This window comes from Mauremys mutica, chromosome 4 (genome assembly GCF_020497125.1).
Source record: "Mauremys mutica isolate MM-2020 ecotype Southern chromosome 4, ASM2049712v1, whole genome shotgun sequence".
NCBI classification, from domain to species: Eukaryota; Metazoa; Chordata; order Testudines; family Geoemydidae; genus Mauremys; species Mauremys mutica.
Genome location: NC_059075.1, coordinates 160,794,569 through 160,866,657, shown reverse-complemented (window position 1 = coordinate 160,866,657; position 72,089 = coordinate 160,794,569). Strand labels below are relative to the sequence as shown.

Below are 72,089 nucleotides of genomic sequence, written 5' to 3'. Positions count from 1 at the left end.
GAACATGGAGTCCCAGTTTCAGCTGAGGCCACTAGGCAATGCTGCAATACTACTAATAGTAATAATTTTGCATTATGTTCTCATGAACATGTAGGCATGTGCTTATTGTGAGGATCTCTTAAATGCAATGTAAATGAAATGTGTGTTCTATTCTATGCATCCGAAGAAGTGAGCTGTAGCCCACGAAATCTTATGCTGAAATATATTTGTTAGTCTCTAAGGTGCCACAAGTACTCCTGTTCTTTTTGTGGATACAGACTAACACGGCTGCTACTCTGAGTCCTGGATATGAGATGCTCAGATTCGCCTCGATTAATTACGGTGATGCTACTTGCCCTTCTAAACAAACTACATTCAATCTGAGACATTAACACTCCTCCTCACAATCAATAGATTCTTGCAAACTTTCTGAATGTGACCACCAGAACTTCGGAGCACTCAAAGCAGAGCATATCTCCAGTTGTGAGAATACGAGACTCCTCTCAAACAAATCTATATGTTCCCTCCCTATGCTCCCATCACATACACATGCAGAAAGATCATCTTTTTAGAATATGAGCCATCCAGGCCACCCAAGAGAGCTGCCCCACTTGGATACCATGGTTAGCAATCTCCGGAGAAGGATCAAGACTGAACTTTTTCACCCTTGCGCTTGTCTCTCATGGACAAGGCTAACACCAATAGGTCAAGGAGCAAGGAGCTGTATTGTGATGACTAGATTATTTCATTCACCCAACAATACAGTTGGTAAAAGACAATGGTATTTGGTTAAAGTTGACTTGGATGGTTTGAGATGAATGGGAAAGGACGTCCTAGCTTATCGCCTCCTCCCCTTGTGGGTTCCTGCCTCTTGGAATTTGCACCACAGTAGAAAAGAGTCATGTCCCAGAAGTCCTGATACTGCATTACGAGGTCACATCAGCATGTGATGGTTTTGTGTCATTCGAACAGCTCTGTAAAACACTGTTGATTCAACATGCAGATAACATGTCATCAAACCATGATGCTGGTTTACGATACCCAAAACAAACGTAAGGCTATTTAACTAGACCTCATCCCCGGGACTCAGGGGAAGCAGAAACCGGATAACATCAGGAAATTTAATGGGATATGTGGTGCAGGTGGTACTGTCACCATCTCAGCTATTTATTAAAGTCCCCTTTGGAGATGAATCTTTACATAGCTCTGGAGGAAGTTGAGATAAAATACAATCTTCAGGGGAACTAATAGGGAGCGAACCAGGCCCAATCTGTAATTTGGGAGAAACTATAGACAGAATTTCATGGGGTGGGGCCATTGCTGTGGTGGTAGCAGAGAGGTTACAGCTACTGTTCCTCCTTTTCCTTCATCATTCCTCACAGGCCTCTTTCCCTAACTACCTCTTGGAAGTCAGATCTGAATCTCCTTTCTCTCCTCACGTCTCTGGATATTTGGTAAATGGGACTAGGAGGGGGCATGAAATGGGGTCTTCCTCACTCCCTGACACATGGCTGGGTGTGAGAGTCTGCTCTCTCTCCCTTCTTCGGGCTTGCTCTGCTTACCAGCTCCTGGAAAATAATCCTAAGAATGACGGTCTTGAGTATCAGCCAGAGCCTGTAAAATGCCTAAACCCTTGAGCACTGACTGCAGATTTGTCTTCATAATATTAATAACTCACACAAACACTTTCTGTCACTATCTTGAACTCCTAGTTATTATGATCAGTGAACCTTTACCTTGGTGAACACCTATAGTGCTGCCCAGAAGAATCAAACAGTGGGCAAGTCCCCAGTCGATATAAATTGGCATCTCTCTGTTGAAGTTAGTCAGTGAACCGGATCCCCCGCTGGGTTTTGGAGTTATCTGGAGTCTAGGCAGCCATGCCAACTTCTACTAGCTCTAGATTTGGTCCTACTAACTTTTAAAGTGACAGGATATTAGATCCAAAAATAAATTATTTTGCTTCCTGTTCCCACTGCCTGTAACTATGATCACAGACTCCATGAAATCTGTTAACAATTCTTAGAGTGGGTTCCCTTGAGTATAATTAAAGTTGGTTTTAAGGGGGTCCTGGTGCAATGCAACTTTTGAATAGGTTGCAGCAGCAAATCTAATTCCAGTTTTTAGCTAAATAAACATTCAATGTTTGCCAGCTAGAATGTGCTGCTGGAATCAGAGTTTTGAGCCCAGGTGCATGAATTTTCATATCTTACTTTGACTATTTCTCCTTCAGCTTCCTCCCGAGGAGACTGTCAGAAGAAGAGAGTGAACTGGTCAGAGAGATAGGGAAGGAAGCTATTCACTTAGGTCAAGGTCTGCCAGCAAGGACAGAAATAGCCATTAGTCCATTCTGAGCTGAGAAGGGCCTTGGTATGAAAATTTAACTCAGTGCTGACAGGGTTAAATACTCTCCCCAGATGCTTAAGCACATCATTAGTGACCTCCAAATTGCATAGAGGGACCCTATGAATGGGTCTCATTTCGGGCCTGGGGGTGAGGTTTAAACATCATCCGGCCACAAACTCTTTACTGTACTGATTGTCCAATGCGACACTTTAAATAGCCCTGTAGGAACCAGGTTTCCCTGTAGGTTCTTAAGCTGATTGAATGTGAAAGACTTTAATTCAGGAGCAGGTTAGAGTAGCAGAAATTAAAAAAAACACCTCAGAAAGCATTGACAATGAAGTCAATGTAACCGTCCCACCTGTCTGTCTGTCAGTCTATCTGTGAATCTCTAATGCATCCTTCATCTGGCACTAAATAGAGGGATTTGCTGATATATAATTGGTCTTCCTCTAGGACTGTAGCCTTTGCACCTTCCACTGAGAAGCCATAATTTTGAGAATTTGTTTTTCTTTACTTTTTCTTTTCTTACAAAGAAATTAAAGCACAAAGTGTCAGATTTTGAAAGGCACTTAGTTGCCTAAGTCATGTTAATTTTCAATACCCTTAAAAATCTGGCCCTAAACCCACTGACGTTAATAGGAATCTTCCTATTGACTTCAGTGTGCATTTGACTGGGACTGTAGTGCTGGCTCAGTCCAATTAAACTCTCCTCTTTGAGGAACTTGTTTTCTATTCTCCATTCATGTTTTGATGGTTGTTCTGTATTTAAAATGTGTCAAGGCGAGAGAGAGGGATTGGACTGACAGAGCTGGAGAGTGAATGTTCGAAAGTTATTGCTAGAGTAGGCGCCCACCACGCAGACAAACAAATTCCTCTGAAACGTGTCTCAGCCATGACTATGCAAGACCCCACCCGTGACAGCTACTATTGGACTGGGGAATTCAGCCCCCATGATTCAAGGGGGACACCTGGTGCCAATTGTGATGGTGGTTTTTGCTTAGCTGACACCTGTCCAGTCGGGAACCATACTGAGAACCCACCAACTCATTTCACACATGCATCTGAAGAGCCAACCGATTGTAACAGTCCTGGGCAAGTCCTATGGGACTATACTGGAGGAGTTAACGCAGGGCTGACTAGCGGGGGTTTGGAAACTAGGCCGATTACTGCTTCTGCTGCTGGCCTGGTGTTGCCGGAGTCCCTGTTATTACGTTTAACATTCAAACATATTCTTGAGAATTACAAATATCGTCAAAGAAAATCAGGGTTGCATTCACGACTGGATCGCTCCGCAAAAAAGGGGACATTTCCCAAGGATCACTGTCACCATTTGATCATGTCTACTGGCTTCTCTTGTGTGCTAGTTCTTGCACTGTTGTCACAATTGTGGTTTTGTGACCCAGCGTCTTGTTGCCATAGGAGTGATTAACGTCACTCATTTCTCATAATGGACAAATACATGAAATACTGTGTAAGTAGAAGAGAGGGTACCAAGCCTTATTTCCTGCTCCCCATGTACAGATATTGCAAAAATATAGTCTATATCCTTGACCACCTGGTTCCAATCCTGCTTCTGTGACAGCTTCCATCTGGACTGACACATAGATTCATAGATTCTAGAACTGGAAGGGACCTTGAGAGGTCATCGAGTCCAGTCCCCTGCCCTCGTGGCAGGACCAAATGCTGTCTAGACCATCCCTGATAGACATTTATCAAACCTACTCTTAAATATCTCCAGAGATGGAGATTCAAGAAGCTCCCTAGGCAATTTATTACAGTGTTTAACCACCCTGACAGTTAGGAACTTTTTCCTAATGTCCAACCTTAACCTCCCTTGCTACAGTTTAAGCCCATTGCTTCTTGTTCCAGCCTTAGAGGCTAACGTGAACAAGTTTTCTCCCTCCTCCTTATGACACTCATTTAGATACCTGAAAACTGCTATCATGTCCCCTCTCAGTCATGAAGAGTTTAATCAGGGATCTCGATAAGTAAAGGCAGGAGCTGGTACAGTTTGAAGTAAAGAGCCACTTTGGCACATAGGAAGGTCGGATATGCACCTTGACTAGTGGGCTACACTATGAATGTATCAAGGAGCTGGAGTGCAAGGCAGGATGTCACAGCACCAGTGGTACTGCTAGACTTCCCAAAGATTCTGGGTTCCTCTTCCACACCAATGGGGATCCCATACTAAACATGAGGTGGAATACAAGTGGCATCCTGGAATGTAAGCAGCAGGGGCCATGTCACCAGGCATTTCCTCCAAACTCTAATCATCCAGTGCAGCCAGGGTGTCTTCAAGAACTGGTACTGCAGTGAAATCCCATTGCCCCAGTTTTGTCACAGGCCCTGGCCCTGTCTCACAGTTGTCACAATATCATCTGGAGCAGAAATCCAAAGGTTAAGTCCTGTATACCAAGGATTAACGCAAAAACACTGAAGTCCACAAGGTGAATTACCATTGATTTTGTTGGACACTGGCCTTAACTGAAGACAACTAATGGCTGTTCACACACAATGGATATTGGACATTGAAAAATCATTCTAGATAGGACCTCTGTTATCAGCACCAATTTAGGTCACAATAGAGACCTAACCAGGAGACCTATAAGACTCAGGACATAGCCTAGATCATAGTCTCCCAACCAACCTATGAACACAGATTTGGAGCTGTGCTAAAGCAATGCTTCAGCCATCTCTGTCTGGCCTCAGGGAAATGGGAGCAGGAATGAATGGCAGGGCCAGAGACTTCCCAGTCAATGAGCAGGGAGCACCAGGTAGATGCAGAGGTAGACAGGCTCTTGTGCTACAGAAATTTGGGTTGTGATGGAGAAATGAAGGGCAGAGACGGGGTTCCCCAATACACAGAATTAGCCCCTCTCCTGCCCCTCACTCTGTTCTTTCCACTTCCCACATCACTAGCAACCCTGCTGTAGCCATATCTTCAAACATCCTAGAAGAAGTCAAGGAATATCTCTGCCCCCCATGTCTGGCCAATGACAGCTGGTGGTTCTGTCAATGCATTAGGAAAGACAGTGGCTGTGCGAATTCTCTATCTCTTGGATGTCAAAACTGGGTCCCCTTCTCCTCCCCACAATTCTGCATGGCTGGTAAATGGGGGTGGATGGGAGAAATGGGGTCTTTCTCATTTCTTTTCAAATGGGTAAGAGTTAGAGTCTGTTATCTCTCCTTCCTCTGGACATTCACTGCTCACCCGTGGCTGGGGAACATTCCTCAGAATTATTGTCTTGAGGGTCTCCAGAGCCTGCTTGAGGATCAAACCCTTAAATTTTGGCTGTGACATTTGGGAATTAGAGTTTGGTGCTAAATACCCATAAACCTGTGACATACAGTGTTTAGGTGCTTTGGGAATACCTAGGAACGGTGACCATACTGCCTCAGGAGCCATTGTCTAGGTAAATACTTATAGAGCTGCACAGACCAAGAAAATATAAGGCCTGGGATCCTGCTGGCAGAAGTCAGTATAGCTTCATTTAGGTAAACAGGGCCAGGTTATGTAAATCCACATATCTCTATTGAAGTCAATGGTCCAGACTCCCCTGGTGAGTAAACTGAGGTGGATGTTTTGAGAAGCAGCACTAATACAAATAATAATGTATAATAGGTTTATGCGACCATGATAACGAACTCCTGCTCAGCATTTGTGCCAATTAACTTGCAAAATGAGAGGTCTTTCGATCCAAAACTAATTTCCTTTGCTTCCTGTTCTTATGCCTTGTAACGATATCACAGACCCTCAATGAAATCCTTTAACACTACCGAGACCGTGTTCCCTTGGATATCACTAAAAGATGGTTTTAAAGTGGCCCTGGTGTGATGCAACAGACGAAATCTAATTCCAGGTTTCAGCTATAGGCCCACAACATCAAAAGTTTGTTTCCCAGGAGGAGGCTGATGAAATAGAAAGTTTAATTGCTTTCCAAATGATGCCAGTGTCGGAGTTCGATCCCCAGGTGCATGACTTTCTATGTAACTTACTTTACCTATTTCTGCTTCAGCTTCCTCCTCCGGGAGATGAACGACTGCCAGAATAAGAGAGTTGATATGTTCGAGAGATGGCGAGAAGCTGCCCAATTAGATCAGGCTCTGCCAACAAGGACAGAAATAGCCATTGCTCCATTCTGAGCTCAGAGGGACTTTGGTATTAAAATTTCACTGAAAGCTGAAGACTTAACGTCCTCCCCAGATCAGTAAGTGGGTCATTAGTGACCTCCAGACTGCAAAGAGGGACCCACAGAATACATTTTATTTCTGGGCATGAGGCTGAGGTTTATACATCAGCAGACAGCACTGCGCTGACTGGCCAATGTCAGAGTTTAAACAACTTTCTCTAAATCATTCCTTCCATGGGTCCTTGCACTGTTATGATTGAGGCCTGTAACTTTACTGCATGAGCACATAGAACAGAAATCGTAATATTGTTAAATCTCTTATGAAAGTGATTGCTTAGGACTACAGAGAGCTGAATTTTTTTAACTGGAAATTTTTTTACCAGCAAAATGCAGATTTAGGTAAACTGAAATACTGACTTTTTGTTTTAACATTTCCTTGATTTTATTTTAAAAAATTAAAAAAAATTAAAAATTGCACAAAACCAAATCAACAATTTACCAAATTTTTCGTTTTGGTTCAACACAAAACAGTTCCTCTCCCCAACAATTTATCTTTGGAATTTCCTGTGAACTGAAAAATCTATTTACACACCTCTACTTAGGAGTGATGGCTGTTCACACCCACCATTTCCTAGAGGGCTAAGTCTCCATTGCTACACTTCTCAAGATCCCTCTTCTTAAGCATTAGGAGACAACTGAAGACTTTGACACAGGAGTTCCTGCAATGTCTTGATATGTAGAAAGGTGGCAATGGAATGAACCAGATATGAATCACATTTGCGATAGAAAGGCCTCAAAGCTATAGCACAATCTGTTGATAAAACATCTAATTGTAAGTGTGAGGCACAGAACAAGTAAAGTGACTAAAGACCAAATTTGTAAAGGTACATGGATAATTTCCTTGCCTAGGTCCTCTGTCCTCTGACTTTAATGGGGCTTGAAGAGGCTTCTGCAGCCACTCCATTGTTTCCATTCATGACTGGGACAGTGGGAGTTTACTGAAGCCAGCTGGGGTCCCTACTTAGAGTTAGAAAGGGATTGACAGGCTGCCAACCTGCCAAATTCAATACAGAGAGAGAAGAGTCCGAGCGAACAGTCTGTGAAAAAGTCAGAAGTGAAAATTACCCATCTGAACATCGTCATGTATAATTAAGAGTTACAAATATGGTCAAAGAAAATCAGTATTGCTTGCATGAATTATTTATTAGCAAAAACGGAGATAAAATCTCAATGAATGCTACGTCAATGGGATAGTTTGAGTGTCTCAAATGGCTGCTTGATCTGGCCATATCATTGCAATTGTGTTTTCATGACACAACGTGTTGTTGCCACAGTGAATAACAAACTCTTCTCTTATGATGGACCAGTTTGTCTATGGCTGCATAAGTAGAAGGGAGGGTATCAAGCCATATTCTCTTCCCTCCCAACCCATGTACAGATTTTGAAAAGCCATACAAAGTACAAACATCTTCTATATCCTTGATTCCATGGTCCCACTACTGTTTTTGTAGCAGCCTCCATCTGTGACACCCAACACACCAAGGATTTAACTGGAGATCTCCGGAGGTAAAGGCAGGAGTTGGTACAGCTTGAATTGAAGAGCAACAGCTTCAGCACTTAGGCACATAGGAAGGTCGGAGACACACATTCACTAGTGGGTTACACTTTCACTGTGAATGGTATGAAGTTCCTAGATGAGATGGGAGGTTCCAACCCCAGTGATGTTGCTAGACTTCCCACACTTTCCACAGCAGTGGCAGTGGAAACCCAGACTAAGCATAGGGTGGAATACAGGATAACATCCTGGAATGTAAGCAGCAGTGGCCACATCACCAGGCATTTCCTCAGAACTCCCATCATCCTGTGCAGCCAGGGTGTTTCTGAGAACTGATGCTGCAGTGAAATCCCATTGTCCCACTCTTGTCACAAGCCATGGTCCTGTCACAGCTGAGTCACATTATCATGGAGAAGAGAAATCCAAGCATTATTCAGTCCCATAGATCAGTGATTAAGGGGTAATGCAAAAGCCACTGAAGTCAACCTGGCAATTTTCCATTGATTTTGTTGGGCATGAGTTCTCTTCGGTTAAGGCCTGATTCAATGGCTGTTCACACACAGCAGGTCCACAGAGCTTGTTGCTTTTTGCCCAAGTTCTCGAGGTCCACTTTCTAAGCATAGGAGTGAAATGAGGAACTTGACACAGGATTTCCTGTGCCCTCTTCTTATGTAGGGGACACAAGTAGAAGGAACCAGAGAATAGCAAGATCTCTAAGGCCATCACTTGGTGAAAATATCAGAAGGCAGGCCGGGAGGGGAGGTCATATTGAAAGATGGAATTTGAAAACAATGAAAGGGATTAACTCTCAGCAGAGCTTTGAAAGTTTGCTTGAAAGACATGTTTACAGTTGTATAGGGGAGTGCTTCTTCAAAACTATTTGCAGTGGAGAAGCCTTGAAATACCGCTGGGAGCTCATTAACCAGGCAATGACGCACTGCCACTACATATTTATTTTAAATATTTCTGCTGTGACTTCACAGCAAAGAGAGAGACAATTTTTCCCAAAGATCTTGTTGGGTCTTAGATTTTGCAGAGTGAGGGATGGAGATGGTCTTAGATCTGAGGCTTTGTGAGTTGGGAGAGTGGTTGATGTGAAAAGATTCTTGAGGGCTGCCTTGACCAAACCACTTCTCCAGTTCGCTATGTTGGCCTTCGCAGAATTGAGAGACAGCAAAGGACATCCTAACACAGGATGAAATTTACAAAGCAGAAAATTCCTATAGCAGGGAGTAAGTGATGACCTTGTAAATGACCCTCATCAACTGCTTACTGTTGTTCAGACCAGAACACCTTTGCTGTGGGAGCAGGTTAGAAGCAGGGAAAATTAAACCAGTCACCATCCAGGTAAGTTTTGTGTTCTGCATATAGAACCCATGTGAGTTTTCCAGCAAAGCTGAGTATTTTATGCTGTTCTTTTCCTGCTTAGCTCTACCAAAGTAAAAAAAAAAGAAACAACTTATTAGGATTCATTCCAATCTAATTCCCCGCTCCATCAATCAGTCTCCAACTAATTCATCTAAAATACGATGAATAACTCTAAAATCTTCATTGTAATCTTCCCTCTTGAAAAATCTTCATATTATTTTAATTTTAGTTTTGAAATGTATAAAAAAAGTTTATTGGATGCTAGTCTGTAAGCAATGACCATCCCCACATCATATTTAATTCATTCCTGCTTATGACCACACATAAATACTTTTGTTTGAAGACAGATTAATTAATTCCAGTCGCCTCACATCAAATGGTAACACACAAAGGGTCAAGTTGGCTAGGAGGCTTCAGCTGATTTCCACCAATCTGGTGTCAGAGTTAACTGGTCAACCAAACAGTGTTTATGGCTACTTTAAGTTTTTGGAGCAGCATTAATAATCTAAAGTGTATCCGTGAGTCCTGCTGATAAATTAGTGTTTCAATTCTAGTTGAAATTGGGGTTTTGTGTAAAGCTGGTCAAAATTCTCCATTGAAACCATTTTTTTCCAGTTAAAATGACTTTTCAAGTAAATGTAAATGTTGTCAAATAAGTTTGTGATGAAAATAATCAGACCAGTTTTCAAACATTGGTTACTGAATGAGACAACTCAGTTTCATGTTTGCATGCACAAATAAAATTTTTTTTGAGCCTTTATGTGCTGATATGCGAAGGTAAAAGATATGGTAATCCTTGGTTGAAAAATGGGATTTCTGAAAGTGTTTAACGATGCAGTATGAATAAAATAGAATGAGTATCATGGAAGGGCTGATTGCAAAGCGTAGTTAAGGTTAAATTTTTCATTAACAGTTAAAGTTTTTGATGATTCACTATGGGGGAAGAATAGAATGAATCGGCTTCAGAGTTTCCACTCTAATTAATTGGAGTACATACTGTTCATGGCAATATGCAACTCAAGCCAATTTCCTCGAGTTACATAGTGCTCATTTTTATTTTTGGACAGAGTCTACCACTTCAGTAAATGCATCTTGACATTCATCTCGTCACCAGTCACTATCTGTTGATTGTTCCTATCCTTGTTTTGTTTCATGGCAGGTGGATCAGAGGTATTCCATAAACCCGTTATTGAAACTAAGTACATGGAGCCCACACAGAATGTGACTGAATTCATCTTTTTGGGAGTTTGCCACAATAAGATGTTACAGCCTGTGTGTTTTGTATTTTTCGTACTCGTCTATATCGCTACTGTGCTCGGAAACCTTCTAATTATTGTCACTGTAAAGAACAGCCAATATCTGAAGTCTCCCATGTATTTCTTCCTCAGCTACCTGTCCATTGTAGACATGTGCTATTCGTCTGTCACTGTCCCAAAACTGATTGCTGACTTCTTCATGGAGAAGAAAAGCATCTCCTTTGGCGGCTGCATAGCACAGCTGTTTGTGTTCCATTTCTTCGGGTGCACTGAAATCTTCCTCCTCACAGTGATGGCGTATGACCGTTACATCGCGATCTGCAAACCCCTCCATTACACAACCATCATGACCAGGTTTGTTTGTGGCTCCCTTGTGATGGCTTCATGGGTGGGTGGCTTTATGCATTCCATAGTTCAGACTCTCCTGATCATCCAGTTACCCTTCTGTGGGCCCAACGAGATTGACCACTATTTCTGTGATGTGCATCCTTTGCTGAAATTGGCCTGCAGTGACACTTACCTTATTGTCGTCATAGTTATTGCCAATAGCGGGATGATTTCCCTGATCTCTTTTGTTCTGGTGGTTGTGTCCTATATCATCATCTTAGTCTCCTTGAGAACTCACTCCTCCGAAGGTCGTCGGAAAGCTCTTTCCACCTGTGCCTCCCATATTGCTGTAGTGATTATATTTTTCGGGCCATGTATCTTCATTTATTTAAGACCTTCCACCACCTTTTCAGAGGATAAGATGGTGACGGTGTTCTACAACATTATCACCCCTATCCTGAATCCATTGATCTATACCCTGCGCAATGAGGAGGTGAAAAATGCCATGAGAAAATTAGGGAGCAGAAAAGCGACGTTAGGGGTGAAATGAAAAATGGGATGTGTGGAATGATGGTAGTTCTGCCAAGTAATGCTATTCATCAGGAATTTGAGAGAAAAGAGATTTTAGTATCACAGGTGTTCAGTTTTTCTGTGAAAATTCCCAATGATTTTCTCTGAATCCTGCTACGTGTAGCCTATAGGATTAACCTGCTTACATATATATATAAATATATATATACTATAAGAAAAGAGTATATATAATACTTATATAATTATATAGAATATTTTCTTATAGTTTAAGTATTTGGTTTATTGTACAAGTTTTGGAGATTTATAATAAAGTAAATTTGGCTGTAATACAAGACACCTACAGGCCGTATCCTATATGTTAAGCTAAGGCAAAGTTAGCATATCTAGATTAAGAACTTTTATCCAGAAAGCAAAGTTCATCTACATCTTTTTACCTAAATAGCTAAGACCTTTTAACTAGACCAATAGATATTGGGAGAATGGCATATGGGGGGTTTCAATTTGTACCCACAGACTTAACAGGTACACCACAGGGAAAGAACTGAAATGACTAAAGAACAGAAATAATATAAGTGCTTAGGTACATGTCCTCAATACGCACATACATACTAGCCTATGGGGTAAGCAAATCCTAACATTTTGTGGGTGAGGAATGAAATTTGGGCATAAGGGGAAGGATTTCTGGCACTTGTCCCCTCTAAAAGAGGTGACCCACCTCGCTAGAGTATTCTATTTATGCTCTATCTCTAGTCCTCTTCTCTTCTCTTCTCTTCTCTCTCTCTACTACGACTACTACTATTAGTAGGCTGTGCCTGTTCTTAACTTTCTAAGTTTGATGGGAAATAGCAAAGTTTTGTTTCCCTTTTATTCTCAGTTTGTTTATTAGGTTTTCTGTTAAATTTGTTAGTCAGGTAAACCTTAAGTTAGTTCTGATAGCACTGAGCGTTAGTTTCTTCTAAGCACTGCCTCTCTCACTGAAGAATTGAGAAACATGAACCGCGAGGCTGGGCCTGTGTCTCTTATCCCCAGGTTATCAAGGAAGGGTGTGAGTATATTAACCAATGCTTTGCAGCATATGATACTATATTACCATCTGTATCTTTTGAATAGCAGTAATGCAATTGTAACTTTGTAACTCTGATTATTTTACCGCTTACTTATTATTTCATTGATTTAAATAAAAATTCTTTACAGCTTTATCTGTGAGCTTCCTTTCATACCCCTGAGGGTCCTTTGTAAATTCTGTGGAGCCTGATTCGGGACAAGAACTTGTATCTTCTGATTAAACAGATTGGTGAGCCTAAAACCCATACTAATTATTATTAATAACCAATTATTAATAATAATATTAATTAAATTAAAATAAAATTAAATCGATTGCTTACATTAATATTATTGGTACACCCTAAATAAGGTATACATTACCATTCTACTTTGATGTGAACGCTTCCAACATTTAAGGCTCAGTGAAAAGTGGAAATGTTTCCAGTCCTTTGTTCAATTTTATTCCAAATTTCAGATTATTTATGATCATTATTGTAGTCCCAGTAGCACTGGAGCAGTATGACCCAGCGATAGACCTGGACTGCATCTCTGAAGTCACGAGGTACTAGTCTTGGTTCTGTTACATTATGAATTTGGGTCAGTCGCTTCCTTTCTCTCGACCTCTCCTTCCCTCCCATGTTTTGCCATTTTAGACTGTAATCTCTTCAGGGCAGTTTCGGTCTTTTACTAAGTTTGTACAGCACCAAGCACATGGAGTCCCAGTTTCAGTTTAGGCCACTAGGCAATGCTGCAATACTACTAATAGTAATAATTTTGCATATTGTTCTTATGAACATGTAGGCATGTGCTCACTATGAGGATCTGTTAAATGCAATGTAAATGTTAAATGCAATGTAAACAGTATGTGTGTTCCATTCTATACATCCGAAGTAGTGAGCTGTAGCCCACGAAAGGTTATGCTGAAATCAATTTGTTAGTCTCTAAGGTGCCACAAGTACTCCTGTTCTTTTTGTGGATACAGATTAACACAGCTTCTACTCTGAGTCCTGGTGATTCACCTCGATTAATTCACCTCAGATTAATTCACCTCAGATTCACCTCGATTAATTACAGTGATGCTACATGTCCTTCTAAACAAGCTACATTCAATTTGAGACATTAACACTCATTAAAATAGGGAAAGAACAAGTTAAAAGTTACTTGGAAAAGTTAGATGTCTTCAAGTCACCAGGACCTGATGAAATGCATCCTAGAATACTCAAGGAACTGGCTGAGGAGATATCTGAGCCATTAGTTATTATTTTTGAAAAGTCCTGGAAGACAAGAGAGATTCCAGAAGACTGGAAAAGAGAAAATATAGTGCTTATCTATAAAAAGGGAAATAAAGGCAACCCAGACAATTAGAGACGCGTCCGCTTCACTTCTGTACCAGCTAAGATAATGGAGCAAATAATTAGGAAATGAATATCTAGAAGATAATAAGGTGATAAGTGATAGTCAGCATGGATTTGTCAAGAAGAAATCATGTCAAACCAACCTGATAGCTTTTTGACAGTGTAACAAGCCTTGTGGATAGGGGGAATGTGGTAGATGTGGTCTATCTAGACTTTAGTAAGGCTTCTGATACAGTCTTGCGTGACCTTCTCATTAAGAAACTAGGCAAATACAACCTAGATGGAGCTACTATAAAGTGGATGCATAACTGTTTGGATGACTGCTCCCACAGAGTAGTTATCAATGGTTCACAGTCATGGCGGAAGAGCAAAATGAGTGGGATCCCGCAGGAATCAGTTCTGGGACTGTTTTTTTCAATGTCTTCATCAACAATGTAGATAATGGCATGGAGAGTACACTTATAAAGTTTGTGGACGATACCAAGCTGGGAAGGGTTGCAAGTGTTTTGGAGGATAGGATGAAAATTCAAAATGATCTGGACAAACTGGAGAAATGGTCTGAAGTAAATAGGATGAAATTCAATAAGGACAAATGCAAAGTGCTCTACTTAGGAAGCAACAATCAGTTGAACACATACAGAATGGGAAATGACTGCCTAGGAAGGAGTACTGCAGAAAGGGATCTGGGGTCCTAGTGGACCACAAGTTAACTATGAGTCAATAGTGTAAAGCTTTTGCAATAAAAAGTAAACCTCCTTCTGGAACGTATTAGCAGGAGTATTGGAAGCAAGACATCAGAAGTAAATCTTCCATTCTACTCTGCACTGATTAGGCCTCAATTGGAGTACTGTGTCCAGTTCTGGGTGCCACATTTCAGGAAGGATGTGGCCAAATTGCAGAGAGTCCAGAGAAGAGCAACAAAAATGATGAAAGGTCTAGAAAACATGAGCTATGAGGGAAGATTGAAAGAATTGGGGTTGTTTAGTCTGGAAAAGAGAAGACTGAGAGGGGACATGAGAACAGTTTTCAAGTACCTAAAAGGTTGTTACAAAGAGGAGGGAGAAAAATTAGTCTCAGTCTCTGAGGATAGGACAAGCAATGGGTTTAAATTGCAGCAAGGGCGGTTTAGATTGAATATTAGGAAAAACTTCCTAACTGTCAGGGTGGTTGGGCACTGGAATAAATTGCCTAGGGAGGTTGTGGAATCTCCATCATTGGAGATTTTTAAGCGCAGGATTAGCAAACAGCTGTCAGGGACGTTCTAGATGGTGCTGAGCCTGCCAGGAGTGCAGGGGAAAGGACTTGAGGACCTCTCCAGATCCCTTCCAGTCCTATGATTCTATGAAAATGTTGACTAGTATATAATTATAATCTGACATGAGATGTCCCATTATGACATAACTTGACAATTATGCACCACTACTATGAAAATAATAAAAGTATCGTAAAAATGAAAATAAAGTAGAAAACATTTCAAAACAAAAAGTTTTAATTATTTTTCTGAAATTAGATTGTCTGATTTCTTTTTGTGGGAATTTGCACTGAAGTAGATATGATTTTATGAAAAAAAATCATTTAAATTGATATGACATTGTCGGACAGAAAACTAAACAAAAACCTTTTGAATGCACATACGCCTTTTATGTACTCTATGGCCTTGCTAAAATATACCAAATCATACAGAGCACTTATGGAGCAATGGGCCAAATGCTTGATTCCTAGTCAACTGCAGCTGTGTTCCAGCATTGTCACAACAAATCCTTGCAAAAGATGGAATCTCCATATTTTATTTTTATAATCCAGCAGAGCTTCAAAATCCTGGAGTTGCAGGTTCCATTAAGAATTTCCTTTGATTGTTGGTAACTTAGTAACTTTTGAAGTAGGACTCGAATCTAATGATAACTTTTTTTTTTTATAATCTTGTTCTTATCCCAGATAAACACCAACACAGGGATACAATGGTAACATCCAGAGATACTTAGCCTATGTCCAGTGGGCATAATTAAAACTTCGTTGGAAAACAAAAGTTCTGTAATGATGCAAGTTGCAAACTAAATTATACTGTTACACACACTTAATTACTTAGCTGAAGTAAACTTGGAACAAAAGAATTACAGACACTGGTTTGCTTCACTCACATAAGCCCAGCTCCTATGCCTGATCTAATAGTTAAAACAAAGCAAAACAAAAAAAATGATTGATGACTATATCTATAACCAAAGCAAGTACTTTGGGTCACTCTGATCCATTGAGTTCTGTTATTTGTTTTGTGTGGTTTCAGCCTTTGGGTGACCACTGGTATGTTTAGGAAAGTGTTTGCAAACCCCAAACTTTTCACAGATATTATTGCAAATTCTTCTGAAAATTGGTCCCAGAAAGAGCACTTTTCCACCTTTCATTATTCTCCAGATGAAAAAGATTTATGTTCATCCCTTCAAGTGGGGAGTAGGAAGAATATCGTATGGCTTAGGTGTCCTGTCTCCCAAAAGAACAAAAAGCAAAGACGGAATAGTTAAGATGAGCAGTTTGTGAACAACCCATAAATGAACATCTTTTGGCCCCACTACTGTCCAAATTCTTATAACTACCAAATTCATTCAAAGGAAATCAGGTTCATTTGACAAATGATTTGTTAAGCAAAAACTGAGTCTAATTCCCAGTGAATACTGTTTGAAAGGAGTAATTTGGCTTTGCCATGTGCCTGCTCTGAGAGAGATGTCAGAGTCTTGGTTTTGTGTCATTACAGACAGGCTAACATCACAAGTCTCTCATTATGGACCAATGCAGGACCGGTTCCATCAGTGGGTAAGTGAGGTTGTGGGTGTTTATCCCCACTCCCAATCCATATCTTGTACAAATGAACAGGGGCAGCCACCTACTACATCTGTGTGGCCATTGATCCAGATCCCAGTGAAATCAATGGGAATCTTTCAGTGGCTTTCACCATAAGAACACAGCACCACTGGTGGTGCTAGACTTCCCACTCCAGCTGTAGGCCCAGAGCAGTCATGGAGTGGCATGTAAGCAGCATCTTGTGACAAAATGTGGCAGGACCCCTTTGGGCATGCACTTCCTCAGGGCCCTCACTGGTTGATTTTGTTATAAAGTCTGTGCTGCAAAGCTTGCTGAATCATTTCTTCCACGGGTCCTTGCACTGTTATGATTGAGGCCTGATACTTTATTGCATGAGCACGTAGAACAGAAATCGGAATATTGTTGAATCTCTTTTATTTAAGTGATTGCTTAGGACTAGAGTGAGCTGACTTTTTTAAACTGAAACTTTTTTACCAGCAAAATGTAGATTCAGGTAAACTGAAATACTTAGTGTTGATTTCACTGAATTGTTTTGGAAAGGTGGGAAGGGAAACTTTTTAAAAATTTCAGAAAAAATAAATATTTTGTTTTGATTTTTCTAAAATAATCTTACAATTTTTTGGTTCAAAATGACTTTTTGTTTTAACATTTCCTTGAATTTATTTTAAAAAGTAAAAAAAATATTAAAAATTGCACAAAACAAAAGCAACGTGTTTCATTAATGGTCAAACAAAATATTTCATTTGACCCAAACAGAATTTAATTTTTTAAACTTTTCAATTAACCAAAACTTTCGTTTTGGTTCAGCCCAAAACAGTTCCTCTCCACCACAATTTATCTTTGGAATTTCCAGTGAACTGAAAAATCTATTTACACACCTCTACTTAGGAGTGATGGCTTTTCACACCCGCCATTTCTTGGAGGGCTAAGCCTCCATTGCTACACTTCTCAAGATCCCTCTTCCTAAGCATTAGGAAACAATGGAAGGCTTTAACACAGGAGTTCCTGGAATGTCTTGTTATGTAGAAAGGTGTCAGTGGAATGAAACAGATATGAATCACTTATGCGACAGAAAGGCCTCAAACCTATAGCACAATCAGTTAGTAAAACATCTAATTGTCAGTGTGAGTCACAGAACAATTAAAGGGACTAAAGACCAAATTTGACAAGGTATTTAGATGTTGTTCTGCTCCGTATCACAAGGCCTGAGAGACTTAGATTACTGAATCCCATTGTCAAAAGTGATTTAGACACTTAGAAGTCTAAGTCTTAGTGAGACTTAGGCAGCTAAGAACCTGTCAGTTTTGAAAAGGCAGTGTAGCTAAGTCCCTTAGCTCTTGTAATGGCGAGTGGAGAAATGCCTAAAAATCTGGGCTTAACTGTCAACACGCACCAAAAGTTTGCCTGAAAGATGTATCCAAAGCAGTATGGTGTAGCTGCCTCTTCACTGTTGCTTCCAATGGAAGCACCTTGAAATGCCTCTGGGAACGCATTACCCAAGGCAATGACATGCTTCCACTATATGATTCACTCTAAATATTTCTGCTGTAACTTCACAGCTCATTGGCTTTTAGCTCATGCTAAGTTGGCAGAAATAGGGCTTTGGGTGGGTTATTGGCTTAGGGATGCCACAAAGGGCACTCTGAGCCTTGTGTCTATTCAGCAGGAGGGGCATCAGATTCCTTCACCCTCCCCACCATCTTGGGTGTGTGGATTCTGTGCTCACCTCTTCCATTTGGTGCAGCCACTCTCTGGTTGCACAGAGCTAGCACACACAGACCTCCACCAAGGCATGGGTCATGAGGCCTAGGAGCAGTGTGGGGATGACTGAAGGCTCGGTGCTGTTCTTTGCTCTGCTGAGACAGGTCAGTTAGTGGACCCAGGAGGAAAGCATGGTGAGGAATTGGCCTCCATGTGTTATAGGGCATACACCTTGGAAGCCACAAACAGCAGCTCGGCAGGTAAATGGATAATTTCCTTGCTTAGGTCCTCTGTCCTATGTCCTTAATGGGGATTCAAGAGGCTTCCGCAGCCCTTCCATTGTTTCCTTTCATGACTGGGACTGTGGGAGTTTACAGAAGCCAGCTGGGGTCCCTACTTAGAGTTAGGAAGGAATTGACAGGCTGCCAACCTGCCAAATTCAATACAGAGAGAGAAAAGTCCGAGAGAACAGTTTGTGAACAAGTCAGAAGTGAAAATTACCCATCTGAACATTGTCATGTATACTTAAGTGTTACAAATATGGTCAAAGAAAATCAGTATTGCTTGCATGAATTATTTATTAGCAAAAACAGGGATAAATTCTCAATGAATGCTACGTCAATGGGATAGTTTGAGTGTCTCAAATGGCTGCTTGATCTGGCCATATCATAGCAATTGTGTTTTCATGACACAACGTTTTGTTGCCACAGTGAATAACAAACTCTTTTCTTATGATGGACCAGTTTGTCTATGGCTGCATAAGTGGAAGGGAGGGTATCAAGCCATATTCTCTTCCCTCCCACCCCCATGGACAGATTTTGAAAACCCATACAAAGTACAAACATCTTCTACATCCTTGATTCCATGGTCCCAATACTGTTTTTGCAGCAGCCTCCATCTGTGACACCGAACACAACAAGGATTTAACTGGAGATCTCCGGAGGTAAAGGCAGGAGTTGGTACAGCTTGAATTGAAGAGCAACAGCTTCAGCACTTAGGCACATAGGAAGGTCGGAGACACACATTCACTAGTGAGTTACACTTTCACTGTGAATGGTATCAAGTGCCTAGATGAGATGGGAGGTTCCAGCCCCAGTGATGCTGCTAGACTTCCCACACTTTCCACAGCAGTGGCAGTGGCAGCCCAGACTAAGCATAGGGTGGAATACAAGATAACATCCTGGAATGTAAGCAGCAGTGGCCACATCACAAGGCATTTCCTCAGAACTCCCATCATCCTGTGCAGCCAGGGTGTTTCTGAGAACTGATGCTGCAGTGAAATCCCATTACCCCAGTCTTGTCACAAGCCCTGGTCCTGTCACAGCTGAGTCACATTATCACGTAGAAGAGAAATCCAAGCATTATTCAGTCCCATAGATCAGTGATTAAGGGGTGATGCAAAAGCCACTGAAGTCAACCTGGCAATTTTCCATTGATTTTGTTGGGCATGAGTTCTCTTCCGTGAAGGCCTGATCCAATGGCTGTTCACACACAGTAGGTCCACAGAGCTTGTTGCCTTTTGCCCAAGTTCTCGAGGTGCACTTTCTAAGCATAGGAGTGAAATGAAGAACTTGACACAGGATTTCCTGTGCCCTCTTCTTATGTAGGGGACACAAGTAGAAGGAACCAGAGAATAGCAAGATCTCTAAGGCCATCACTTGGTGAAAATATCAGAAGTCAGGCCGGGATGGGAGGTCATATTGAAAGATGGAGTTTGAAAACAATGAAAGGGACTAACTCTCTGCAGAGCTTTGAAAGTTTGCTTGAAAGACATGTTTACAGTTGTATAGGGGAGTGCTTCTTCAAAACTATTTGCAGTGGAGAAGCCTTGAAATACCACTGGGAGCTCATTAACCAGGCCATTACGCACTGCCACTACATATTTATTTTAAATATTTCTGCTGTGACTTCCCAGCAAAGAGAGAGAGAATTTTTCCCAAAGATCTTGTTGGGTCTTAGATTTTGCAGAGTGAGGGATGGAGACGGTCTTAGACCTGAGGCTTTGTGAGTTGGGAGAGTGGTTGATGTGAAAAGATTCTTGAGGGCTGCCTTGACCAAACCACTTCTCCAGTTTACTACTTTGGCCTTGGCAGAATTGACAGACAGCAAAGGACATCCTAACACAGGATGAAATTTACAAAGCAGAAAATTCCTATAGCAGGGAGTAAGTGATGACCTTGTAAATCACCCTCATCAACTGCTTACTGTTGTTCAGACCAGAACACCTTTGCTGTGGGAGCAGGTTAGAAGCAAGGGAAATTAAACCAATCACCATCCAGGTAAGCTTTGAGTTCTGCAGATAGAAGCCATGTGAGTTTTCCAGCAAGGCTGAGTATATTATGCTGTTGTTTTCCTGCTTAGCTCTATCAATGTGAAAAAAAATAAGAACCAAGTTATTAGTATTCATTCCAATCTAATTCCCCGCTCCATCAATCAGTCTCCAACTAATTCATCTAATATACGATGAATAACTCTAAAATCTTCATTGCAAGCTTCCCTGTTGAAAAAAATCTTTATATTATTTTAGTTTTGAAATGTATAAAAAAGGTTCATTGAATGCTAGTATGTAAGCAATGACCATTCTCGCATCATATTTAATTCATTCCTGCTTATGACCACACATAAATACTTTTGTTTGAAGACAGATTATTTAATTCCAGTCGCCTCACACCAAATGGTAATACACAAAGGGTCAAGTTCGCTAGAAGGCTTCAGCTGATTTCCACCAATCAGGTGTCAGAGTTAACTGGTCAACCAAACAGTGTTTATGGCTACTTTGAGTTTTTGGAGCAGCATTAATAATCTAAAGTGTATCCGTGAGTCCTGCTGATAAATTAGTGTTTCAATACTAGTTGAACTTGGGGTTTTGTGTAAAACTGGTCAAAATTCTCCACTGAAATCATTTTTTTCCAGTTAAAATGACTTTTCAAGTAAATGTAAATGTTGTGAAATAATTTTGTGATGAAAATAATCAGACCAGTTTTCAAATATTGGTTACTGAATGAGACAACTCAGTTTCATGTTTGCATGCACAAATAAAAATTTTTTTGTGCCTTTATGTGCTGATATGCGAAGGTAAAATATATGGTAATCCTTGGTTGAAAAATGGGATTTCTGAAAGTGTTTAACGATGCAGTATGAATAAAATAGAATGAGTATCATGGAAGGGCTGATTGCAAAGCGTAGTTAAGGTTAAATTTTTCACTTACAGTTAAAGTCTTTGATGATTCACTATGGGGGAAGAATAGAATGAATCGGCTTCAGAGTTTCCACTCTAATTATTTGGAGTATATACTGTTCAGGGCAACATGGACTCAAGCCAATTTCCTCTAGTTCCTTAAGTTTCATAGTGCTCATTTTCATTTTTGGACAAAGACTACCACTTCAGTCAATGCATCTTGACATTCATCTCGTCACCGGTCAATATCTGTTGATTATTCCTCTCCTTGTTTTGTGTCATGGCAGGTGGATTAGCGATATTCCATTTACACGTTATTGAAAACGAGTCCATGGAGCCCACACAGAATGTGACTGAATTCATCCTTATGGGACTTTGCCACAATGAGATTTTACAGCCTGTGTGTTTTGTGTTCTTTGTACTCCTCTATATCGCTACTGTGCTGGGAAACCTTCTAATTATTGTCACAGTAAAGAAGAGCCAGTATCTGAAGTCTCCCATGTATTTCTTCCTCAGCTACCTGTCCTTTGTAGACATGTGCTATTCGTCTGTCACAGCCCCAAAACTGATTGCGGACTTCTTCGTGGAGAGGAAAACCATCTCCTTTGGCGGCTGCATAGCACAGCTGTTTGTGGGCCATTTCTTAGGGTGCACGGAAATCTTCCTCCTCACAGTGATGGCGTACGATCGTTACATCGCTATCTGCAAACCCCTCCGTTACACAACCATCATGACCGGGTGTGTTTGTGGCTCCCTTGTGATGGCTTCATGGGTGGGTGGCTTTGTGCATTCCATAGTTCAGACTCTCCTGACCATCCAGTTACCCTTCTGTGGGCCCAACGAGATTGACTACTTTTTCTGCGATGTGCAACCTTTGCTGAAATTGGCCTGCACTGACACTTACCTTGTTGGCGTCATGGTCATTGCCAATACCGGGATGATTTGCCTGACCTGTTTTGTTGTGCTGGTTGTGTCCTATGTCATCATCTTAGTCTCCTTGAGAACTCACTCCTCCGAAGGTCGTCGCAAAGCTCTTTCCACCTGTGCCTCCCATATTGCTGTAGTGATTATATTTTTCGGGCCATGTATCTTCATTTATTTAAGACCTTCCACCACCTTTTCAGAGGATAAGATCGTGACGGTGTTCTACAACATTATCACCCCTATGCTGAATCCCTTGATCTATACCCTGCGCAATGAGGAGGTGAAAAATGCCATGAGAAAATTAGGGAGCAGAAAAACGACGTTAGGGGTGAAATGAAAAATGGCATGTGTGGAATGATGGTAGTTCTGCCAAGTAATGCTATTCATCAGGAATTTGAGAGAAAAGAGATTTTAATATCACAGGTGTTCAGGTTTTCTGTGAAAATTCCCAATGATTTTCTCTGAATCCTGCTACGTGTAGCCTATAGGATTAACCTGCTTACATATATATATATATATATACTATAAGAAAAGAGTATATATAATACTTATATAATTATATAGAATATTTTCTTATAGTTTAAGTATTTGGTTTATTGTACAAGTTTTGGAGATTTATAATAAAGTAAATTTGGCTGTAATACAAGACACCTACAGGCCGTATCCTATATGTTAAGCTAAGGGAAAGTTAGCATATCTAGATTAAGAACTTTTATCCAGAAAGCAAAGTTCATCTACATCTTTTTACCTAAATAGCTAAGACCTTTTAACTAGACCAATAGATAATGGGAGAATGGCATATGGGGGGTTTCAATTTGTACCCACAGACTTAACAGGTACACCACAGGGAAAGAACTGAAATGACTAAAGAACAGAAATAATATAAGTGCTTAAGTACATGTCATCAATACGCACATACATACTTGCCTATGGGGTAAGCAAATCCTAACATTTTGTGGGTGAGGAATGAAATTTGGGCATAAGGGGAAGGATTTCTGGCACTTGTCCCCTCTCAAAGAGGTGACCCACCTCGCTAGAGTATTCTATTTCTGCTCTATCTCTAGTCCTCTTCTCTTCTCTTCTCTTCTCTTCTCTTCTCTTCTCTTCTATCTCTCTACTACGACTACTACTATTAGTAGGCTGTGCTTGTTCTTAACTTTCTAAGTTTGAGGGGAAATAGCAAAGTTTTGTTTCCCTAAACTTTTATTCTCAGTTTGTTTATTAGGTTTTCTGTTAAATTTGTTTGTCTGGTAAACCCTAAGTTAGTTCTGATAGCGCTGAGCGTTAGTTTCTTCTAAGCACTGCCTCTCTCACTGAAGAATTGAGAAACATGAACCGCGAGGCTGGGCCTGTGTCTCTTATCCCCAGGTTATCAAGGAAGGGTGTGAGTATATTCACCAAAGCTTTGCAGCATATCATACTATATTACCATCTGTATCATTTGAATAGCAGTAATGCAATTGTAACTTTGTAACTCTGATTATTTTACCGCTTACTTATTATTTCATTGATTTTAATAAAAAGTCTTTACAGCTTTATCTGTGAGCTTCCTTTCATACCCCCGAGGGTCATTTGTAAATTCTGTGGAGCCTGATTCGGGACAAGAACTTTTATCATCTGATCAAACAGATTGGTGAGCCTAAAACCCATGCTAATTATTATTAATAACCAATTATTAATAATAATATTAATTAAATTAAAATAAAATTAAATCGATTGCTTACATTAATATTATTGGTACACCCTAAATAAGGTATACATTACCATTCTACTTTGATGTGAACGCTTCCAACATTTAAGGCTCAGTGAAAAGTGGAAATGTTTCCAGTCCTTTGTTCAATTTTATACCAAATTTCAGATTATTTATGATCATTATTGTAGTCCCAGTAGCACTGGAGCAGTATGACCCAGCGATAGCCCTGGACTGCATCTCTGAAGTCACGGGGTACTAGTCTTGGTTCTGTTACATTATGAATTTGGGTCAGTCGCTTCCTTTCTCTCGACCTCTCCTTCCCTCCCATGTTTTGCCATTTTAGACTGTAATCTCTTCAGGGCAGTTTCGGTCTTTTACTAAGTTTGTACAGCACCAAGCACATGGAGTCCCAGTTTCAGTTTAGGCCACTAGGCAATGCTGCAATACTACTAATAGTAATAATTTTGCATATTGTTCTTATGAACATGTAGGCATGTGCTCACTATGAGGATCTGTTAAATGCAATGTAAATGTTAAATGCAATGTAAACAGTATGTGTGTTCCATTCTATACATCCGAAGTAGTGAGCTGTAGCCCACGAAAGGTTATGTTGAAATCAATTTGTTAGTCTCTAAGGTGCCACAAGTACTCCTATTCTTTCTGTGGATACAGATTAACACGGCTTCTACTCTGAGTCCTGGTGATGAGATGCTCAGATTCACCTCGATTAATTACAGTGATGCTACATGTCCTTCTAAACAAGCTACATTCAATTTGAGACATTAACACTCATTAAAATAGGGAAAGAACAAGTTAAAAGTTACTTGGAAAAGTTAGATGTTTTCAAGTCACCAAGACCTGATGAAATGCATCCTAGAATACTCAAGGAACTGGCTGAGGAGATATCTGAGCCATTAGTTATTATTTTTGAAAAGTCCTGGAAGACAAGAGAGATTCCAGAAGACTGGAAAAGAGAAAATATAGTGCTTATCTATAAAAAGGGAAATAAAGGCAAACCAGACAATTAGAGACGCGTCCTCTTCACTTCTGTACCAGCTAAGATAATGGAGCAAATAATTAGGAAATGAATATCTAGAAGATAATAAGGTGATAAGTGATAGTCAGCATGGATTTGTCAAGAAGAAATCATGTCAAACCAACCTGATAGCTTTTTTGACAGTGTAACAAGCCTTGTGGATAGGGGGAATGTGGTAGATATGGTCTATCTAGACTTTAGTAAGGCTTCTGATACAGTCTCGCGTGACCTTCTAATTAAGAAACTAGGCAAATACAATCTAGATGGAGCTACTATAAAGTGGATGCATAACTGTTTGGAAGACTGCTCCCACAGAGTAGTTATCAATGGTTCACAGTCATGGCGGAAGAGCAAAATGAGTGGGATCCCGCAGGGATCACTTCTGGGACTGTTTTTTTCAATGTCTTCATCAACAATGTAGATAATGGCATAGAGAGTACACTTATAAAGTTTGTGGACAATACCAAGCTGGGAAGGGTTGCAAGTGTTTTGGAGGATAGGATGAAAATTCAAAATGATCTGGACAAACTGGAGAAATGGTCTGAAGTAAATAGGATGAAATTCAATAAGGACAAATGCAAAGTGCTCCACTTAGGAAGCAACAATCAGTTGAACACATACAGAATGGGAAATGACTGCCTAGGAAGGAGTACTGCAGAAAGGGATCTGGGGTCCTAGTGGACCACAAGTTAACTATGAGTCAATAGTGAAAAGCTTCTGCAAAAAAAGTAAACCTCCTTCTGGAATGTATTAGCAGGAGTATTGGAAGTAAGACACCAGAGGTAATTCTTCCATTCTACTCTGCACTGATTAGGCCTCAGTTGGAGTACTGTATCCAGTTCTGGGTGCCACATTTCAGGAAGGATGTGGCCAAATTGGAGAGAGTCCAGAGAAGAGCAACAAAAATGATGAAAGGTCTGGAAAACATGAGTTATGAGGGAAGATTGAAAGAATTGGGTTTGTTTAGTCTGGAAAAGAGAAGACTGAGAGGGGACATGAGAACAGTTTTCAAGTACCTAAAAGGTTGTTACAAAGAGGAGGGAGAAAAATTAGTCTCAGTCTCTGAGGATAGGACAAGCAATGGGCTTAAATTGCAGCAAGGGTGGTTTAGATTGAATTTTAGGAAAAACTTCCTAACTGTCAGGGTGGTTGGGCACTGGAATAAATTGCCTAGGGAGGTTGTGAAATCTCCATCATTGGAGATTTTTAAGCGCAGGATTAGCAAACACCTGTCAGGGATGTTCTAGATGGTGCTGAGCCTGCCAGGAGTGCAGGGGACTGGACTTGATGACCTCTCCAGGTCCCATCCAGTCCTGTGATTCTATGAAAATGTTGACTATTATATTATTATAATCTGACATGAGATGTTCCATTATGACATAACTTGACAATTATGCACCACTACTATGAAAATAATAAAAGGATCGTAAAAATGAAAAGAAAGTAGAAAACATTTCCAAACAAAAAGTTTAAATTATTTTTCTGAAATTAGATTGTCTGATTTCTTTTTGTGGGAATTTGCTCTGAAGTAGATATGATTTTATGAAAAAAAATCGTTGAAATTGATATGACATTGTCGGACAGAAAACTAAACAAAAACCTTTTGAATGCACATAAGCATTTTATGTACTCTATGGCCTTGCTAAAATATACCAAATCATACAGAGCACTTATGGAGCAATGGACCAAATGCTTGATTCGTAGTCAACTGCAGCTGTGTTCCAGCATTGTCAGAACAAATCCTTGCAAAAGATGGAATCTCCATATTTTATTTTTATAATCCAGCAGAGCTTCAAAATCCTGGAGGTTGCAGGTTCCATTAAGAATTTCCTTTGATGGTTGGTAACTTAGTAACTTTTGAAGTAGGACTCGGATCTAATGATAACTTTTTTTTTATAATCTTGTTCTTATCCCAGATAAACACCAACACAGGGATACAATGGTAACATCCAGAGATACTTAGCCTAGGTCCAGTGGGCAAAATTAAAACTTCTTTGGAAAACAAAAGTTCTGTAATGATGCAAGTTGCAAACTAAATTATAGTCTTACACACACTTAATTACTTAGCTACAAAGAGAGAATATGCCATGCATAATAAGAGTAGAGGAATATCCAGATGCTGAAGTAAACTTGGAACAAAAGAATTACAGACACTGGTTTGCTTCACTCACAAAAGCCCAGCTCCTATGCCTGATCTAATAGTTAAAACAAAGCAAAACAAAAAAAATGATTGACTGATGACTATATCTATAACCAAAGCAAGTACTTTGGGTCACTCTGATCCATTGAGTTCTGTTATTTGTCTTGTGTGGTTTCAGCCTTTTGGTGACCACTGTTATGTTTAGGAAAGTGTTTGCAAACCCCAAACTTTTCACAGATATTATTCCAAATTCTTCTGAAAATTGGTCCCAGAAAGAGCACTTTTCCACCTTTCATTATTCTGCAGATGAAAAAGTTTTATGTTCATCCCTTCAAGTGGGGAGTAGGAAGTATATCGTATGGCTTAGGTGTCCTGTCTCCCAAAAGAACAAATAGCAAAGACGGAATAGTTAAGATGAGCAGTTTGTGAACAACCCATAAATGAACATCTTTTGGCCCCACTACTGTCCAAATTCTTATAAATACCAAATTCATTCAAAGGAAATCAGGTTCATTTGACAAATGATTTGTTAAGCAAAAACTGAGTCTAATTCCCAGTGAATACTGTTTGAAAGGAATAATTTGGCTTTGCCATGTGCCTGCTCTGAGAGAGATGTCAGAGTCTTGGTTTTGTGTCATTACAGACAGGCTAACATCACAAGTCTCTCAATATGGATCAGTGCAGGACCGGTTCCATCAGTGGGTAAGGGAGGAGGTGGGTGTTTATCCCCACTCCCAATATAAGTCTTGCACAAATGAACAAGGGCAGCCACCTCCTACATCTGTGTGGCCTTTGATCCAGGTCCCAGTAAAATCAATGGGAATCTTTCAGTGGCTTTCACCGTAAGAACACAGCACCACTGGTGGTGCTATCTTCCCACTCCAGCTGTAGGCCCAGAGCAGTCATGGAGTGGCATGTAAGCAGCATCTTGTGACAAAATGTGGCAGAACCCCTTTGGGCATGCCACGTAGAACAGAAATCGGAATATTGTTGAATCTCTTATTTAAGTGATTGCTTAGGACTAAAGTGAGCTGACTTTTTTAAACTGAAACTTTTTTACCAGCAAAATATAGATTCAGGTAAACTGAAATACTTAGTGTTGATTTCACTGAATTGTTTTGGTAAGGTGGGAAGGGAAACTTTTTAAAAATTTCAGAAAAAATAAATATTTTGTTTTGATTTTTCTAAAATAATCTTACAATATTTTCGTTCAAAATGACTTTTTGTTTTAACATTTCCTTGATTTTATTTAAAAAAGTAAAAAAAATATTAAAAATTGCACAAAACAAAAGCAACGTGTTTCATTAATGGTCAAACAAAATATTTCATTTGACCCAAAATGAATTTAATTTTTTAAACTTTTCAATTAACCAAAACGAAAGTTCCTCTCCACCACAATTTATCTTTGGAATTTCCAGTGAACTGAAAAATCTATTTACACACCTCTACTTAGGAGCGATGGCTTTTCACACCCGCCATTTCCTGGAGGGCTAAGCCTCCATTGCTACACTTCTCAAGATCCCTCTTCCTAAGCATTAGGAGACAACGGAAGGCTTTAACACAGGAGTTCCTGCAATGTCTTGTTATGTTGAAAGGTGTCAGTGGAATGAAACAGATATGAATCACTTATGCGATAGAAAGGCCTCAAACCTATAGCACAATCTGTTGGTAAAACATCTAATTGTCAGTGTGAGTCACAGAACAATTAAAGGGACTAAAAACCAAATTTGACAAGGTATTTAGATGTTGTTCTGCTCCGTATCACAAGGCCTGAGAGACTTAGATTACTGAATCCCATTTTCCAAAGCGATTTAGACACTTAGAAGCCTAAATCTCAGTGTGACTTAGGCTGCTTAGAACCTGTCCATTTCGAAAAGGCAGTGTAGCTAAGTCCCTTAGCTCTTGTAATGCCGAGTGGAGAAATGCCTAAAAATCTGGGCTTGACTGTCAACACGCACCAAAAGTTTGCCTGAAAGATGGATCCAAAGCAATATGACGTAGCTGCCTCTTCACTGTTCCTTCCAATGGAAGCACCTTGAAATGACTCTGGGAACGCATTACTCAAGACAATGACATGCTACCAGGATATGATTCACCCTAAATATTTCTGCTGTAACTTCACAGCTCGTTGGCTTTTAGTTCATGCTAAATTGGCAGAAATCGGGCTTTGGGTGGGTTATTGGCTTAGGGATGCCACAAAGGGCACTCTGAGCCTTGTGTCTATTCAGCAGGAGGGGCATCAGATTCCTTCACCCTCCCCACCGTCTTGGATGTGTGGATTCTGTGCTCACCTCTTCCATTTGGTGCGGCCACTCTCTGGTTGCACAGAACTAGCACACACAGACCCCCACCAAGGCATGGGTCATGAGGCCTAGGAGCAGTGTGGGGATGACTGAAGGCTCGGTGCTGTTCTTTGCTCTGCTGAGACAGGTCAATTAGCAGACCCACGAGCAAAGCATGGTGAGGAATTGGCCTCCCTCTGTTATAGGGCATAGACCTTGGAAGCCACAAACAGCAGGTCGGCAGGTACATGGATAATTTCCATGCTTAGGTCCTCTGTCCTCTGACCTTAAAGGGGCTTGAAGAGGCTTCCGCAGCCCCTCCATTGTTTCCATTCATGACTGGGACAGTGGGAGTTTACTGAAGCCAGCTGGGATCCTTACATAGAGTTAGGAAGGGATTGACAGGCCACCAACCTGTCAAATTCAATAGAGAATGAAAAGAATCCGAGTGAAAAGTTTGTGAACAACTCAGAAGTGAAAATTACCCATCTGAACATTGTCATGTATACTTAAAAGTTACAAATATGGTCAAAGAAAATCAGTATTGCTTGTATTAAGGATTTGCTTAGCAAAAACGAGGATAAACTCTCAATGAATGCTATGTCAATGGAATAGTTTGCGTTTCTCAAATGGCTGCTTGATCTGGCCATATCATAGCAATTGTGGTTTCATGACACAACGTTTTGTTGCCACACGGAATAACTAACTCTTCTCTTATGATGGACCAGTTTGTCTACGGGTGCATAACTAGAAGGGCGGGTATCAAGCCATATTCTCTTCCCTCCCACCCCCATGTACAGATTTTGAAAAGCCATACAAAGTACAAACATCTTCTATATCCTTGATTCCATGGTCCCACTACTGTTTTTGTAGCAGCCTCCATCTGTGACACCCAACACACCAAGAATTTAACTGGTAAAAGAGGGACTTGGTACAGCTTGAATTAAAGAGCAATGGCTTCAGCACTTAGGCGCATAGGAAGGTCAGAGATGCATATTCACTAGTGAGTTACACTTTCACTGTGAATGGTATCAAGTGCCTATATGAGCTGGGAGGTCCCAGCACCAGTGATGCTGCTATACTTCCCACACTTTCCAGAGCAGTGGCACCCCAGACTAAGCATAAGGTGGAATACAAGATAACATCCTGGAATTTAAGCCACATCACCAGGCATTTCCTCAGAACTCCCATTATCCTGTGAAGCCAGGGTGTCTCCACATCAGTTTTGTCACAAGCCCTGGTCCTTTCACAGCTGAGTCACATTATCACGTAGAAGAGAAATCCAAGCATTATTCAATCCCATATATAAGTGATGAAGGGGAGATGCAAAAGCCACTTAAGTCAACCTGGCAATTTTCCATTGATTTTGTTGGGCAGGAGTTCTCTTCGCTTAAGGCCTGATTCAATGGCTGTTCACACACAGCAGGCCAACAGAACTTGTTGCCTTTGCCCAAGGTCTCGAGGTTCACTTTCTAAGCATAGGAGTGAAATGAGGAACTTGACACAGCGTTTCCTGTGCCCTCTTCGTATGTAGGGGATACAATTAGAAGGAACCTGATAATAGCAAGATCGCTAAGGCCATCACTTGGTGAAAATATGATAAGGCAGGTGTCATATTGAAAGATGGAGCTGGAAAACAATGAAAGGAACTAACTCTCAGAAGAGCTTTGAAAGTTTTCTTCCAATACATGTTTACAGTTGTATAGGGGAGTGCTTCTTCAAAACTATTTCCAGTGGAGAAGCCTTGAAATACCGCAGGGAGCTCATTAACCAGGCAATGACACACTGCCAATACATATTTATTTTAAATATTTCTGCTGTGACTTCACAGCAAAGAGAGAGACAATTTTTCCCAAAGATCTTGTTGGGTCTTAGATTTTGCAGCTTGAGGGACGGAGACTGTCTTAGATCTGAGGCTTTGTGAGTTGGGAGAGTGGTTGATGTGAAAAGATTCCTGAGGGCTGCCTTGACCAAACCACTTCTCCAGTTTTCTACTTTGGCCTTCGCAGAATTGACAGACAGCAAAGGACATCCTAACACAGGGATTGTAAAGATGTTAGGATGAAATATACAAAGCAGAAAATTCCTATAGCAGGGAGTAACTAATGACCTTGTAAATGACCCTCATCAACTGCTTACTGTTGTTCAGATCCGAACACCTTTTCTATGGGAGCAGGTTAGAAGCAGGGAAAATAAAACCCATCACCATCCAGGTAAGTTTTGAGATCTGCAAATACAAGCCATGTGAGCTTTCCAGCAAGGCTGAGTATTTTATGCTGTTCTTTTCCTGCTTAGCTCTACCAACTTAAAAAAAAAAACTTATTAGGATTCATTCCAATCTAATTCCCCGCTCCATCAATCAGTCTCCAACTAATTCACCTAAAATATGATGAATGACTCTAAAATCTTCATTGTAATCTTCCCTCTTGAAAAATCTTCATATTATTTTAATTTTAGTTTTTAAATGTATAAAAAAGGTTTCTTAGATGCTAGTCTGTAAGCAATGACTATCCCCACATCATATTAATCCATTCCTGCTTATGACCACACAGAAATACTTTTGTTTGAAGACAGAAAATTTAATTCCAGTCACCTCACATCAAATGGTATCACACAAAGGGTCAAGATCGCTAGTAGGCTTCAGAGGATTTCCACCACCCTGGTGTCAGAGTTATCTGGTCAATCAAACAGTGTTTATGGCTACTTTGCGTTTTTGGAGCAGCATTAATAATCTAAAGTGTATCCCTGAGTCCTGCTGATAAATTAGTGTTTCAAGTCGAGTTGAAATTGGAGTTTTGTGTGAAGCTGGTCAAGATTCTCCACTGAAACCATTTTTTTCCAGTTAAAATGGCTTTTCAACTCAATGTAAATGTTGTGAAATAAGTTTGTGATGAAAATAATCAGACCAGTTTTCAAACATTGGTTACTGAATGAGATAACTCAGTTTCATGTTTGCATATACAAATAAATACCGTTTTGAGCCTTTATGTGCTCAGATGCAAAGGTAAGAGATATAGTTATCCTTGGTTGAAAAATGGGATTTCTCAAAGTGTTTAACAATGCACTACTAATAAAATAGAATGAGTACCATGGAAGGGCTGATTGCAATGCGTAGTTAAGGTTAAATTTTTCCCTTATATTTAATGTCTTTGATGATTCACTATGAGGGAAGAATAGAATGAATCGGCTTCAGAGTTTCCACTCTAATTATTTGGAGTATGTACTGTTCATGGCAATATGCAACTCAAGCCTATTTCCTCTAGTTCCTTGAGTTACATAGTGCTCATTTTCATTTTTGGACAAAGTCTACCACTTCAGTCAATGCATCTTGACATTCATCTCGTCACCGGTCACTATCTGTTGATTGTTCCTCTCCTTGTTTTGTGTCATGGCAGGTGGATTAGCGGTATTCCATATACCCGTTATTGAAAGTGAGTACATGGAGCCCACAGAGAATGTGACTGAATTCATCCTTTTGGGACTTTGCCACAATGAGATGTTACAGCCTGTGTGTTTTGTGTTATTTGTACTCCTCTATATTGCTACTGTGCTGGGAAACCTTCTAATTATTGTCACTGTAAAGAAGAGCCAGTATCTGAAGTCTCCCATGTATTTCTTCCTCAGCTACCTGTCATTTGTAGACATGTGCCTTTCCTCTTCCACAGCCCCAAAACTGATTGCAGACATCTTCGTGGAGAGGAAAACCATCTCCTTTGACGGCTGCATAGCACAGCTGTTTGTGGTCCATTTTTTCGGGTGCACTGAAATCTTCCTCCTCACAGTGATGGCGTACGATCGTTACATTGCGATCTGCAAACCCCTCCATTACACAACCATCATGACCAGGTGTGTTTGTGGCTCCCTTGTGATGGCTTCATGGGTGGGTGGCTTTGTGCATTCAATATTTCAGACTCTCCTGACCATCCAGTTACCCTTCTGTGGGCCCAACGAGATTGACCACTATTTCTGCGATGTGCACCCTTTGCTAAAATTGGCCTGCACTGACACTTACCTTGTTGGCGTCATAGTCATTGCCAATAGCGGGATGATTTCCCTGATCTGTTTTGTTGTGCTGGTTGTGTCTTATGTCATCATCTTAGTCTCCTTGAGGACTCGATCCTCCGAAGGCCGTCGCAAAGCTCTTTCCACCTGTGCCTCCCATATTGCTGTAGTGATTATATTTTTCGGGCCATGTATGTTCATATTTTTAAGACCTTCCACCACCTTCTCAGAGGATAAGATAGTGACGGTGTTCTACACCATTCTCACCCCTATGCTGAATCCCTTGATCTACACCCTGCGCAATGAGGAGGTGAAAAATGCCATGAGAAAATTAGGGAGCAGAAAAGTGACATTAGGGGTGAAATGAAAAATGTGATGTGTGGAATGATGGTAGTTCTGCCAAGTAATGCGATTCATTAGGAATTTTAGAGAAAATAGTTTTTAATATCACAGGTGTTCACTTATTCTGTGAAAATTCCCTATGATTTTCTCTGAATCCTGCTATGTGTAGCTGTTGCAGGGTGGACCTCTACTGCTGCCCTGAAGGGGTTAAAAACAGCCCTGGGAAGTGGCTGTGGCTGGAGAAAGCAGCCTTTAGGCTGGGCTGATTGGGGGAAGTGGCTGCAGCTGGGGCCAGGTCCCAAACTGAGTGACAGGGCCTTATAAGAAGGCCAGGGAAGCCAGAAGCCCAGTCAATCCCTCTCTAGCTATAGAGGGAGATGGGCCTGGCTACCAGGAGCTAGACATAAGGTACCTGGCTGAAGTAGGGCTGGGGAAAGGCAGAGGAGCTGGGAAGATCTCGCCTGGAAAGCCCCAGTCTGCGGCCTAGCACTAGGCCAAGAGGTACTGGGGTTGCAGAGGGCAGCCCAGGGGTATGCTAAGGCAGCAGGTCCAAACCCTGCTTGCCAGTGATGAACAGGCTGATACTGCAGCCTGCCCCAGGGCACGGGACTAGACAATAACTGCAAGTAGCCATATACTGAGGCAAGGTTGGGATAGAGGGTGGGGGGTTCCCTGAGGAGGGGAGACCCAGAGAGAAAGGGGTCACTGCCAGGGGCCAGCACCCCATGTAAAAGCGCACCGGGTCCAGGGACGGACATGGGGACCAGAGGACAGGTGGATCACCGGCCTGCAGAGGGCGCTCCAGAGCCGGAACAGAGGTAATTCACAGGAGTTACCAGCAGGAGGCGCTGCAGGGGTGAGTCCAGCCCGTCTACAGGAGCTTATAAGGATTAACCTGCTTTTATTTATATATATATATATATTATATATAATCTTTCCTTATAGTTTAGGTATTTGGTTTATTGTACTAGATTTATAGATTTATAATAAAGTAAGTTTGGCTGTAATGCAAGAGACCTACAGGCCATATCCTGTATGTTAAGCTAAGGCAAAATTAGCATATCTAGATTAAGACCTTTTATCCAGAAAGCAAAGTTGATCTACATCTTGTTACCTAAATAGCTAAAACCTTTTATCTAGACCAATAGATAATGGAAGAATGGCATGCGGGGGGGGGGTCAATTTGTACCCACAGACTTAACAGGTACACCACAAGGAGAGAACTGAAATGACTAAAGAACAGAAATAATATTGTGTGTAGGTACATGTCATCAATACGCACATACATACTAGCCTATGGGGTAAGTGAACCCTAAAATTTTGTGGGTGAGGAATGAAATTTGGGCATAAGAGGAAGGATTTCCAGCACTTGTGCCCTCTAAAAGAGGTGACCAATCTCGCTAGAGTATTCTATTTCTGCTCTATCTCTAGTCCTCTTCTCTTCTCTTCTTTTCTATCTCTCTACTTTAACTACTACTATTAGTAGGCTGTGCTTGTTTTTAACTTTCTAAGTTTCAGGGAACTATCAACGTTTGGTTTCCCTAAACTCTTATTCTTAGTTTGTTTATTAGGTTTTCCGTTTAAGTTTGTTATTCAAGTAAACCCTAAGTTAGTTCTGATAGCGCTGAGCATTAGTTTCTTCTAAGCACTGCATCTCTCACTGAAGAATTGAGAAACCGAAACCGCGAGGCTGGGCCTGTGTCTCTTATCACCAGGTAATCAAGGAAGGGTGTGAGTATATTAACCAAACTTTGCAGCATATCACACTATATTACCATCTGTATCTTTTGAATAGCAGTAATGCAATTGTAACTTTGTAACTCTGATTATTTTACTATTTACGTAGTATTTCACTGATTTTAATAAAAAGTCTTTACAGCTATATCAGTGAGTTTCCTTTCATACCCCCGAGGGGCCTTTGTAAATTCTGTGGAGCCTGATTCGGGACAAGAACTTTTATCTTCTGATCAAACAGATTGGCGAGCTAAGACCCATACTAATTAATATTAATAAATAATTATTACTATTATTATTAATTAAATTAAAATAGAATTAAATTGATAGCTTAAATTAATATTATTAGTGCAAACTTAAATCAGGCTACATAATGCCATTCTACTTTGACATGAATGCTTGCAACATTTAAGGCTCAGTGAAAAGTGGAAACTATTCCAGTCCTTTGTTCAATTTTATACCTAATTTCAGATTATTTATGATCATGGTTGTAATCCCAGTAGCACTGGAGCAGTATGACCGAATGATAGCCCTGGACTGTGGCTCTGAAGTCACGGGGTACTAGTCTTGGTTCTGTTACATTATGAATCTGGGTCAGTCACTTCCTTTCTCTGGACCTCTGCTTCCATCTCATGTTTTGCCATTTTAGAGTGTAATCTCTTCAGGGCAGGTAATGTCTTTTACTACGTTTGTACAGCACAAAGCACATGGAGTCCCAGTTTCAGCTGAGGCCATTAGGCAATATCGCAATACTACTAATAGTAATAATTTTGCATTATGTTCTCATGAACACGTAGGCATGGGCTCATTGTGAGGATCTCTTAAATGCAAATATATATATATAAAAAACTGTGTAAATCCTTTTGAGCTTCTCATATGTCCTTTTTTTTACTATGTCTCATTGCAAACAATTATCATTATGAGTGAGGGAGAAAGAAAGCTCATTGCGTCTTAGAGGTAGTATGCAGAATTCCGAACCATCTAGCTTTGTGTTTAGGTACAATGCAATTTATGTCACGTCAATGTAGTACATTTTAATTAAGCTGCCCACAGATGGTTGTGCAATATGGATCTCTCTTGAATTGGAGCTATTTTGCACAGAGTCATGGAAGGGGGTTCTTTCGACCATCTGAAAAGAGAATGTTTGTGAGTGACAATGGTTAAGGCATTTGAAATCAGGTGCATGACCCATAATGAACAACTCCACCGTCGTTTGAAGACAATGATCCAACAAAAAGAAGAGTCCTGGTTATGAGATGGTCAGATTCATCTCCATTAATTACAGTGATGCTACTTGCCCTCCTAAACAAGCTACATTCAATTTGAGACATTAACACTCCTCCTCACAATTAATCGATTCCTGCAAACTTTCTGAATGTGACCACCAGAACTTCGGAGCACTCAAAGCAGAGCATATCTCCAGTTGTGAGAATACGAGACTCCTCTTAATGTTCCCTCCCTATGCTCCCATCCCCTTCACATGCAGAAAGATCATCTTTTTAGAAAATGAGACATCCAGGCCACCCAAGAGAGATGCCGCACATTTATACCACGGTTAGCAATCTCCGGAGTAGGAGCAAGACTGAACTTTTTCACCCTTGCACTTGTCTCTCATGGACAAGGCTAACACCAATAGGTCAAGGAGCAAGGAGCTGTATTGTGATGACTAGATTATTTCATTCACCCAACAATACAGTTGGTAGAAGGCAATGGTATTTGGTTAATGTTGACTTGGGATGGTTTGAGATGAGTAGGAAAGGACCTCCTAGCTTATCGCCTCCTGCACCTGTGGGTTCCTGCCTCTTGGAATTTGCCCCACAGTAGAAAAGAGTCATGTCCCAGAAGTCCTGATACTGCATTACGAGGTCACATCAGTATCTGATGGCTTTGTGTCATACAAACAGCTGGGTAAAACACTGTTGATTCAACATGAAGTTAACATGTCATCAAACCATGATGCTGGTTTACGATACCCAAAACAAACTTAAGGCTATTTAACTGGACCTCACCCCCAGGACTCAGGGCAAGCAGAAACCGAATAACATCAGGAAATTTAATGGGACATGTGGTGCACGTGGTAATGTCACCATCTCAGCTATTTATTAAAATCCCTTTTCGAGATGAATCTTTACATAGCTCTTGAGGAAGTTGAGATAAAACACAATCTTCAGGGGAACTAGTAGGGAGCGAACCAGGCCCAATCTGTAAGTTGGGAGAAACTATAGACAGAATTTCATGGGGTGGGGCCATTGCTGTGGAGGTAGCAGAGAGGTTACAGCTACTGTTCCTCCTTTTCCTTCATCATTCCTCACAGTCCGCTTTCCCTAACTACCTCTTGGAAGTGAGATCTGAATCCCCTTTCTCTCCCCACGTCTCTGGATGTTTGGTAAATAGGAGTGTGTGGGGGGGTGTGAAATGGGGTCTTCCTCACTCCCTGACACATGGCTGGGTGTGAGAGTCTGCTCTCTCTCCCTTCTTTCGGCATGTTCTGCTTACCAGCTCCTGGAAAACGTTCCTAAGAATCTTGAGTCTTGAGTATCAGCCAGAGCCTGTAAAATGCCTAAACCCTTCAGCACTGGCTGCAGCTTTGGGTTCAAAATATTAATAACTCACAAAAACACTTTCTGTCACTATCTTGAACTCCTAGCTATTATGATCAGTGAACCTTTACCTTGGTGAACACCTTTAGTGCTGCCCAGGGGAATCAAGCAGTGGGGAAGTCCCCAGCTGGTATAAATCGGCATATCTCTGATGAAGTTAGTCAGTGAACTGGATCCCCAGCTGGTGTTTGGAGTTGTCTGGAGTCTAGGCAGCCATGCCAACTTCTACCACCTCTGGATTTTGGTCCTATTAACTTTTAAAGTGACAGGACATTAGATCCAAAAAGAAATTCTTTTGCTTCCTGTTCCCACTGCTTGCAACTATGATCACAGACTCTCCATGAAATCTGTTAACAATTCTTAGAGTGGGTTCCCTTGAGTATAATTAAAAGTTGGTTTTAAGGGGGTCCTGGTGCAATGCAACTTTTGAATAAGTTGCAGCGGCAAATCTAATTCCAGTTTTTAGCTAAATAAACGTTAAATGTTTGCCACCCAGAATGGGGCTGATGAAATATAAAATGTTATTGCTTTGCAAATGCTGCTTGAATCAGAGTTTGGAGCCCAGGTGCATGACTTTTCATAACTTACTTTGACTATTTCTCCTGAGGAGACTGTCAGAAGAAGAGAGTGAACTGGTCAGAGAGATAGGGAAGGAAGCTATTCACTTAGGTCAAGGTGTGCCAGCAAGGACAGAAATAGCCATTGGTCCATTCTGAGCTCAGAAGGGCCTTGGTATGAAAATTTAACTCAGTGCTGACAGGGTTAAATACTCTCCCCAGATGCTTAAGCACATCATTAGTGACCTCCAAATTGCATAGAGGGACCCTGTGAATGGGTCTCATTTCGGGCCTGGGGGTGAGGTTTAAACATCATCCGGCCACAAACTCTTTACTGTACTGATTGTCGAAGGCGACACTTTAAATAGCCCTGTAGGAACCAGGTTTCCCTGTAGGTTCTTAAGCTGATTGCACCTGGATGACTTTGCTTCAGGAGCAGGTTAAAGTAGCAGTAATTAAAAAAACAATCACCTCGAAAAGCATTGACAATGAAGTCAATGTAACCGTCCCACCTGTCTGTCTGTCAATCTATCTGTGAATCTCTAATGCATCGATCATCTGGTACTAAATAGAGGGATTCGCTGATATATAATTAGTCTTCCTCTAGGACTGTAGCCTTTGAACCTTCCACTGATAAGCCATATTTTTGAGAGTTTGTTTTCCTTTACTTTATCTTTTCTCACAAAGAAATTAAAGCACAAAGGGGTCAGATTTTGAAAGGCACTTAGTTGGCTAAGTCACGTTAATTTTAAATATCCTTAAAAATCTGGCCCTAAACCCATTGACGTTGATAGGAATCATCCTATTGACTTCAGTGTGCATTTGACTGGGACCGTAGTGCTGGCTCAGTCCAATTAAACTCTCCTCTTTGAGGAACTTGTTTTCCATTCTCCATTCATGTTTTGATGGTTGTTCTGTACTTAAAATGTGTCAAGGCGAGAGAGAGGGGTTGGACTGACAGAGCTGGAGAGTGAATGTTCGACAGTTATTGCTAGAACAGGTGCCCATCATGCAGACAAACAAATTCCCTTGAAACGTGTCTCAGGAATGACTATGCAAGACCCCACCCCCGACAGCTACTATCGGACTGGGGAATTCAGCTCCCATGATTCAAGGGGGACACCTGGTGCCAATTGTGATGGTGGTTTTTGCTTAGCTGACACCTGTCCAGTCAGGAACCGTACTGAGAACCCACCAACTCATTTCACACATGCATCTTCAGAGCCAACAGATTGTAACAGTCCTGGGCAAGTCCTATGGGAATATACTGGAGGAGTTAACGGGGGTTTGGAAGCTAGGCCAATTACAGCTTCTGCTGCTGGCCTGGTGTTGCCAGAGTCCCTGTTATTTCGTTTAACATTTAAACATATTCTTCAGAATTACAAATATTGTCAAAGAAAATCAGGGTTGCATTCACAACTGGATCGCTCGACAAAAAAGGGGAAATTTCCCAAGGATCACTGTCACCGTTTGATCATGCCTACTGGCTTCTCTTGTGTGCTAGTTCTTGCAGTGTTGTCACAATTGAGGTTTTGTGACCCAACATCTTGTTGCCATAGGAGTGATTAACGTCACTCATTTCTCATAATGGACAAATACGTGGAATACTGTGTAAGTAGAAGAGAGGGTACCAAGTCTTATTTCCTGCTCCCCATGTACAGATATTGCAAAGACAGATGAAGGAAAAATATAGTCTATATCCTTGACCACGTGGTTTCAATCCTGCCTCTGTGACAGCTTCCATCTGGACTAACACATAGATTCATAAATACTAGAATTGGAAGGCACCTCGAGAGATCATCTAGTCCAGTCCCCTGCCCTCATGGCAGGACCAAATACTGTCGAGACCATCCCTGATAGACATTTATCTAACCTAGTCTTAAATATCTGCAGAGATGGAGATTCCACAACCTCCCTAGGCTATTTATTCCAGTGTTTAACCACCCTGACAGTTAAGAACTTTTTCCTAATGTCCAAGGTAAACCTCCCTTGCTGCAGTTTAAGCCCATTGCTTCTTGTTCTAGCCTTAGAGGCTAAGGTGAACAAGTTTTCTCCCTCCTCCTTATGACACCCATTTAGATACCTGAAAACTGCTATCATATCCCTTCTCAGTCATGAAGAGTTTAATCAGGGATCTCGATAAGTAAAGGCAGCAGCTGGTACAGCTTGAAGTAAAGAGCCACTTTGGTACATAGGAAGGTCGGATAAGCACCTTGACTAGTGGGCTACACTATGAATGTATCAAGGGGCTGGAGTGCAAGGCAGGATGTCACAGCACCGGTGGTACTGCTAGACTTCCCAAAGATTCTGGGTTCCTCTTCCACACCAATGGGGAACCCATACTAAACATGGGGTGGAATACAAGTGGCATCCTGGAATGTAAGCAGCAGGGGCCATGTCACCAGGCATTTCCTCCAAACTCTAATCATCCAGTGCAGCCAGGGTGTATTCGAGAACTGATACTGCAGTGAAATGCCATTGCCCCAGTTTTGTCACAGGCCCTTGCCCTGTCTCACACTTGTCACAATATCATCTGGAGCAGAAATCCAAAGGTTAAGTCCTGTATAACAAGGATTAACGTGAAAACACTGAAGTCCACAAGGTGAATTACCATTGATTTTGTTGGACACTGGCCTTAACTGAAGACAACTAATGGCAGTTCACACACAATGGATATTGGCCATTGAAAAATCATTCTAGACAGGACCTCTGTGATCAGCACCAATTTAGGTCACATCTTTATGTCTTTCTAACAATAGAGACCTAACCAGGAGAACTATAAAACTCAGGACATAGCCTAGATCATCGTTTCCCAACCATCGTATGAACACAGATTTGGAGCTGTGCTAAAGGAATGCTTCAGACATCTCTGTCTGGCCTCAGGAAAATGGGAGCAGGAATGAGGGACAGGGCCAGAGTCCTCCCAGTCAATGAGCAAGGAGGACCAAATAGATGCAGAGGTAGACAGGTTCCTTTGCTCCAGAAATTTTGTTTGTGATGGACAAATGAAGGACAGAATTGGCCCCTCTCTGCCCCTCACTCTGTTCTTTCCGCTTCCCACATCACTAACAACCCTACTCTATCCGTATTTTCGTACATCATAGGAGAAGTCAGGGAACATCTCTGCCCTCCATGTCTGGCCAATGACAGCAGGTGGTTCTTTCAATGAATTAGGAAAAACAGTGGTTGTGAGAATTCTCTAACTATCTCTTGGATGTCAAAACTGGGTCCCCTTCTCCTCCCCACAACTCTGGATGACTGGTAAATGGGGGTGGGTGGGAGAAATGGTCTCTTTCTCATTTCTTATCAAATGGTTAAGAATGAGAGTCTGTTATCTCTCCTTCCTCTAGACATTTACTGCTCACCTGCGAAACATTCCTCAGAATTATTGTCTTGAGAGTCTCCAGAGCCTTCTTGAGGATCAAATCCTTGAATTTTGGCTGTGACATTTGGGGATTAGAGTTTGGTGCTAAATACCCATAAACCTGTGACATACAGTGTTTTGGTGCTTTGGGAATACCTAGGAATGGTGACCATACTGCCTCATGAGCCATTATCTAGGTAAATACTTATAGAGCTGCACAGACCAAGAAAATATAATGCCTGGGATCCTGCTGGCAGATATCAGTATAGCTTCATTTAGGTAAACAGGGCCAGGTTATGTAAATCCACGTATCTCTATTGAAGTCAATGGGCCAGATTCCCCTGGTGAGTAAACTGATGTGGATTTTGGGTTTTGTAGAAAGTTGTCAATGGAATGAACCAGATATGAATCACGTTTGCTATAGAAAGGCCTCAAAGTTATAACACAATCTGTTGCTAAAACATCTAAATGTAAGTGTGAGGCTCAGAACAACTAAAGGGACTAAAGACCAAATTTGTAAAGGTATTTAGATGTTGTTCTGCTCCGTATCACAAGGCCTGAGTGACTTAGATTGCTGAATCTTTTCAAGAGTAATTTAGACACTTAGAAGCCTGATGGTATGGCTACACTTGAGAGTTGCAGCGCTGGTGGAGGCTTTCAAGCGCTGCAATTAGTAACTGTCCACACCTGCAGGGCACATCCAGCGCTGCAACTCCCTGGCTGCAGCGCTGGCTGTATACCTGGGGCTGCTTGGGGTATTACGATTGCAGCGCTGGTGCTACAGCGCTGCTCGTAAAGTGTGGGCAGACACCAGTGCTGTTATTGGCCTCCAGGGTATTAGGAGATATCCCAGAATGCTTTAAACTAAATTACTCTCTTTGTTTTGTTATGCTTCCTCTCTTTGTTTTGCTGTGAACTCGGGGCTCCGGGAGCTGCTTATCTAGAAAACAAACACAGCTCCTGTTTGCTGTGATCAATCCGTAACTGACGGTGAACAATCAAATGAGATAACCCACTACCTTGCTGTGAATGAGGCAGGCAGGGGGATGAGTGTTTGCTTGAGGATAGAAACAGCGGGGGCAGGGGTGAGAAAGGGAGTCCGTTGGAGCAGCTGCTTATGTGATCTGCAGGCTGTTTGCACTTAAGAGTGAGAGGTCAGGAAAATGTTCTGATTTTGCAAGGCAGGGAGCTGATACACAGTGTCGGATCCAAAAATCCACTCTCTCTCTCTCCCCCCCCGGTCCCTGTCACATTCCACCCCAGCCCCATCTTTTGAAAAGCACGTTGCTGCCACTTGAACGCTGGGATAGCTGCCCATAATGCATCACTTCCAAAAACGCTGCAAATGCTGCAAATGTGGCCACACTGCAGCGCTGGTAGCTGTGAGTGTGGCCACACACCAGCGCTTTCCCTACACAGCTGTACGACCAACGCTGTAACTCCCAGCGCTGCAACTCTCAAATGAAGCCATACCCTAAGTCTCAGTCTGACTTAGGCTGCTTAGAACCTGTCAATTTTGAAAAGGCAGTGTAACTATGTCCCTTAGCTCTTGTAATGCTGAGTGGAGAAATGCCTAAAAATCTGGGCTTGACTGTCAACACGCACCAAAAGTTTGCCTGAAAGATGGATCCAAAGCAATATGGCGTAGCTGCCTCTTCACTGTTGCTTCCAATGGAAGCACCTTGACATGCTTTGGGAACGCATTAGTCAAGGCAATGACATACTTCCACTATATGATTCACTCTAAATATTTCTGCTGTAACTTCACAGCTCATTGGCTTTTAGCTCATGCTAAATTGGCAGAAATAGGGCTTTGGGTGGGTTATTGGCTTAGGGATGCCACAAAGGGCACTCTGAGCCTTGTGTCTATTCAGCAGGAAGGGTATCAGATTCCTTCACCATCCCCATCATCTTGGATGTGTGGATTCTGTGCTCACTTCTTCCATTTGGTGCGGCCACTCTCTGGTTGCACAGAGCTAGCACACTCAGACCTCCACCGAGTCATGGGTCATGAGGCCTAGGAGCAGTATGGGGATGACTGAAGGCTCAGTGCTGTTCTTTGCTCTGCTGAGACAGGTCAATTAGTGGACCCAGGAGGAAAGCATGGTGAGGAATTGGCCGCCATGTGTTATAGGACATACACCTTGGAAGCCACAAACTGCAGCTCGGCACGTACATGGATAATTTCCTTGCTTAGGTCCTCTGTCCTCTGACCTTGATGGGGCTTGAAGAGGCTTCCGCAGTCCCTCCATTTTTTCCATTCATGACTGGGACAGTGGGAGTTTACTGAAGCCAGCTGGGATCCCTACTTAGAGTTAGAAAGGGATTAGCAGGCCGCCAACATGCCAAATTCAATATATAGAGAGAAGAGTCCGAGCGTACAGTTAGTGAACAACTCAGAAGTGAAAATTACACATCTGAACATTGTCATGTATACTTAAGAGTTACAAATATGGTCAAAGAAAATCAGTATTGCTTGTATGAATAATTTGCTTAGCAAAAACGGGGATAAATTCTCAATGAATGATATGTCAGTGGGATAGTTTGAGTGTCTCAAATGGCTGCTTGATCTGGCCATATCATGGCTATTGTGGTTTCATGACACAACATTGTGTTGCCACAGTGAATAACAAACTCTTTTCTTATGATGGACCAGTTTGTCTATGGCTGCATAAGTGGAAGGGAGGGTATCAAGCCATATTCTCTTCCCTCCCACCCCCATGGACAGATTTTGAAAAGCCATACAAAGTACAAACATCTTCTATATCCTTGATTCCATGGTCCCACTACTGTTTTTGTAGCAGCCTCCATCTGTGACACCCAATACACCAAAGATTTAACAGGGGATCTCTGGAGGTAAAGGCAGGAGTTGGTACAGCTTGAATTAAAGAGCAACAGCTTCAGCACTTTGGCACATAGGAAGGTCGGAGACACACATTCACTAGTGAGTTACACTTTCACTGTGAATGGTAGCAAATGCCTATATGAGATGGGAGATCCCAGCCCCAGTGATGCTGCTAGACTTCCCACACTTTCCACAGCAGTGGCACCCCAGACTAAGCATATGGTGAAATACAAGTTAACATCCTGGAATGTGAGCAGCAGTGGCCACATCACCAGGCATTTCCTCAGAACTCCCATCATCCTGTGCAGCCAGGGTGTTTCTGAGAACTGATGCTGCAGTGAAATCCCATTGCCCCAGTCTTGTCACAAGCCCTGGTCCTGTCACACCTGAGTCACATTATCACATAGAAGAGAAATCCAAGCATTATTCAGTCCCATATATCAGCGATTAAGGGGTGATGCAAAAGCCACTGAAGTCAACCTGGCAATTTCCCATTGATTTTGTTGGGCATGATTTCTCTTCGGTTAAGGCCTGATCCAATGGCTGTTCACACACAGCAGGTCCACAGAGCTTGTTGCCTTTTGCCCAAGTTCTCGAGGTGCACTTTCTAAGCATAGGAGTGAAATGAGGAACTTGACACAGGATTTCCTGTGCCCTCTTCTTATGTAGGGGACACAAGTAGAAGGAACCAGAGAATAGCAAGATCTCTAAGGCCATCACTTGGTGAAAATATGAGAAGGCAGGCGGGGTTGGGGAGGTCATATTGAAAGATGGAGTTTGAAAACAATGAAAGGGACTATCTCTCAGCAGAGCTTTGAAAGTTTGCTTCAAAAACATGTTTACAGTTGTATAGGGGAGTGCTTCTTCAAAGCTATTTCTAGTGGAGAAGCCTTGAAATACCGCTGGGAGCTCATTAACCAGGCAATGACGCACTGCCACTACATATTTATTTTAAATATTTCTGCTGTGACTTCACAGCAAAGAGAGACACCATTTTTCCCAAAGATCTTGCTGGGTGTTAGATTTTGCAGAGTGAGGGATGGAGACGGTCTTAACCTGAGGCTTTGTGAGTTGGGAGAGTGGTTGATGTGAAAAGATTCCTGAGGGTTGCCTTGAACAAACCACTTATATAGTTCGCTACTTTGGCCTTGGCAGAATTGACAGACAGCAAAGGACATCCTAACACAGGGCTTGTAAAGATGTTAGGAAGAAATTTACAAAGCAGAAAATTTCTATAGCAGGGAGTAACTGATGACCTTGTAAATCACCCTCATCAACTGCTTACTGTTGTTCAGAAGCAAACACCTTTGCTATGAGAGCAGGTTAGAAGCAGAGGAAATTAAACTCATCACCATCCAGGTAAGTTTTGATTTCTGCAGATAGAACCCATGTGAGTTTATGCTGTTCTTTTCCAGCTTACTCTATCAATGTAAAAAAAAAAGAAAGAAACAACTTATTAGGATTCATTCCAATCTAATTCCCCGATGCATCAATCAATCTCCAACTAATTCACCTAAAATACGATGAATGACTCTAAAATCTTCATTGGAAGCTTCCCTCTTGAAAAACCTTCATATAATTTTAATTTTAGTTTTGAAATGCATAAAAAAGGTTTCTTAGATGCTAGTCTGTAAGCAATGACCATCCCCACATCATATTTAATCGATTCCTGCTTATGACCACATAGAAATCCTTTTGTTTGAAGACAGAAAATTTAATTCCAGTCACCTCACATCAAATGGTAACACACAAAGGGTCAAGTTTGCTAGAAGGCTTCAGCTGATTTCCACCACTCTGGTGTCAGAGTTAACTGGTCAATTAAACAGTGTTTATGGCTACTTTGCAGTTTTGGAGCAGCATTAATAATCTAAAGTGTATCCGTGAGTCCTGCTGATAAATTAGTGTTTCAATTCTAGTTGAAATTGGGGTTTTGTGTAAAGCTGGTCAAAATTCTCCACTGAAAGCATTTTTTTCCAGTGAAAATGAATTTCAACTAAATGTAAATGTTTTGAAATAATTTTGTGATGAAAATAATCAGACCAGTTTTCAAACATTGGTTACTGAACGAGACAACTCAGTTTCATGTTTGCATGTACAAACAAATAGTTTTGAGCCTTTATGTGCTCAGATGCAAAGGTAAAAGATATGGCTATCCTTGGTTGAAAAATGGGATTTCTGAAAGTGATTAGAATGCATAGAATGTGTATCATGGAAGGGCTGATTGCAAAGCGTAGTTAAGGTTAAATTTTTCACTTACACTTAAAGTCTTTGATGATTCACTATGGGGGAAGAATAGAATGAATCGGATGGCAATATGCAACTCAATCCAATTTCCTCTAGTTACTTGAGTTACATAGTGTTTATTTTCATTTTTGGACAAAGTCTACCACTTCAGTCAATGCATCTTGACATTCATCTCGTCACCGGTCAATATCTGTTGTTTGTTCCTCTCCTTGTTTTGTGTCATGGCAGGTGGATTAGCAGTATTCCATATACCCGTTATTGAAACTGAGTCCATGGAGCCCACACAGAATGTGACTGAATTCATCCTTTTGGGACTTTGCCACAATGAGATGTTACAGCCAGTGTGTTTTGTGTTCTTTGTTCTCCTCTATATCGCTACTGTGCTGGGAAACCTTCTAATTATTGTCACTGTAAAGAAGAGCCAGTATCTGAAGTCTCCCATGTATTTCTTCCTCAGCTACCTGTCCTTTGTAGATATGTGCCTTTCTTCTGTCACAGCCCCAAAACTGATTGCGGACTTTTTCGTGGAGAGGAAAACCATCTCCTTCGACGGCTGCATAGCCCAGCTGTTTGTGGTCCATTTCTTCGGGTGCACTGAAATCTTCCTTCTCACAGTGATGGCGTATGATCGTTACATCGCGATCTGCAAACCCCTCCATTACACAACCATCATGACAGGGTGTGTTTGTGGCTCTCTTGTGATGGCTTCATGGGTGGGTGGCTTTGTGCATTCCATAGTTCAGACTCTCCTGACCATCCAGTTACCCTTCTGTGGGCCCAACGAGATTGACCACTATTTCTGCGATGTGCATCCTTTGCTGAAATTGGCCTGCACTGACACTTACCTTGTTGGCGTAATGGTCATTGCCAATACCGGGATGATTTCCCTGACCTGTTTTGTTGTGCTGGTTGTGTCCTATGTCATCATCTTAGTCTCCTTGAGAACTCGTTCCTCCGAAGGTCGTCGCAAAGCTCTTTCCACCTGTGCCTCCCATATTGCTGTAGTGATTATATTTTTCGGGCCATGTATCTTCATGTATTTAAGACCTTCCACCACCTTCTCAGAGGATAAGATGGTCACGGTGTTCTACACTATTATCACCCCGGTGCTGAATCCCTTGATCTATACCCTGCGCAATGAGGAGGTGAAAAATGCCATGAGAAAATTAGGGAGCAGAAAAGTTACGTTAGGGGTGAAATGAAAAATGGGATATGTGGAATGATGGTAATTCTGCCAAGTAATGCGATTCATCAGGAATTTGAGAGAAAAGAGATTTTAATATCACAGTTGTTCAGTCTATATGTGAAAATTCCAAACGATTTTCTCTGAATCCTGCTATGTGTAGACTATAGGATTAACTTGCTTTTATATTTATATATATTTTGCTAAGGCAAAGTTAGGATATCTATATTAAGACCTTTTATCCGGAATGCAAAGTTGATCTACATCTTGTTACTTAAATAGCTAAGAGCTTTTATCTAGACCAATAGATAATGGAAGAATGGGATTGGGCGGGGTGGGGGTTCAATTTGTACCCATAGACTTAACAGGTACACCACAAGGAGAGAACTGAAATGACTAAAGAACAGAAATAATATTGTGTGTAGGTACATGTTATCAATACGCACATACATACTAGCCTATGGGGTAAGCGAATCCTAACATTTTGTGGGTAAGGAATGAAATTTGGGCATAAGAGGAAGGATTTCCAGCACTTGTGCCCTATAAAAGAGGTGACCCACCTCGCTAGAGTATTCTATTTCTACTCTTATCTCTAGTCTTCTTCTCTTCTCTTCTCTTCTATCTCTCTACTTTGACTACTACTATTAGTAGGCTATACTTGTTCTTAACTTTCTAAGTTTCAGGGAACTAGCAAAGTTTGGTTTCTCTAAACTTTTATTCTTAGATTGTTTATTAGCTTTTCTGTTTAAGTTGAAGTTAGTCCAGTAAACCCTAAGTTAGTTCTAATAGCTCTGAGCAGTACTTTCTTCTAAGCTCTGCATCTCTCACTGAAGAATTTAGAAACCCGAACCGCGATGCTGGTCCTGTGTCTCTTATCCCCAGGTTATCAAGGAAGGGTGTGAGTATATTAACCAAAGCTTTGTAGAATATCATACTATATTACCATCTGTATCTTTTGAATAGCAGTAATGCAATTGTAACTTTGTAACTCTGACTATTTTACCATTTACTTACTATTTAATAGATTTTAATAAAAAGTCTTTACAGGTATATCTGTGAGCTTCCTTTCATACCCCTGAGGGTCCTTTGTAAATTCTGTGGAGCCTGATTTGGGACAAGAACTTTTATCTTCTGATCAAACATATTGGCGAGCTAATTCTTAGAGTGGGTTCCCTTGAGTATAATTAAAAGTTGGTTTTAAGGGGGTCCTGGGGCAATGCAACTTTTGAATAAGTTGCAGCAGCAAATCTAATTCCAGTTTTTAGCTAAATAAACCTTAAATGTCTGCCACCTAGAATGAGACTGATGAAATATAAAATGTTATTGCTTTGCAAAAGCTGCTTGAATCAGAGTTTGAAGCCTAGGTGTGTGAATTTTAGATAATTTATTTTGACTACTTCTCCTTCAGCTTCCTCCCAAGGAGACTGTCAGAAGAAGAGAGTGAACTGGTCAGAGAGATAGGGAAGGAAGCTATTCACTTAGGTCAAGGTCTGCCAGCAAGGACAGAAATAGCCATTGGTCCATTCTGAGCTCAGAAGGGTCTTGCTATGAAAATTTAACTTGGTGCTGACAGGGTTAAATACCCTCCCCAGATGCTTAAGCACATCATTAGTGAGCTCTAGATTGCATAGAAGGACCCTAAGAATGGGTCTCATTTCGGGCCTAGGGGTGAGGTTTAAACATCATCCAGCCACAAACTCTTTACTGTACTGATTGTCCAATGCGACACTTTAAATAGCCCCGTAGGAACCAGGTTTCCCTGTAGGTTCTTTAGCTGATTGCACCTGGAACATTTTGATTCAGGAGCAGTTTAAAGTAGCAGAAATAAAAATAAAAAAAACACCCAGAAAGCATTGACAATGAAGACAATGTAAACGTCCCACCTGTCTGTCTGTCAGTCTATCTGTGAATCTCTAATGCATCCTTCATCTGTCACTAAATAGAGGGATTCACTGATATATAATTAGTCTTCCTCTAGAACTGTAGCCTTTGCTCCTTTCACTGATAAGCCATATTTATGAGAGTTTGTTTTCTTTTATGTTTTATTTTCTTACAAAGAAATTAAAGCACAAAGGGTCTTATTTTGAAAGGCACTTAGTTGCCTAAGTCACGTTAATTTTCAATACCCTTAAAAATCTGGCCCTAAACCCACTGACGTTAATAGGAATTTGATTGGGACCCTAGTGCTGGCTCAGTCCAATTAAACTCTCCCCTTTGAGGAACATGTTTTCCATTCTCCATTCATGTTCTGTTGGTTGTTCTGTATTTAAAATGTGTCAAGACGAGAGAGAGGGGTTGGACTGACAGAGCTGGAGAGTGAATGTTCGACAGTTATTGCTAGAACAGGTGGCCACCACGCAGACAAACAAATTCCCCTGAAATGTGTCTCAGCCATGACTATGCAAGACACTATTGGACTGGGGTATTCAGCCCCCATGATTCAAGGGGGACACCTGGTGTCAATTGTGATGGTGGTTTTTGCTTAGCTGACACCTGTCCAGTCAGGAAGTGTACTGAGAACCCACCAACTCATTTCACACATGCACCTGAAGAGCCAACAGATTGTAACAGTCCCGTTCATGTCCTAGAGGAGTTAATGCAGGGCTGACCAGCGGGGGTTTGGAAGCTAGGCCGATTACTGCTTCTGCTGCTTGCCTGGTGTTGCCAGAGTCCCTGTTATTTCGTTTAACATTTAAACATAATCTTCAGAATTACAAATACCATCAAAGAAAATCACGACTGGATCACTCGGCAAAAAAGGGGAAATTTCCTAAGGATCACTGTCACGGCTTGATCATGTCTACTGGCTTCTCTTGTGTGCTAGTTCTTGCAGTGTTGTCACAATTGTGGTTTGGTGACTCAACATCTTGTTGCCATAGGAGTGATTAACATCACTCATTTTTCATAATGGACAAATACGTGGAATACTGTGTAAGTAGAAGAGAGGGTACCAAGCCTTATTTCCTGCTCCCCATGTACTGATATTGCAAAGGGAGATGAAGGAAAAATATAGTCTATATCCTTGACCACTTGGTTCCAATCCTACCTCTGTGACAGAATCCATCTGGACTGACACATAGATTCATAGATTCTAGAACTGGAAGGGACCACGAGAGATCATCTAGTCCAGTCCCCTGCCCTCGTGGCAGGACCAAATGCTGTCTAGACCATCCCTGATAGACATTTACCTAACCTACTCTTAAATATCTCCAGAGATGGAGATTCCGCAACCCTCCTAGGAAATTTATTCCAGTGTATAACCACCCTGACAGTTAGGAATATTTTCCTAATGTCCAAGCTAAACCTCCCTTGCTGCAGTTTAAGCCCATTGCTTCTTGTTCTAGCCTTAGAGGCTAAGGTGAACAAGTTTTCTCCCTCCTCCTTATAAAACCCATTTAGATACCTAAAAACTGCTATCCTGGCCCCTCTCAGTCATGAAGAGTTTAATCAGGGATCTCCATAAGTGAATGCAGGAGCTGGTACAGCTTGAAGTAAAGAGCCACTTTGGCACATAGGAAGGTCGGATATGCACCTTGACTAGTGGACAATACTATGAATGTATCAAGGGGCTGGAGTGCAAGGCAGGATGTCACAGCGCCAGTGATCTGCTAGACTTCCCAAAGATTCTGGGTGCCTCTTCCACACCAGTGGGGATCCCATACTAAACATGGGGTGGAATATAAGATAACATCCTGGAACATAAACAGCAGTGGCCACATCACCAGGCATTTCCTCAGAACTCCCATCATCCTGTGCAGCCAGGGTGTTTCTGAGAACTGACACTGCAGTGAAATCCTATTGCCCCAGTCTTGTTACAGGCCCTGGTCCAGTCACAGCTGAGTCACATTATCATGTAGAAGACAAGTCCAAGCATTATTCAGTCCCATATATCAGTGATTAAGGGGGACACAAGTAGAAGGAACCAGAGAATAGTAAGATCCCTAAGGCCATCACTTGGTGAAAATAGGAGAAGGCAGGTGATGGGGAGTGTCATATTGAAACATGGAGATTGAAAACAATGAAAGGGACTAACTCTCAGCAGAGCTTTAAAAGTTTGCTTCCAATACATCTTTAAAGTTGTATAGGGAAGTGCTCTTCAAAACGATTTCCAGTGAGGAAGCCTTGAAATGCCACTGGGAGTTCATTAACCAGGCAATGACGCACTGCCACTACATATTTACTTTAAATATTTCTGCTGTGACTTCACAGCAAATAGAGAGAAACAATTTTTACCAAAGATCTTGTTGGGTCTTAGATTTTGCAGCATGAGGGATGGAGACGGTCTTAGACCTGAGGCTTTGTGAATTGGGAGAGTGGTTGATGTGAAAAGATTCCTGAGGGCTGCCTTGACCAAACCCCTTATATAGTTCGCTACTTTGGCCTTGGCAGAATTGACAGACAGCAAAGGACATCCTAACACAGGGCTTGTAAAGATGTTAGGATGAAATTTACAAAGCAGAAAATTCCTATAGCAGGGAATAACTGACGACCTGGTAAATCACCCTCATCAACTGCTTACTGTTGTTCAGACCCAAACACCTTTGCTACGGGAGCAGGTTAGAAGCAGAGGAAATTAAACTCATCACCATCCAGGTAAGTTTTGAGATCTGCAAATACAACCCATGTGAGTTTTCTAACAAGGCCGAGTAATTTATGCTGTTCTTTTCCTGCTTAGCTCAACCAATGCAAAAAAAAAAAAGGGAAACAACTTATTAGGATTCATTCCAATCTAATTCCCCGCTCCATGAATCAGTCGCCAACTAATTCACCTAAAATACGATGAATGACTCTAAGACCTTCATTGCAAGCTTCCCTCTTGAAAAATCTATATTATTTTAATTTTAGTTTTGATATGTATAAAAAAGGTTTCTTAGATGCTAGTCTGTAAGCAATGACCCTCCGCACATCATATTTAATCCATTCCTGCTTATGACCACACAGAAATCCTTTTGTTTGAAGACAGAAAATTTAATTCCAGTCACCTCACATCAAATGGTAACACACAAAGGGTCAAGTTCGCTAGTAGGCTTCAGCTGATTTCCACCACTCTGGTGTCAGAGTTACCTGGTCAATCAAACAGTGTTTATGGCTACTTTGCGGTTTTGGAGCAGCATTAATAATCTAAAGTGTATCCGTGAGTCCTGCTGATAAATTAGTGTTTCAATTCTAGTTGAAATTGGGGTTTTGTGTAAAGCTGGTCAAAATTCTCCACTGAAACAATTTTTTTCCAGTTAAAATGGCTTTTCAACTAAATGTAAAAATTGTGAAATAATTTTTTGATGAAAATAATCAGACCAGTTTTCAAACATTGGTTACTGAACGAGACAACTCAGTTTCATGTTTGAATGTACAAATGAATACTGTTTTGAGCAATTATGTGCTCAGATGCAAAGGTAAAAGATATGGTTATCCTTGGTTGAAAATTGGGATTTCTGAAGGAGTTTAGCAATGCAGTATGAATAAAATAGAATGAGTATCATGGAAGGGCTGATTGCAAAGCGTAGTTAAGCTTAAATTTTTCACTTCCAGTTAAAGTCTTGGTTGATTCACTATGGGGGAAGAATAGAATGAATTGGCTTCAGAGTTTCCACTTTAATTATTTCGAGTATATACTGTTCATGGCAATATGCAACTCAAGCCAATTTCCAATAGTTCCTTGAGTTACATAGTGCTCATTTTCATTTTTGGACAAAGTCTACCACTTCAGTCAATACATCTTGACATTCATCTCGTCACCGGTCAATATCTGTTGATTGTTCCTCTCCTTGTTTTGTGTCATGGCAGGTGCATTAGAGGTATTCCATATACCCGTTATTGAAACTGAGTCCATGGAGCCCACACAGAATGTGACTGAATTCATCCTTTTGGGACTTTGCCACAATGAGATGTTACAGCTTGTGTGTTTTGTGTTCTTTGTACTGCTCTATATCGCTACTGTGCTGGGAAACCTTCTAATTATTGTCACTGTAAAGAACAGCCAGTATCTGAAGTCTCCCATGTATTTCTTTCTCAGCAACCTGTCCTTTGTAGACATGTGCCTTTCCTCTTCCACAGCCCCAAAACTGATTGCTGACTTCTTCGTGGAGAGGAAAACCATCTCCTTCGACGGCTGCATAGCACAGCTGTTTGTGGTCCATTTCTTCGGGTGCACTGAATTCTTCATCCTCACAGTGATGGCGTACGATCGTTACATCGCGATCTGCAAACCCCTCCATTACACAGCCATCATGACCGGGTGTGTTTGTGGCTCCCTTGTGATGGCTTCATGGGTGGGTGGCTTTGTGCATTCCATAGTTCAGACTCTCCTGACCATCCAGTTACCCTTCTGTGGGCCCAATGAGATTGACCACTATTTCTGCGATGTGCAACCTTTGTTGAAACTGGCCTGCACTGACACTTATCTTGTTGGCATCATGGTCATTGCCAATAGCGGGATGATTTCCCTGATCTGTTTTGTTGTGCTGGTTGTGTCCTATGTCATCATCTTTGTCTCCTTGAGAACTCGCTCCTCCGAAGGTCGTCGCAAAGCTCTTTCAACCTGTGCCTCCCATATTGCTGTAGTGATTATATCATTTGGGCCCTCTATCTTCATGTATTTAAGACCTTCCACCACCTTCTCAGAGGATAAGATGGTGACAGTGTTCTACACCATTATCACCCCTATCCTGAATCCTTTGATCTATACCCTGCGCAATGAGGAGGTGAAAAATGCTATGAGAAAATTAGGGAGCAGAAAAGTGACATTAGGGGTGAAATGAAAAATGGGATGTGTGGAATGATGGTAGTTCTGCCAAGTAGTACTATTCAGCAGGAATTTGAGAGAAAAGAGATTTTAATATCGCAGGTGTTCAGTTTTTCTGTGAAAATTCCCAATGATTTTCTCTGAATCCTGCTATGTGTAGACTATAGGATTAACTTGCTTTTATATATATATATATATATATATATATATATATATATATATATATATATATATATATATAATCTTTTCTTATAGTTTAAGTATTTGGTTTATTGTACTAGGTTTGTAGATTTATAATAATTTAAGTTTCGCTGTAGTGCACTAGACCTACAGGCCATATCCTGTAGGTTAAGCTAAGGCAAAGTTAGCATATCTATATTAAGACCTTTTATCCAGAAAGCAAAGTTGATCTACATCTTGTTACCTAAATAGCAAAGATCTTTTATCTAGACCAATAGATAATGGAAGAATGGCATGGGGGGGAGGGGTTCAATTTGTACCCAGCGACTTAACAGGTACACAACAAAGAGAGAACTGAAATGACTAAAGAACAGAAATAGTATTGTGTGTAGGTACATGTTATCAATACGCACATACATACTAGACTATGGAGTAAGTGAATCCTAACATTTTGTGGGCATAAGATGAAGGATTTCCAGCACTTGTTCCCTATAAAAGAGGTGACCCACCTCGCTAGAGTATTCTATTTTTACTCTTATCTCTAGTCCTCTTCTCTTCTCTTCTATCTCTCTACCTTGACTACTACTATTAGAAGACTGTACTTGTTCTTAACTTTCTAAGTTTCAGGGAACTAGCAAAGTTTGGTTTCCCTAAACTTTTATTCTTAGATTGTTTATTAGCTTTTCTTTTAAAGTTGAAGTTAGTTAAGTAAACCCTAAGTTAGTTCTGATAGCTCTGAGCATTAGTTTCTCCTAAGAACTGCATCTCTCATTGAAGAATTTAGAAACCCGAACCGCGATGCTGGTCCTGTGTTTCTTATCCCCAGGTTATCAAGGAAGGGTGTGAGTATATTAACCAAAGCTTTGCAGCATATCATACTATATTACCCTCTGTATCTTTTGAATATTATTGTTTTGATTATTTTACCGTTTACTTACTATTTCATTGATTTTAATAAAAAGTCTTTACAGCTTTATCTGTGAGCTTCGTTTCATACCCCCGAGGGTCCTTTGTAAATTCTGTGGAGCCTGATTTGGGACAAGAACTTTTATCTTCTGATCAAACAGATTGGCGAGCTATGATCCATACTAATTAATAAATAATTATTACTCTTATTTTTAATTAAATTAAAATAGAATTAAATTGATAGCTTAAATTAATATTATTAGTAGACCTTTAAATCAGGCTTTATAATGCCATTCTACTTTGACATGAATGCTTGCAACATTTAAGGCTCAGTGAAAAGTGGAAACGTTTCCAGTCCTTTGTTCAATTTTATACCTAATTTCAGATGATTTATGATCATTATTGTAGTCCCAGTAGCACTGGAGCAGTATGACCCAGCGATAGCCCTGGACTGCGGCTCTGAAGTCACGGGGTACTAGTCTTGTTTCTGTTACATTATGAATTTGGGTCAGTCACTTCCTTTCTCTGGACCCCTGCTTCCCTCCCATGTTTTGCCATTTTAGACTGTAATTTCTTCAGGGCAGGTAATGTCTTTTACTACGTTTGTACAGCACAAAGCACATGGAGTCCCAGTTTCAGCTGAGGCCATTAGGCAATATCGCAATACTACTAATAGTAATAATTTTGCATTATGTTCTCATGAACATGTAGGCATGTGCTCACTGTGAGGATCTGTTAAATGCAAATATATATATAAAAAACTGTGTGAATTCTTTTGATCTTCTCATATGTCCTTTTTTTTTACTATGTCCCTTTGCAAACAATTATCATTATGAGTGAGGGAGAAACAAAGCTCATTGCGTCTTAGAGGTAGTACGCAGAATTCCGAACCATCTAGCTTTGCGTTTAAGTACAATGCAATTTATGTCATGTCAGTGTAGTACATTTTAATTAAGCCACCCACAGATGGTTGTGCAATACGGGTCTCTCTGGAATTAGAGCTATTTTGCAGAGTCATGGAAGACGGTTCTTTCGACCCTTCTGAAAAGAGAACGTTTGTGAGTGACAATGATTAAGGCATTTGAAATCTGGTGCATGACCCATAATGAACAACTCCACCCTCGTTTGAACACAACGATCCAACAAAAAGAACAGTCCTGGTGATGCGATGGTCAGATTCATCTCCATTAATTACAGTGATGCTACTTGCCCTCCTAAACAAGCTACACTCAATCTGAGACATTAACACTCCTCCTCACAATCAGTAGATTCCTGCAAACTTTCTGAATGTGACCACCAGAACTTCGGAGCACTCAAAGCAGAGAACACGAGACTCCTCTCAAACAAATCTATACGTTCCCTCCCTATGCTCCCATCTCATACACATGCAGAAAGATCATATTTTTAGAATATGAGCCATCCAGGCCACCCAAGACAGATGCCCCACTTTTATACCACAGTTAGCAATCTCTGGAGAAGGAGCAAGACTGAACTTTTTCACCCTTGCGCTTGTCTCTCATGGACAAGGCTAACACCAATAGGTCAAGGAGCAAGGAGCTGAATTGTGATGACTAGATTATTTCATTCACCCAACAACACAGTTGGTAGAAGGCAATGGTATTTGGTTAATGTTGACTTGGGATGGTTTGAGATGAGTAGGAAAGGACCTCCTAGCTTATCGCCTCCTCCACCTGTGGGTTCCTGCCTCTTGGAATTTGCCCCACAGTAGAAAAGAGTCATGTCCCAGAAGTCCTGATACTGCATTACGAGGTCACATCAGCATGTGATGGCTTTGTGTCATACGAACAGCTTGGTAAAACACTGTTGATTCAACATGAAGATAACATGTCATCAAACCATGATGCTGGTTTACGATACCCAAAACAAACATTAGGCTATTCAACTGAACCTCACCCCCGGGACTCAGGGCAAGCAGAAACCGGATAACATCAGGAAATTTAATGGGATATGTGGTTCAGGTGGTAATGTCACCATCTCAGCTATTTATTAAAGTCCCTTTTGGAGATGAATCTTTACATAGCTCTTGAGGAAGTTGAGATAAAATACAATCTTCAGGGGAACTAGTAGGGAGCGAACCAGGCCCAATCTGTAACTTGGGAGAAACTATACACAGAATTTCATGGGGTGGGGCCATTGCTGTGGAGGTAGCAGAGAGGTTACAGCTACTGTTCCTCCTTTTCCTTCATCATTCCTCACAGTCCTCTTTCCCTAATTACCTCTTGGAAGTCAGGGCTGAATCCCCTTTCGCTCCTCACGTCTCTGGATATTTGGTAAATGGGACTAGGAGGGGGCATGAAATGGGGTTTTGCTCACTCCCTGACACACGGCTGGGTGTGAGAGTCTGCTCTCTCTCCCTTCTTGGGCTTGCTCTGCTTACCAGCTCCTGGAAAATGTTCCTAAGTATGACGGTCTTGAGTATCAGCCAGAGCCTGTAAAATGCCTAAACCCTTGAGCACTGGCTGCAGATTTGGGTTTAAAATATTAATAACTCACACAAACACTTTCTGTCACTATCTTGAACTCCTAGTTATTCTGATCAGTGAGCCTTTACCTTGGTGAACACCTATAGTGCTGCCCAGAGGAATCAAGCAGTGGGCAAGTCCCCAGCCAGTATAAATCTGCATATCTCTGTTGAAGTTTGTCAGTGAACCAGATCCCCAGCTAGTGTTTGGAGTTGTTTGGAGTCTAGGCAGCCACGCCAATTTCTACCAGCTCTGGATTTTGGTCCTACTAACTTTTAAAGTGACAGGACATTAGATCCAAAAATAAATTCTTTTGCATCCTGTTCCCAATGCTTGTAACTATGATCACAGATTCTCCACGAAATCTGTTAACAATTGTTAGAGTGGGTTCCCTTGAGTATAATTAAAAGTTGGTTTTAAGGGAGTCCTGGTGGAATGCAACTTTTGAATAAATCGCAGCAGCAAATCTAATTCCAGTTTTTAGCTAAATAAACCTTCAATGTTTGCCACCTAGAATGAGGCTGATGAAATATAAAATGTTATTGCTTTGCAAATGCCGCTGGAATCAGAGTTTAGACCCCAGGTACATGAATTTTACATAACTTACTTTGACTATTTCTCCTTCAACTTCCTCCCGAGGAGACTGTCAGAAGAAGAGAGTGAACTGGTCAGAGAGATAGGGAAGGAAGCTATTCACTTAGTCCAAGGTCTGCCAGCAAGGACAGAAATAGCCATTGGTCCATTCTGAGCTCAGAAGGGCCTTGGTATGAAAATTTAACTCAGTGCTGACAGGGTTAAATACCCTCCCCAGATGCTTAAGCACATCATTAGTGACCTCTAGATTGCATAGAGGGACCCTAAGAATGGGTCTCATTTCGGGCCTGGGGGTGAGGTTTAAACATCATCCGGCCACAAACTCTTTACTGTACTGATTGCCCAATGCAACACTTTAAATAGGCCCGTAGGAACCAGGTTTCGCTCTAGGTTCTTAAGCTGATTGCACCTGGAAGACTTTAATTCAGGAACAGGTTAAAGTAGCAGAAATTAAAAAACAAACACCTCAGAAAGCATTGACAATGAAGTCAATGTAATCGTCCCACCTGTCTGTCTGTGAATCTCTAATGCATCCCTAAAGAGACGGATTCGCTGATATATAGTTAGACTTCTTCTAGGACTGTAGCCTTTGCTCCTTCCACTGATAAGCCATATTTCTGAGAGTTTGCTTTCCTTTACTTTTTCTTTTCTTACAAAGAAATTAAAGCAGAAAGGATCAGATTTTGTAAGGCACTAAGTTGCCTAAGTCACGTTAATTATCAATATCCTTAAAAAACTGGCCCTAAACCCATTGACGTTGATAGTAATCTTCCTATTGACTTCAGTGTGCATTTGACTGGGACCCTAGTGCTGGCTCAGTCCAATTAAATTCTCCACTTTGAGGAACTTGCTTTCCATTCTCCATTCATGTTTTTTTGGTTGTTCTGTATTTAAAATGTGTCAAGGCGAGAGAGAGGGTTTGGACTGACACAGCTTGAGACTGAATGTTTGACAGTTATTGCTAGAAGAGCTGCCCACCACGCAGACAAACAAATTCCCCTGAAACGTGTCTCAGCCATGACTATACAAGACCCCACCCTGACAGCTACTATGGGACTGGGGTATTCAGCCCCCTGATTCAAGGGGGACACCTGATGCCAATTGTGATGGTGGCTTTTGCTTAGCTGACATCTGTCCAGTCAGGAACTGTGCTGAGAACCCAACAACTCATTTCACACATGCATCTGAAGAGCCAACAGATTGTAACAGTCCTGGGCAAGTCCTATGGGACTATATTGGAGGAGTTAACACCAGGCTGACCAGCGGGGGTTTGGAAGCTAGAACGACTACTGCTTCTGCTGCTGGCCTGGTGTTGCCAGAGTCCCTGTTATTTCGTTTAACATTTAAACATATTCTTGAGAATTACAAATATCGTCAAAGAAAACCAGGGTTGCATTCACGACTGGATCACTCGGCAAAAAAGGGGAAATTTCCCAAGTATCGCTGTCACCGTTTGATCATGTCTACTGGCTACTCTTGTGTGCAAGTTCTTGCAGTATTGTCACAATTGTGGTTTTGTGACCCAACGTCTTGTTGCCATAGGAGTGATTAACGTCACTAATTTCTCATACCGGACAAATACGTGGACTACTGTGTAAGTAGAAGAGAGGGTACCAAGCCTTATTTCCTGCTCCCCATGTACAGATATTGCAAAGGCAGATGAAGGAAAAATATAGTCTATATCCTTGACCACCTGCTTCCAATCCTGCCTCTGTGACAGCTTCCATCTGGACGGACACATAGATTCATAGATTCTAGAACTGGAAGGGACCTCGAGAGATCATCTAGTCCAGTCCCCTGCCCTTATGGCAGGACCAAATGCTGTCTAGACCATCCCTGATAGACATTTATCTAACCTACTCTTAAATATTTCCAGAGATGGAGATTCTACAACCTCCTTAGGCAATTTATTCCAGTGTTTAACCACCCTGACAGTTAAGAACTTTTTCCTAATGTCCAAGCTAAACCTCCCTTGCTGCAGTTTAAGCCCATTGCTTCTTGTTCTTGCCTTAGAGGCTAAGGTGAACAAGTTTTCTCCCTCCTCCTGATGACACCCCTTTAGATACCTGAAAACTGATATCATGTCCCCTCTCAGTCACTAAGAGTTTAATCAGGGATCTCCATAAGTAAAGGCAGGAGCTGGTACAGGTTGAAGTAAAGAGCCACTCTGGCACAGAGGAAGGTCGGATATGCACATTGACTAGTAGGCTACACTATGAATGTATGAAGGAGCTGGAGTGCAAGGCAGGATGTCACAGCACCAGTGGTACTGCTAGACTTCCCAAAGATTCTGGGTTCCTCTTCCACACCAATGGGGATCCCATACTAAACATGGGGTGGAATACAAAATAACATGCTGGAACGTAAGCAGCAGTGGCCACATCACCAGGCTTTTCCTCAGAACTTTCATCATCCTGTACAGCCAGGGTGTTTCTGAGAACTGACTCTGCAATGAAATCCTATTGCCCCAGTCTTGTCACAAGCCCTGGTCCTGTCACAGCTGAGTCACATTATCACATAGAAGAGACATCCACGCATTATTCAGTCCCATATATCAGTGATTAAGGGGGACACAAGTAGAAGGAACCAGAGAGTAGCAAGATCTCTAAGTCCATCACTTGGTGAAAATATGAGAAGTAAGGCAGGGCGGGGGAGTCATATTGAAAGGTGGAGTTTGAAAACAATGAAAGGGACTAACTCTCAGCAGAGCTTTGAAAGTTTGCTTCAAAGACATGTTTACAGTTGTATAGGGGAGTGCTTCTTCAAAACTATTTCCAGTGAAGAAGCCTTGAAATGCCACTGGGAGCTCATTAACCAGGCAATGACGCACTGCCACTACATATTTATTTTAAAAATTTCTGCTGTGACTTCGCAGCAAATAGAGAGAGACAATTTTCCCCAAAGATCTTATTGGGTCTTAGACTTTGCAGCGTGAGGGATGGAGACGCTGAGGCTTTGTGAGCTGGGAGAGTGGTTGATGTGAAAAGATTCCTGAGGGCTACCTTGACCAAACCACTTCTCTAGTTCGCTACTTTGGCCTTCGCAGAATTGACAGACAGCAAAGGACATCCTAATACAGGGCTTGTAAAGATGTTAGGATGAAATATACAAAGCAGAAAATTCATATAGTGGGGAGTAACTAATGACGTTGTAAATTACCGTAATCACCTGCTTACTGTTGTTCAGACCCAAACACCTTTTCTACGGGAGCAGGTTAGAAGCAGGGAAAATAAAACCCATCACCATCCAGGTAAGTTTTGAGATCTGCAAATACAAGCCATGTGAGTTTTCCAGCAAGGCTGAGTATTTTATGCTGTTCTTTTCCTGCTTAGCTCTTCCAATGTAAAAAAAAAAAAGGAAACAACTTATTAGGATTCATTCCAATCTAATTCCCCGCTCCATCAATCAGTCCCCAACTAATTCACCTAAACTACGATGAATGCCTCTAAAGTCTTCATGGCAAGCTTCCCTCTTGAAAACTCTTCATATTATTTTAATTTTAGTATTGAAATGTATACAAAAGGTTTCTTAGATGCTAGTCTCTAAGTAATGACCATCCCCACATCATATTTAATCCATTCCTATTTATGACCACAGAGAAACACTTTTGTTTGAAGACAGAAAATTTAATTCCAGTCATCTCACATCAAATGGTAACACACAAAGGGTCAAGTTCGCTAGTAGGCTTCAACTGATTTCCACCACGCTGGTGTCAGAGTTAACTAGTCAATCAAACAATGTTTATGGCTACTTTGCGTTTTTGGAGCAGCGCTACTCATCTAAAGTGTATCCGTGAGTCCTGCTGATAAATTAGTGTTTCAATTCTAGTTGAAATTGGGGTTTTGTGTAAAGCTGGTTAAAATTCTCCACTGAAACCATTTTTTCCCAGTTAAAATGGCTTTTCAACTAAATGTAAATGTTGTGAAATAACATTGTGATGAAAATAATCAACCCACTTTTCAAACATTGGATACTGAATTAGATAACTCAGTTTCATGTTTGCATGTATAAATAAAAACTTTTTTGTGGAGTTAGGTGCTCAAAGGTAAGAGATTGGGATTTCTGAACGTGTTTAACAATGCAGTACGAATAAAATAGAATGAGTATCATGGAAGGCCTGATTGCAAAGTTAAGGTTAAATTTTTCACTTACAGTTAAAGTCTTTGATGATTCACTATGGGGGAAGAATAGAATGAATCGGCTTCAGAGTTTCCACTCTAATTATTTGGAGTATATAATGTTCATGGCAATATGCAACTCAAGCCAATTTCCTCTGGTTCCTTGAGTTACATAGTGCTCATTTTCATTTTTGGACAAAGTCTACATCTTCACTCAATGCATCTTGACATTCATCTCGTCACCGGTCAATATCTGTTGATTGTTCCTCTCCTTGTTTTGTGTCATGGCAGGTGGATTAGCGGTATTCCATATACCCGTTATTGAAACTGAGTCCATGGAGCCCCCACAGAATGTGACTGAATTCATCCTTTTGGGACTTTGCCACAATGAGATGTTACAGCCTGTGTGTTTTGTGTTCTTTGTACTCCTCTATATCGCTACTATGGTGGGAAACCTTCTAATTATTGTCACTGTAAAGAAGAGCCAGTATCTGAAGTCTCCCATGTATTTCTTCCTCAGCTACCTGTCCTTTGCAGACATATGCTATTCATCTGTCACAGCCCCAAAACTGATTGCGGACTTCTTCGTGGAGAGGAAAACCATCTCCTTTGATGGCTGCATAGCACAGCTGTTTGTGTTCCATTTCGTCGGGTGCACTGAAATCTTCCTTCTCACAGTGATGGCGTATGATCGTTACATCGCGATCTGCAAACCCCTCCATTACACAACCATCATGACCAGGTGGGTTTGTGGCTCCCTTGTGATGGCTTCATGGGTGGGTGGCTTTGTGCATTCCATAGTTCAGACTCTCCTGACTATCCAGTTACCCTTCTGTGGGCCCAACGAGATTGACCACTATATCTGTGATGTGCACCCTTTGCTGAAACTGGCCTGCACTGACACTTACCTTGTTGGCGTCTTGGTCATTGCCAATAGCGGGATTATTTCCCTGATCTCTTTTGTTGTGCTGGTTGTGTCCTATGTCATCATCTTTGTCTCCTTGAGAACTCACTCCTCCGAAGGTCGTCGCAAAGCTCTTTCAACCTGTGCCTCCCATATTGCTGTAGTGATTCTATTTTTCGGGCCATGTACTTTCATGTATTTAAGACCTTCCACCACCTTCTCAGAGGATAAGATGGTCACGGTGTTCTACACCATTGTTACCCCTATGCTGAATCCCTTGATCTACACCCTGCGCAATGAGGAGGTGAAAAATGCTATGAGAAAATTAGGGAACAGAAAAGTGTCATTAGGGGTGAAATGAAAAACGGGATGTGTGGAATGATGGTAGTTCTGCCAAGTAATGCTATTCATCAGGAATTTGAGAGAAAAGAGATTTTAATATCACAGGTGTTCAGTTTTTCTGTGAAAATTCCCATTGATTTTCTCTGAATCCTGCTATGTGTAGCCTATAGGATTAACTTGCTGATATGTATATATATATATATACTATAAGAAAAGAGTATATATAATAATGATATAATTATATATATTATTTTCTTATAGTTTAAGTATTTGGTTTATTGTACTAGGTTTGGAGATTTATAATAAAGTAAGTTTGGCTGTAATGCAAGAGACTTACAGGCCATATCCTGTATGTTAAGCTAAGGCAAAGTTAGCATATCTATATTAATACCTTTTATCCGGAAAGCAAAGTTCATCTACATCTTGTTACCTAAATAGCTAAAACCTTTTATCTAGACCAATAGACAATGGAAGAATGGCATAGTGGGGGGTTTCAATTTGTACCCAGAGACTTAACAGGTACACCACAGGGAAAGAACTGAAATGACTAAAGAACAGAAATAATATAAGTGTGTAGGTACATGTCATCAATACGCACATACATACTAGCCTATGGAGTAAGCAAACCCTACCATTTTGTGGGTGAGGAATGAAATTTTGGCATAAGAAGAAGGATTTCCGGCACTTGTGCCCTCTAAAAGAGGTGACCCACCTCGCTAGAGTATTCTGTTTCTGCTCTATCTCTAGTCCTCTTCTCTTCTCTTCTCTTCTCTTCTCTTCTCTTCTCTCTCTCTACTATGACTACTTCTATTAGTAGGCTGTGCTTGTTCTTAACTTTCTAAGTTTCAGGGGGACTAGCAAAGTTTGGTTTCCCTAAACTTTAATTCTTACTTTGTTTCTTAGGTTTTCTGTTTAAGTTTAAGTTAGTCAAGTAAACTCTAAGTTAGTTCTGATAGCGCTGAGCATTAGTTTCTTCTAAGCACTGCATCTCTCACTGAAGTATTGAGAAACCTGAACCACGAGGCTGGGTCTGTGTCTCTTATCCCCAGGTTATCAAGGACGGGTGATAACCGAAGCTTTGTAGCATGTCATACTATATTACCATCTGCATCTTTTGAATAGCAGTAATGCAATGGTAACTTTGTAACTCTGATTATTTTACCGCTTACTTATTATTTCATTGATTTTAATAAAAAGTTTTTACAGCTTTATCTGTGAGCTTCCTTTCATTCTGTGGAGCCTGATTCAAGACAAGAACTTTTATCTTCTCATCAAACTAGGCAATGCTGCAATAGTACTAATAATTATAATTTTGCATATTGTTCTTATGAACATGTAGGCATGTGCTCACTATGAGGATCTGTTAAATGCTATGTAAATGTTAAATGCAATATAAATGGAATGTGTGTTACACAAAAGCTTATGCTGAAATCAATTTGTTAGTCTCTAAGGTGCCACAAGTACTCCTGTTCTTTTTGTGGATACAGACTAACACGGCTTCTACTCTGCATCCTGGTGATGAAATGCTCTGATTCACCTCGATTAATTACAGTGATGCTTCATGTCCTTCTAAACAGGCTACATTCAATTTGAGAGATTAACACTCATTAAAATAGGGAAAGAATAAGTTAAAAGTTACTTGGACAAGTTAGATGTCTTCAAGTCACCAAGACCTGATGAAATGCATCCTAGAATACTCAAGGAACTGGCTGAGGAGATATCTGAGCCATTAGTTATTATTTTTGAAAAGTCCTGGAAGACAAAAGAGATTCCAGAAGACTGGAAAAGAGCACATATAGTGTTTATCTATAAAAAGGGAAATAAAGGCAACCCAGACAATTAGAGACCAGTCCGCTTCACCTCTGTACCAGCTAAGATAATGGAGCAAATAATTAGGGAATCAATATATGGAATATAGTAAGGCGATAAGTGATAGTCAACATGGATTTGTCAAGAAGAAATCATGTCAAACCAACCTGATAGCCTTTTTGACAGAGTAACAAGCCTTGTGGGTAGGGGGAATGTGGTAGATGTGGTCTATCTAGACTTTAGTAAGGCTTCTGATACAATCTTGCATGACCTTCTCTACTATAAAGTGGATGCATAACTGGTTGGAAGACTGCTCAACACAAAGTAGTTATCAATGGTTCACAGTCATGGCGGAAGAGCAAAATGAGTGGGATCCCGCAGGGATCAGTTCTGGGACCGTTTTTTTCAATGTCTTCAAAAACAATTTACCGGTAGATAATGGCATAGAGAGTACACTTATAAAGTTTGTGGACGATACCAAGCTTGGAAGGGTTGCAAGTGCTTTGGAGGATAGGATGAAAATTCAAAATGATCTGGACAAACTGGAGAAATGGTCTGAAGTAAATAGGATGAAATTCAATAAGGATAAATGCAAAGTGCTCCACTTAGGAAGCAACAATCAGTTGAACACATACAGAATGGGAAATGACTGCCTAGGAAGGAGTACTGCAGAAAGGGATCTGGGGTCCTAGTGGACCACAAGTTAACTATGAGTCAACAGTGTAAAGCTTTTGCAAAAAAAGCAAACCTCCTTCTGGAATGTATTAGCAGGAGTATTGGAAGCAAGACACCAGATGTAATTCTTCTGTTCTACTCTGCACTGATTAGGCCTCAATTGGAGTACTGTGTCCAGTTCTGGGTGCCACATTTTAGGAGGATGTGGCCAAATTGGAGAGAGTCCAGAGCAGAGCAACAAAAATGATGAAAGGTCTAAAAAACATGAGCTATGAGGGAAGATTGGAAGAATTGGGTTTGTTTAGTCTAGAAAAGAGAAGACTGAGAGGGGACATGAGAACAGTTTTCAAGTACTTAAAAGGTTGTTACAAAGAGGAGGGAGAAAAATTAGTCTCAGTCTCTGAGGATAGGACAAGCAATGGGCATAAATTGCAGCAAGGGCTGTTTAGGTTGAATATTAGGAAAAACTTCCTAACTGTCAGGGTGGTTCAGCACTGGAATAAATTGCCCAGGGAGGTTGTGGAATCTCCATCATTGGAGATTTTTAAGCGCAGGTTAGAAAAACACCTGTCAGGGATGTTCTAGATGGTGCTGGGCCTACCAGGAGTGCAGGGGACTGGACTTGATGACCTCTCCAGGTCCCTTCCAGTCCTATGATTCCATGAAAATGTTGACTAGTCTATTATTATAATCTGACATGAGACGTCCCATTGTGACATAACTTGACAATTATGCACCACTACTATGAAAATAATAAAAGTATCGTAAAAATGAAAAGAAAGTAGAAAACATTTCAAAACAAAAAGTTTTAATTATGTTTCTGAAATTAAATTTTCTGATTTCTTTTTATGGGAATTTGCACTGAAGTAGATATGATTTCATGAAAAAAAATCATTTAAATTGAGATGACATTGTCGGACAGAAAACTAAACAAAAACCTTTTGAATGCACATAAGCATTGTATGTACTCTATCGCCTTGCTAAAATATAGCAAATCATACAGAGCACTTATGGAACAATGGGCCAAATGCTTGATTCCTAGTCAACTGCAGCTGTGTTCCAGCATTGCCAGAACAAATCCTTGCAAAAGATGGAATCTCCATATTTTATTTTTACAATCCAGCACAGCTTCAAAATCGTAGAGGTTGCAGGTTCCATTAAGAATTTCCTTTAATTGTTGGTAACTTAGTAACTTTTGAAGTAGGACTCGGATCTAATGATAAGTTTTTTTTTCTTATAATCTTGTTCTTATCCCAGATATACACCAACACAGGGAAACAATGGTAACATCCAGAGATATTTAGCCTAAGTCCAGTGGGCATAATTAAAACTTCTTTGGAAAATAAAAGTTCTTTAATGACGCAAGTTGCAAACTATATTATACTGTTACACACACTTAATTACTTAGCTACAAAGTGAGAATATGCCATGCACAATAAGAGTTCGAGGAGTCTCCAGATCCTGAAGTAAGCTTGGAACAAAAGAATTACAGACACCGGTTTGCTTCACTCACATTAGCCCAGCTCCTATGCCTGGTCTAATAGTTAAAACAAAGCAAAAAAAAATTGATTGATGACTATATCTACAACCAAAGCAAAAACTTTGGGTCACTCTGATCCATTGAGTTCTGTTATTTGTTTTGTATGGTTTCAGCCTTTGGTATGTTTAGGAAAGTGTTTGCAAACCCCAAATTTTTCACAGATATTGCAAATTCTTCTGAAAATTGGTCCCAGAAAGAGCACTTTTCCACCTTTCATTATTCTCCAGATGAAAAAGTTTTATGTTCATCCCTTCAAGTGGGGAGTAGGAAGTATATCATATGGCTTAGGTGTCCTGTCTCCCAAAAGAACAAATAGCAAAGATGGAATAGTTAAGATGAGCAGTTTGTGAACAACCCATAAATGAACATCTTTTGGCCCAACTACTGTCCAAATTCTTATAAATACCAAATTCATTCAAAGGAAATCAGGTTCATTTGACAAATAATTTGTTAAGCAAAAACTGAGTCTAATTCCCAGTGAATACTCTTTTAAAGGAATAACTTGGCTTTGCCATGTGCCTGCTCTGAGAGAGATGTCAGAGTCTTGGTTTTGTGTCATTACAGACAGGCTAACATCACAAGTCTCTCATTATGGACCAATGCAGGACGGGTTCCGTCAGTTGGTAAGTGAGGTTGTGGGTGTTTATCCCCACTCCCAATACATATCTTGCACAAATGAACAAGGGCAGCCACCTCCTAAATCTGTGTGGCCTTTGATCCAGGTCCCAGTGAAATCAATGGGAACCTTTCACTGGCTTTCACCGGAAGAACACAGCACCACTGGTGGTGCTAGAATTCCCACTCCAGCTGTAGGCCCAGAGCAGTCATGGACTGGCATGTAAGCAGCATCTTGTGACAAAATGTGGCAGGACCCCTTTGGGCATGCACTTCCCCAGAGCCCTCACTGGTTGATTTTGCTATAATGTCTGTGCTGCAAAGCTTGCTGAATCATTCCTTCCACGGGTCCTTGCACTGTTATGATTGAGGCCTGTAACTTTACTGCATGAGCACGTAGAACAGAAATCGGAATATTGTTAAATCTCTTATTTAAGTGATTGCTTAGGACTAGAGTGAGCTGACTTTTTTAAACTGCAACTTTTTTACCAGCAAAATTTAGTTTCAGGTAAACTGAAATACTTAGTGTTGATTTCACTGAATTGTTTTGGTATGGAGGGGAGGGAAACTTTTTAAAAATTTCAGAAAAAATAAATATTTTGTTTTGATTTTTCTAAAAAATCTTTCAATTTTTTTGGTTCAAAATGACTTTTTGTTTTAACATTTCCTTTACTTTTATTTAAAAAAATAAAAAAAGTATTAAAAATTGCACAAAACCAAATCAACATGTTTCATTAATGGTCAAACAAAATATTTCATTAGACCCAAAATGAATTTTTTTTTAAACTTTTCAATTCACCAAAATTTTTGGTTTGGTTCAAGCCAAAACAGTTCCTCTCCCCCACAATTTATCTTTGGAATTTCCAGTGAACTGAAAAATCTTTTTACACAGCTCTACTTAGGAGCGATGGCTTTTCACACCCGCCATTTCCTGGAGGGCTAATTCTCCATTGCTACACTTCTCAAGATCCCTCTTCAAAAGCATTAGGAGACAATGGAAGGCTTTAACACAGGAGTTCCTGCAATGTCTTGTTATGTAGAAAGGTGTCAGTGGAATGAAACAGATATGAATCACTTATGCGATAGAAAGGCCTCAAACCTATAGCACAATCTGTTGGTAAAACATCTAATTGTCAGTGTGAGGCACAGAACAATTAAAGGGACTAAAGACCAAATTTGTAAAGGTATTTAGATGTTGTTCTGCTCCGTATCACAAGACTTAGATTACTGAATCCCATTTTCCAAAGCGATTTAGACACTTAGAAGCCTAAATCTCAGTGTGACTTAGGCTGCTTAGAACCTGTCCATTTCGAAAAGGCAGTGTAGCTAAGTCCCTTAGCTCTTGTAATGCCGAGTGGAGAAATGCCTAAAAATCTGGGCTTGACTGTCCACACGCACCAAAAGTTTGCCTGAAAGATGTATCCAAAGCAATATGGCGTAGCTGCCTCTTCACCATTGCTTCCAATGAAAGCACCTTGAAATGACACTGGGAACGCATTACTCAAGACAATGACATGCTACCAGGATATGATTCACTCTAAATATTTCTGCTGTAACTTCATAGCTCATTGGCTTTTAGTTCATGCTAAATTGGCAGAAATCGGGCTTTGGGTGGGTTATTGGCTTAGGGATGCCACAAAGGGCACTCTGAGCCTTGTGTCTATTCAGCAGGAGGGGCATCAGATTCCTTCACCCTCCCCATCATCTTGGATGTGTGGATTCTGTGCTCACCTCTTCCATTTGGTGCGGCCACTCTCTGGTTGCACAGAGCTAGCACACACAGACCCCCACCAAGGCATAGGCCATAAGGCCTAGGAGCAGTATGGGAATGACTGAAGGCTCGGTGCTGTTCTTTGCTCTGCTAAGACAGGTCAATTAGTGGACCCAGGAGCAAAGCATGGTGAGGAATTGGCCTCCCTGTGGTATAGGGCATAGACCTTGGAAGCCACAAACAGCAGGTCGGCAGGTACATGGATAATTTCCATGCTTAGGTCCTCTGTCCTCTGACCTTAAAGGGGCTTTAAGAGGCTTATGCAGCCCCGCCATTGTTTCCATTCATGACTGGGACAGTGGGAGTTTACTGAAGCCAGCTGGAATCCTTACTTAGAGTTAGGAAGGGATTGACAGGCCACCATCCTGTCAAATTCAATAGAGAATGAAAAGAATCCGAGTGAAAAGTTTGTGAACAACTCAGAAGTGAAAATTACCCATCTGAACATTGTCATGTATACTTAAGAGTTACAAATATGGTCAAAGAAAATCAGTATTGCTTGTATTAAGAATTTGCTTAGCAAAAACGAGGATAAATTCTCAATGAATGCTATGTCAATGGGATAGTTTGCGTTTCTCAAATGGCTGCTTGAACTGGCCATATTATAGCAATTGTGGTTTCATGACACAACGTTTTGTTGCCACACGGAATAACTAACTCTTCTCTTATGATGGACCAGTTTGTCTACGGCTGCATAACTAGAAGGGCGGGTATCAAGCCATATTCTCTTCCCTCCCTCCCCCATGTACCGATTTTGAAAAGCCATACAAAGTACAAACATCTTCTATATCCTTGATTCCATGGTCCCACTACTGTTTTTGTAGCAGCCTCCATCTGTGACACCCAACACACCAAGAATTTAACTGGTAAATGCGGGACT

General features: G+C 41.0%; 6 protein-coding genes across 6 annotated transcripts; all 6 read left to right on the top strand.

Moving 5' to 3' along the window:
• Positions 1-10,581: 10,581 nt before the first annotated feature.
• LOC123369809 (olfactory receptor 4S2-like) lies at positions 10,582-11,511 on the top strand. Its single transcript, XM_045015778.1, has one exon. The coding sequence runs from the start codon at positions 10,582-10,584 to the stop codon at positions 11,509-11,511; it is 930 nt and encodes a 309-aa protein (XP_044871713.1).
• Positions 11,512-21,915: 10,404 nt separating this feature from the next.
• LOC123369692 (olfactory receptor 4S2-like) lies at positions 21,916-22,845 on the top strand. Its single transcript, XM_045015592.1, has one exon. The coding sequence runs from the start codon at positions 21,916-21,918 to the stop codon at positions 22,843-22,845; it is 930 nt and encodes a 309-aa protein (XP_044871527.1).
• A 10,253-nt stretch (positions 22,846-33,098) lies between these two features.
• On the top strand, positions 33,099-34,028 carry LOC123369784 (olfactory receptor 4S2-like). Its single transcript, XM_045015738.1, has one exon. It carries the CDS (start codon positions 33,099-33,101, stop codon positions 34,026-34,028), a length of 930 nt encoding a protein of 309 aa, XP_044871673.1.
• Positions 34,029-47,619: 13,591 nt separating this feature from the next.
• LOC123369729 (olfactory receptor 4S2-like) lies at positions 47,620-48,549 on the top strand. The gene has a single exon (XM_045015648.1). The coding sequence runs from the start codon at positions 47,620-47,622 to the stop codon at positions 48,547-48,549; it is 930 nt and encodes a 309-aa protein (XP_044871583.1).
• Positions 48,550-51,444: 2,895 nt separating this feature from the next.
• Positions 51,445-55,288, top strand: LOC123369701 (olfactory receptor 4S2-like). Its single transcript, XM_045015617.1, has 3 exons — positions 51,445-51,461; positions 53,060-53,123; positions 54,315-55,288. The coding sequence occupies exon 3, from the start codon at positions 54,359-54,361 to the stop codon at positions 55,286-55,288; it is 930 nt and encodes a 309-aa protein (XP_044871552.1). The 5' UTR covers positions 51,445-51,461; positions 53,060-53,123; positions 54,315-54,358.
• Positions 55,289-63,888: 8,600 nt separating this feature from the next.
• Positions 63,889-64,818, top strand: LOC123369808 (olfactory receptor 4S2-like). The gene has a single exon (XM_045015777.1). It carries the CDS (start codon positions 63,889-63,891, stop codon positions 64,816-64,818), a length of 930 nt encoding a protein of 309 aa, XP_044871712.1.
• The last annotated feature ends 7,271 nt before the right edge of the window (positions 64,819-72,089 follow it).

Bases quoted from the DNA above. Each gene is read 5' to 3' on its own strand.
- LOC123369701 (XM_045015617.1), top strand. From the start codon at position 54,359: ATGGAGCCCACACAGAATGTGACTGAATTCATCCTTTTGGGACTTTGC.
- LOC123369784 (XM_045015738.1), top strand. From the start codon at position 33,099: ATGGAGCCCACAGAGAATGTGACTGAATTCATCCTTTTGGGACTTTGC.
- LOC123369729 (XM_045015648.1), top strand. From the start codon at position 47,620: ATGGAGCCCACACAGAATGTGACTGAATTCATCCTTTTGGGACTTTGC.
- LOC123369809 (XM_045015778.1), top strand. From the start codon at position 10,582: ATGGAGCCCACACAGAATGTGACTGAATTCATCTTTTTGGGAGTTTGC.
- LOC123369692 (XM_045015592.1), top strand. From the start codon at position 21,916: ATGGAGCCCACACAGAATGTGACTGAATTCATCCTTATGGGACTTTGC.
- LOC123369808 (XM_045015777.1), top strand. From the start codon at position 63,889: ATGGAGCCCCCACAGAATGTGACTGAATTCATCCTTTTGGGACTTTGC.